General features: G+C 36.8%; 2 protein-coding genes and 1 non-coding gene across 3 annotated transcripts; all 3 read right to left on the bottom strand.

Annotated features, from left to right (window-relative positions):
• Positions 1–1,805: 1,805 nt before the first annotated feature.
• Positions 1,806–1,879, bottom strand: TRNAM-CAU. Its single transcript has one exon. It is a non-coding gene; the product is annotated as a tRNA-Met (tRNA).
• Positions 1,880–40,330: 38,451 nt separating this feature from the next.
• On the bottom strand, positions 40,331–41,587 carry LOC113292763 (zinc finger CCCH domain-containing protein 20-like). The gene has a single exon (XM_026541629.1). It carries the CDS (start codon positions 41,525–41,527, stop codon positions 40,898–40,900), a length of 630 nt encoding a protein of 209 aa, XP_026397414.1. The 5' UTR covers positions 41,528–41,587; the 3' UTR covers positions 40,331–40,897.
• A 26,730-nt stretch (positions 41,588–68,317) lies between these two features.
• Positions 68,318–68,926, bottom strand: LOC113294170 (cysteine proteinase inhibitor 12-like). The gene has a single exon (XM_026542585.1). The coding sequence runs from the start codon at positions 68,924–68,926 to the stop codon at positions 68,318–68,320; it is 609 nt and encodes a 202-aa protein (XP_026398370.1).
• Positions 68,927–72,089: the final 3,163 nt, after the last annotated feature.

The following is a 72,089-nucleotide window of genomic DNA, read 5'->3' as shown; positions in this document are numbered from 1 at the left end:
TCCAATAAGAAAGGTTTCAATTTATTCAAATGAACGATTTGAACACCTATTGATTCTAACAACTGATTGCAGAGTTGATCATTCAGCCCTTTCAATTCATAGATGTGGATCCCAGACCTATGAATGGGGATATTCCAGATAGTCAAAAAGAAAAAAGGAAGTGACTTAGACAAAAAGAGAAGTAACTTGGACAAAAAGAGAACTGACTTGGACAAAAAGAGAAGTGACTTGGACAAATATTGTTTTTCTATAACCTCGGACCAATCAATTGAATATTGATTAATATGTAATCGACCGAACACTACTTGAAAACGGCTCCTCTGCTCAGAAACGAAATGTTCCAAATGTTCCTGGAAATTCTTGCTCCCGTTGGGCCATTTGTATCTATATGCATTAGGATCCCGATTCATGGATCTCTCGGTTCGACAAATAAGACGATCGAACCATTTCTTCAGACTCTTTTCAAATTCGATAAATGTTGGTTGATCGTATATTTCATTATAGTTCTATGATTCAGCGTATCATCTCCTATTTGATCCCTTTGAATTCCATAAAAGAATCGATTCAACACATTTCTTATGTACCCATAGGTGATATATTGGATTTTAATCAGATTTGGGATCAATCTATATTGATTGACTGCCTCCATTATGTTGTTACTAGCAAATACCACTCTTTTTGGTTTTGGATCTTCCAAGTCATTCCTGCAGGAGATCCGGTTCTGTCGGTGCTTCAAACAATTTTGTCTTCTCCATATTACCATATCTCTAGAGTCAATAATTTTATATGAGGAACTACTGAACTCAATCACTTGCTGTCGTTACTCTTCAGTTTTCTGTTGAGGTCTATCCGTAGAGGTACTCAAATTGGATCAGTGATTGATTTCTAGGTTTCGTCGTAAACCTAATTGGTTACTTCCAATTACGTAAATCAATGGTTCAAACCACACTCAAAGGTAGGGCATTTCCCATTGAGATAGGAACTTCTGTACCAGAAACAATGGTATCTCCAATTATAGCCCCTCTGGGATGTAAAATATATCTCTTCTCACCATCCCCATAGTGTATGAGACAAATGTATGCATTTCGGTTGGGGTCGTATTCTATGGTTACGATTCTACCAGATATGTCTTTTTCATTTCGTCGAAAATCTATTTTACGGTATAAACGCTTATGACCTCCCCCTCTATGCCTTGCGGTAATGATGCCTCTGGCATTACGACCTTTACCACAATGACGCTGCTGTCCAGAGATGAAATTATTTCGTGAATTGGATTTCACTTGACTGTCTACGGCCCCATTGCGTGTGCACGGAGTAGAAGTTTTGTATAAATGTATCGTCGTGTTATTAAGTAATTTTTTTTTAAGTTATTTTCTTTCTAAGAGGTGGAATAGAATAACCCGGTTGAAGCGTAATGATCATATGTTTGTAATGCATTGTATGTTCCATAGGTCCATTCTTCTACCCTTTCCCGAGAGTCGATGACTATTCATAGCTATTACCTTGACACCAAAGAAGAGTTCGACCCAGTGCTTTATTTCTGTCCTAGTTGATCCTGATTCGACATTAGAAGTATATTGATTGTTCCCCAATAACCGAATACTTTTGTCTGTAAATACTGCATATTTGATTCTATCCATAAATCCATTTTCTTCCCTATGAGTTCCAGTATTGATAAGAATTCTAGTTCTTACTATTCATATTTTTTGGTATGAATATACCATTCAAATTCGTTATGTATGGATGATGAGATTCCATTGATACAAAGCCAATTCCAATAGACTTATTGAACGTTCCCATTGGCATGCATCCAGCAGGAATTGAACCTACGAATTTGCCAATTATGAGTTGGGCGCTTTAACCATTCAGCCATGGATGCTTAACAGGGATCATCGTACAGTCACCAACCCACTCTTTTTGGTTTTGGATCTTCCAAGTCATTCCCCACTCTGTCGTTTAAGAAATGGTACCTTAAAACTATGACACATTTTAGGGTGTACGGAATTTGTAGTGTAACCCCTACTTTCAACAGATTTGGTATGTCCTAAAATCCACGTTTTGGACGGGGATGATTGAGGGTTGATGACTGTTTTGACCTGTTGACTGTAGAATAGGGTTTCCTCCATGGATGACTTTTTTGTTTTCGTGGTTGTTTCTGGTGATGGAGACTGTTGAAGTTTGTTTTGGCTTGAAACTGGCATTGACTTTTTTAGCGAGTCGAGCAAATTTCATGTCTTCCATTTTCTCCATGAACGTTTCTCGAGAGGAAAAACCCATCTTCTCACATTCCTTGGACAGTTCTGAGCATTGTTTGTGTACAAACCTTCCACAGAAAAAGCTTACTTTTGGTATTCTTTCATACCTACCTCAAATAGACTCTGCACCCTTTGTTTGACGGTAGCATAAAGTTCAACTCTTGTTTTATAGGCTTTGTGATATTGATTCGTTGCATAAAGGACTTGATTTTCGTGCGTCCACCACTCGTGCTAAATTTGAAGAGTTGAACATGGACTTGTTTACGAATTGTATCCAACCTGTTGAGAAATGTTTGTGCGATACTAAGGTGGAAAAGGGTGTTGTTCACGAAGTTTTCCTCGTTGGCGGGTCCACTATAATTCCGAAGGTTCAGTCTCTTTTGCAAGCTACAACCCTAATGAGCCTGTGGCTCATGGTGCCGCAGTGCAAGCTACTATTTTGAGTGGCGAAGGAAATGAGAAGGAGTTGGACTTGATGGTGGTTGATGTAACCCATCTTTCCCTAGGTGTTGAGACTAGTCCAGGTATTATGAGTATTATTATACCAAGGAACCCCATACCCACCAACAAGGAAAACGATTTCACTATTGGAATATATACTAAACACAAAATTGGTTAAAAAGACCAAAATCAATAATTTTTGGGTGAAAAATTAAAAAGATACTGTTCAAATGGAGAAAAATTAAAAAGATATTGTTCAAATGGACAAAAATATAAAAATAATCAGGATGTAACCACTTTCATCCTACCCATTGTCAAATATTTTTTCTTATTTTTAATTTATATCAGGATGCATCCAGTTTCATCCTTGCTATTTTTTAGGTTTAAGCCGCGATGAATCCAATTTCATCCTTGTTTTTTTTTTGTCCATTTCACCCATACTAATTTTTACTCGTCCATTTGAACCATGTTTTAAAATTTTTTGGACAAATGACCCATTTTCCGTATATTAAACTAGTGCGAAAATTAAGGTATTTGAGGGTGAGAGAAATCAAACCAGTTTCAATAATTTGTTGGGCCAGTTTGTGCCTTAAATTTTGACATGTAGATCAAATTGAAGATGAATATCATTGATATTAGACAAAGAATAAAATCAAATCAATGATAAAATAAATAATTAAGAAGATATAAAATGATCTACATACCGAAATAGTAATGGAGACAATGTTTAACGTGGTTCGGTCAACTCGACCTACGTCCACAAGCAACCCCGTAGGGTAAACAATAATATTGATCATCAGAACATTCTGAGATGATTAACAACTACATTGAGATTCTATATTTATAGAGTATGAATAATTAATATAGGATATTATATTGTTCTCTATAATATATATCCTAATTAACTAGAATATGAACACTAGGAAATTAGCTAGATATTTGACTTGTCTAGAAAACTACCTAAATTATACAAGATCTTTTTATTCTTGGAAACTTAACTGATCTTCATCGATCTTCTATATTATTTGGTCTCCGTCAATCTTCTGATAACTTGAGTCTTGATCACTTCATCTTGACTTTGACTTCAGTTTGAATATTATATGGTCTTCACTTCACGTGCCTAATTACATGGTTACTTGATTTCGTCTTCACTTCACCATACGGTTTCCTCGGTCCTTTTCTGCACCTCGGCTATTTTTTGTACCTGCTATATATTCTAATACCCTCCTCAAGTTGGACACGTAGAAAAACGTAGTGTGCAACTTGCACAGTTGAATAAAACTTGTGACAAACAATCTGTACTTCACCTTCTAACATGATACTTGATCTTCGGTTGTAACGCTTGAAAGTTGAAAAAAACTATATATAACATAGTTTCACTGCATAATATACTTCTTGACTTGTATTGAAAATTGACTTGACTTGGCTAAGTTTGGTGAGGGTCCACGATATTCAGACGCTTAATTTTTGAGAATCGGCTTGTTTCTCCTACAAATTTGGTTTGTTTAATACAAACCATAGGAAAATCAACATTAAGAAATATTGGTAGATGTCTAGGAGTCTTTTCAAATGAAAAAGATTCTCATAAAGGAAAATATTGTGGGAAATCGTAATTATTATTATTACTAGAAAATATGATTGAAAATAGAAAATATTTTCGAAAGTAAAAGATGAAATATTTTACTACGTATCATTTTATGATATAAAGATCTCGCCAGGATTGGCGCCATAAAAATTATTTCCCCATAAAGAATATGGAAAATATTTTGGTTTGTTTTTTTTCGAAAATATATAAAATATTTTCACAATAATCCAGTAACTAAAGATTTCCGTCCTTAAATGTAAGGAGATATTTTTATTCCATAAAAAATACAGTATGGTGTGCAGTAATCTTAAAAATATTCCAAGAATATGGAATTATTTTTAGTTACGATTTGCAATAATCATAAAAGTATACCACAAATATATAAATACTTTTAGTGAAAGAAAAAGATTTTTGCATATAATATCCAGAAAAAATGTTTCGTTGGAAGAAATATTATTGAATATATTACAAATGAATATTTTTGGGATACAAAGGCACTTTGTAAAGTAAATCAATTTCCAAAATAAGATATACAAAAACTAAAACATTTTCGAAATTGATAGTGAGATAATAACGGGAATTACCCTGCCATAAGAATTATTCTATGACTTAAATGAAATATTTTTGAGGATCATTTGCTCATAAAAAAGAGCAAGATGTGAATACGAAAATGACAGTATGCACAAAATATATTGAACATGATATATGCTAAAATATAACGGTGGTAAGTAAGTTTAACTACACCGTTAAGCAACGTTCAGATCTTGTGGTATAGAATTTTTGATGTTGTTGGGGAAAAAGTGAATTCAGTTTTAGACTTTTTGGATGGAAACCAAAACTGAAAAAGCATAGACGATATCTAATGCGAGACGCAATCAATACACCCAAAATTCATTTTATTATTGGGTCTGAATGAATTATCGGTCAACTGAATTAATATTGACGTTGGGACGAAAGTGATGTAAATATATTATTATCTTTGAAAATAAATTTTAAGAATATATTTACTCATAATAATCACCAGCTAAGAATATTTAAATATACTGGAGTATAGTTTAAATGAAAACTATTCTTGGAACAAAAATCAATTTTTATTATCACGTGGGATAATAAACGGTAACAGTGATCTTTGATATTGAAGAAAATGATCTTTCAAGAACACACATGATAACGTTAATGAAGTTGTCACTAAGTTTATAATCATACTCAAACAAATCAGAAATTGATAATTTTGTTTGGCCGATAAAAAGAAAAGCATAACAAAGTCAGACAAGGACTTTGTTAAATATATTTGATCAAACTTTTTGATGTTCAATTTAAAATGAAATTATTATTGAACATTAAAATAGATTGCGGAAGCGATTGGATCCAGAGATCGCTGGTCTGATACGATCTTAAATTTTGATATGTAGATCAAATTCAAGATGGATATCACTGATATTAGACAAAGAATAAATCAAATCAATAATAAAATAAATAATTAAGAAGAAATAAAATGATCTACATACCGAAATAGTAATGGAGATAATGTTTAACGTGGTTCGGTCAACTCGACCTACGTCCACAAGCAACCCCGTAGGGTGAATAATAATATTGATCATCAGAACATTCTGAGATGATTAACAATTACATTGAGACTCTATATTTATAGAGTATGAATATTAATATAGGATATTATATTATTCTCTATAATATATATCATAATTAACTAGAATATGAATAATAGGAAATTAGCTAGATATTTGACTTGTCTAGAAAACTACCTAAATTATACAAGATCTTTTTATTCTTGGAAAATTAACTGATCTTCATCGATCTTCTATGTTGTTTGATCTTCGTCGGTCTTCTGATAACTTGAGTCTTGATAACTTCATTTTGACTTTGATTTCAGTTTGAATATTATATGGTATTCACTTCACGTGCCATGTATATCACGGTCATTTGACTTAACCTTCACTTAACGTACCCGACTACATGGTTACTTGATTTCGTCTTCACTTCACCATACGGTTTCCTCGGTCGTTTTCTGCACCTCGGCTACTTGTTTGTACCTGTTATATATTCTAATATTGTGTCGAATGAAATTCCTCCAACACCCCGCTATGTTCCTAGGATCTCAAAATACTTTAATATTGATATTAGATGGTATATTGACCGTATCAGCCAAAGACAAGACATCATGGAGCAGTCAGACATTTACAAATACAAATTACAAGGGGAGGTTGTCGAAGGCTGAGATTGAGAGGTTGTTCCGAGAGGCAGAGAAATAAAAGTCAGAAGATTTGGAACAAACAAAGAAGCTGTATGCGTGGAACTTCTTTGAGAGTTGCACTTATAACACACAGCACATGATCTTTAATATAGGTGGGGAGATAGCATTAGACATAAAGAAGAAGAGTGAGGATGTAATCAACAGTGCCATTCAATGACTGGATAGCAAGGAACTAAGTGACATAGAAGATATTAACAAGCAGATGCATCAGTTAGAAATTGTATGCAGTCCATCCTTCAGACGCACAAGCATATGGGCGCTGGTGTTGAAATAAAAATATAGGAAATCGACTAATGTGAGATTTGTTTTCTACTATTGATACGCTTGAGTTCTTGTCTTAGTAATATTGAAATTTTTTACTTTTTTTTGCTATCATGCTTTTTAGTTGTTAGGCCGTAGGTGTTTATCTTTTTGTTAATCAACTGGTGGTGCATTTAGTCTAGCGCATATAGCGTGGAGAGGGTAGTCATAGATGGATCATGCCAAACACCAATACTAATTAAGGTTAAACTTTTCCGCGTGATTCCATTTCCCTAGTCTTTCTTCGGTATGAAAACTCCTCGTAAAATTTTTAACTTGGAGTAATGATAGGCGACTTGATGCCGGTGCTTACAAACGACTATGTCTCTCTGAGTCCAGAAACGCACATGCATAATGCTGAGCCATCAACCGCAAAAAAAAAAAAGCCGATTCTAACTAGGCTTACAAATGATTAGTGCTTCTTTGAGTTCGGAAACGCATAAGCTTAATGCATTGTTTTTCAAACTCATCCCTAAGCTCGCATCAAAAACGGGGTTCAACGATTCTACTTCACGATTGTAGATCCTATAAATAATATGATCTCAAGGAGTAAAAACAATAAAAGGTAAAATATTCAGTCCCCAACTAGCTTCGGCTCCCATGATGGTTTCTCATGAAGCTCGCTGATAGACGCACGAATGAATTAGTACGCTGTTGGAACTTAGCTTTAATTATTCTTGTAATAATATTCTTTTTACCAACGAAATTAAAAAAAAAAAAATTTAAATAAGTAAATAAACAAATTAATCAAAGGTAATCAAGTAGTAATTTATATATCCTTATAAACACACCCTAGCGAGGAAAATCATTTTGTATGCATCAAAAGTTTACTAACAGTGGGCCCATCGTTCATCTTACAGTCTCGTACATTTTATGTGAGTTATCTTCCTCTCCTCTTTTAGATTCCATATAGAGTTCTTTTGACGTTTCACTAATCGAATCACATTATTAAGATCCTACAAAAATATCATATCTTGTTTATTAATACATACAAAAATATCGAAAAAAAATATAAGACTGAATAATCACCAAAAGAAAATTTATAATTAAAATACAATACCTTTGTCGCTAATATCTTAGCAGACTATGAGTGTTTGTAGCCATTAAATACCGCCCCTTTATTAATCTGAGTACCATTTCTTTAGTACGAATATTTGAATATATAGCCTTAGGCTTTTTGGGCGCCTTTCTCACTTTAACTTCCGGCACAATTTCGTCATCTTCTTCGGACTCTTCTTCTTCGTCATTTTTCTTGCCTCCATCGTTATTTTCTTTCTCGTCTTCCTCTACTTCATCAGTTTCCTCGTGTCCATCCTTACCTCGTTGTACCTCATCTTCTTCAATTTCCTCATGCCATCCTTATCTCCTTCTTCCTCATCTTCTTCAATTTCCTCTTGGCCATCCTATCTCCTTGTTCCTACTCTTCCTCTTCTTCATTATCTTCTTGATTGAATCTTTCAATTACATTAACAACATTATCTCTACTCACATCTTTCATGGATGACTTCTTCAGATTTTAAATATTTAGTACCGCGTCTATTGGCACCAGGATGTTTTGGGCTGCGAGGCGTGGGAGTTCTCAGATCTTCGGGTAATGGTTGCTTAGGCTTATTGCCTTTACCCCTAGTAAAGAAAGAAGAAAAAAATTAGCTCAACAGATGAAAGTTTGGTTAAGCAAGAAAAAAGTCTTATAAACCGAACTCAACCATTGTGTACTCGGATAGGAGTTCGGCAAACCAAAATATGTATACAACTAAGTTCGGTTAGCAAACTAAAAGAGGTCGGTAAATCGGGAAGAATCATAAAATTTTGCGAACACACCGAACACGATGTTCGGTTGGCAAACAATTTTTATGAATATAACCGAACCTTGTTCAGTGTATTTTCAGATAGAAGTTCGGTTAAGTAATCTTCCTAAAAGTGAGCAGATAACCCATAACCAATCTTATACCTAATGTTATTAAGGAACAAGCTTTTCCATTGCATAACACCCATCCATATCGGCATACCAACAGGACCATTGGTAACTTTAGAGAGTCTAGAGACATCATCATGACCATTCTTCTATTGAATTATAGTCTTCCAAAGCACATGGACTGATTGTCAATCATCATGACCTATGCTTCTTGTGGCATTATGCAGGAGGTTTTTTGATGAATAAATAGTTCTTTGAAGGAAGTGTGCCAAATATTGAGAAGACAAATTTAGAAAAGAATTTTGTATTTCACTCATGAATGGAGCTATGCTAATTTAAGGGGTAAAATGTTGAACACTGCATAAGATCAATCTCCAAAATTTTGAAGATGTTTGATATAGCTTGTATCCCTGTGGTGTCTGTGAGAGTGGTGGAATGTTTCTTTAAGCATCCCAAGGGGTTTGTAAGTGCACCTTTATTGTTATGGTGGTGATCCAGGTCATTCAGGACATAGATTTATTGCAAGGAATCACCTGGGGGAGTTTATAGTTTGCTAAGTCAGGTGAAACCGAAGAGGCTACATATATATATATTTTTTAGCTGATGGCATATGGCGCGCTGCTGGTATTTTTGCCTTGGAATTGGCAGTTGAGCATCAAAAAAGGAAGGTCATTACATTACATTTTTTTTTTCAAAAAGGGTAAGCTTTCTAGGATTTTCTGGAATACGTGGGAAGACTATGTTTGCAGTTGCAAGCCATATTCATTTTTAGACATGCTTATAGAGCGGTTATTAAATTCTCTGCTGACTAAATTTATAAGAATGGAGGTCAGGTTCAGATCTTTTATTCTAGATCTAGTAAATTGTCTAGACTAGATACGAAAGACACTTATTTTGGACCAAACGCATCACCAGTACGACCCAATTACCAATCATCGATTGGCATCGGACTTCTAAAACCGATAGGATCTTTGAAATTGCGACATACTATTCAACAAGGACTTGAAGTTGGCTTTGGTTGTTGTAAAGAAAGATAAAAGTTGAGATTTGGAAATGAATTACAAATGGAAACGCAACCAAGGCTCCGGATCGCCCTTTTTTTTTTCCGTTAATGATAATCTCTCCCTGCCAGATTTTCTAGTTACAATGATAATTCAGAGAAGATACCTATAATAACTTCTGCACTAGATAAGAAAGAAGTAAGACGTTTGGCCATGATTCTTTGGAAACAAGCTCAGAAGGAGTATTCTTATGACAGGGAAGGTGTATTCCTCATCACCTTTGACGGGTATTACAGAAAGAACAACCAAAGAAAGAATAGTGGTGGAGGTTATGGGGCAATGTTGTGGTCTGGCGGCATTGATGGTGGGCCTATTTCTGCCGTTGCTGGAAGTTCCCCACATTGGTTTTCAACATTTTATCACAACTTGGAGGGACTCCTAAGTGGTTTACTTCTTGCTAATGACTTCCCCGATATTGAGTCAGTCTTCATGGTTTGCAATTCAGAGAGGGTTTGTTTGGCAGTTGGTGAGTGTTTCATCACCAACAAGGAGAAGCATTGCCGCCGTCACCCTTATGAAGTCTGTAAACATTTTTGTGTTCCTTGTCTGCAGAGGAAACTGAGCAAGGATGAACCACTTCCTCCTGTCATTGATATCATGACGAGAATAATGAACATGGGAAGGCGCTTTTATCGTCGTAGTCCTTGGGTAGTCGCTAATAAAAAAGAGTGGAATAAACCTGCGGATTACCTGGCAAAGATGTCAAAGACGGCGGAACGCCCTGGGGAGAAGAGGTTCGTACCCAATGAGTTCCCAGATGATTTGAAGGCTCTTGAGGTCAAAGTCCTTTTAATATCCAATAGTTGTTTAGTTTCTGTTGAAATAATGAAGATCCTCCATCTGGTCATGTTTATCTAGAGGTGAACTTTATTGCTTATTAATTAGTTTGTAAGAAGTAGTCAGTCTTAGATCGGAGTCTTTTGTGATTGTTTTCTTTACGTTCAGTTCTCCATTGAACATTACCGATTTCTTGGAAGAATACTTGTGAAAATAACATGAAATTCTTCTGCATGCATGGACTCCATTTTTTTTTTTTGATCGGAGTCTTTGGTATCCGGCCACCAAAGAGTACAAAAGCACCCCTAATTTACTTTATGAAGTAAAAGACAAGGTAGTGCGTGCTAGGAAAATTATTTACTTCTCTATGGAGAATATGAACATATGTGAAAGAACTAATTTTGTAGAAAGGGCTAATCTCATATTAGAACCCATCATATGTGATGTAAACTTCCCTCTTTATTAAATAAAAGTTTTCTTATCAAAAAAATAAAATAAATAAATCTATGTTTTACACTTCGTGATGTAGTACATCTTTCTCTGTATCAATAATGGTTGTTGATTCTTTTCTTTTGTATCAACTTTAACAGTTGATCCCATGCTTATGGATCAACTATGGCAGTTGATCCCTTACGTCAGTTTAAGTTTGTTTGCTTTGCAAATATTTCCTTTTCTAGTTTTCGTTAAACTCTTTCCTTTTATCAGCTCATGTAAGCCTATACAAAGGCCAGGTCTCTTGTTTACTAGACACATCTTATTATTACTATTATAATCAAAATTGATTATCAATCTTTACCTTAGAATCTTGATTCTAGAATCAGTTTTCTATTAAGTTTCTGACGAAACTTAAACCTATCCCTGTTACCCTTATCTGTGCCACGCTAGTGGGTATCAGATACAGAGTTTTTAGATTTTTATCTAAAGACAGATCCTTAGCTTCCGCAAACTCAAAACCCTAAACTTTTATCTATTTCATCATCTTTTTCAATGGCTGATATTGAAGAACTTTTGAAGTCCTTTAAGATGAAACCAAATTTGAAACGTCATTTAATTCCTTAGAAACCAAGCTTGATACCAAGATTGATTCAGCTACAAACTCTCTGAAGACAAGACTTGATATGCATGGAGAATGTTTAGACAAATTATGGAAACATGCTGGTTTTGGTGACCTGGAGATGCCTAATTTAATTGATGATAAGGACGTTAATACAGAAGAAAATAAATCAGGAGAAACAAAAGACGATGACGCAATTAAAAGTAAGAAGAATCCTTTAGTTCAAAAAAATTCTGTTCCAGAAGAAATTTCCAAGTTTCTTATGTTTAACAAACAATTTGAGAGCTTTCTTAACAGTCCTTATAAGAAACCTGCAATTGTGATAATAAGCAGTGATGAAGATGAAGACAAGGCTGAAGCAGAATTAGAAAAAAGCTGGGAAGACGAAAGAAGATTGAAATCTAATTCTTATGGGTCTTTACCAGATTATAAATTGAAAGCTGGTATACCCAGCTTCCATGGTGGTTTACATATAGAAGAATTGTTAGATTGGTTTTATGAAGTAGAGTCGTTTTTCAACTTCATGGAGGTACCTGATTCTTCTAAAGTTAAACTGGTTGCATACAAACTGAAAGGTGGTGTTGCAGCTTGGTGGGACAAACTTTGTGATGATTGTAGAAAATATCTCAAACATCCTATATGTACTTGGAAAAGAATGAGAGACCTGTTAAGAGATTAGTTTTTACCTAAAGATTATATGCAGCAACTGTTTCTCAAACTACAAAACTGTCGACAAGGAGATAGGTTGGTTGAAGAATATGTAGCTGAATTTTACAGTTTAGTTGCCTGTAACCAACTGAATGACATTGAAGAGCAGTTAGTTGCGCGTTTTATAGATGGTTTGAACAACTTAATTCAACAGGGGATGACACAATCCGCGTATACTATGGTTGAATCTATACAACAAGCCATTAAAATTGAAAGGCGTGTCCTCAGTACTTCTAGACAAGAAAATCCATGACAAGCTCGTTATCAACATTATTATAAAGCTGCCAGACTATATAATTCTTCTTATGGTTACCAAGGTGAAAAGGGTTCAACAGTCGTTGTTGATCCATATTCACAGGGGTGAACTGTCTTTGTTGATCCACATGACAGAAGTATAAGCCAACCATATCAGCAACACCAAATAACATTTGTTCCTACAGACACTTCTCCAACGATGAATATATCATCTGCTAAGCCACCTCAGGCTAATCCTCAACGAGATGTTGCTCGCAATACTAGAGGTCATAAATTTCAACAAAACTTTCCACCGTTATCTAAACCCTCTAATCCTTATTCGAGGAGATAGATGTAACAAGTGCAACCAAACTGGCCATACTTCTAGTGATTGTCGCAAGTTTCATGCTTACATCAATGAAACTCAAGAAGAAACACAAGCAGAAGGAGAATTAGGAGATGACGAGTTTAATTATATACAAGAACATGATACTTATGATGTTGATTTCCTTGGAGTAGTTCGACCAATATTAATCACTGAACCATGTCCTACTCAAAGACATAGTATTTTCAAATCTCATTGTTTCATTGAAGAGAAACTTTGCAACATGATCATTGACAGTTGAAGTACAGAAAACTATGTTTCTGCAATATTAGTTGAGAAACTGGGTTTACCTGTTACTCTTCATCCAAAACCGTATTCAGTTGGTTGGATAAACAACTCTTACACTCAACAGATAAATCATCAATGTTTGGGTAAGTTTTCTTTCCCTGGATATATTCAGATTATGCTTTATGTGATGTTATTAACATGGATGCAGCGATCTTATTATTGGGAAGACCATGGAAATATGATACCTTAGTTCATGAAGGATTTACCAAAGTTTTGTGGCTTTACAATCTTCTTCTTCTCTCAAAGAACCAGCAGATAAGAAGACAACAGCATTAGTAGCTACTATTGTTCAATCTTTGAATACTCATTCTTTGAGCTCTCATGAAGTTACTAAACCTATGGTGGAGATTCCAGACAAGGTAAAACCTTTATTGTCTTCTTTTACTGACTTATTTCCTACTGAGTAAATTTGGTGGTGCTTCCCAAGCTGCGTAAATCAAATGATAAGGAAGATAACTTTATTAAGAAAGCTCCCCTCATACATTAAGAAGTTAAGTCCAAGCTTGCATAATCTAATAAAAAATACAAGGAAGATGCAAATCAACATAGAAGACTTAAGACTTTTGATGAAGGATAATTGGTTTTGATTCATCTGAGAAAGGAAAGGTTTCCTACCGGTACTTACAACAAGACCAAGATGAAGAAATATGGACCATTCAAGATTTTGAAGAAAATCAGTGATAATGCATATGTTATTGATCTTCCATCAAATTGGAACATCTCTAATATATTTAATGTGCAGGAAATTTTTACTTTTCATGGAGAGAATGACGTTCTTTATATTCATTAACTCGAGGACGAGAATCTTTCAAGAAGGGGGGACTGATGTAGTACATCTTTCTCTATATCAACAATGGTTGTTGATCCTTTTCTTCTGTATCAACTTTAACAGTTGATCCCATTCTTATGGATCAACTATGACAGTTGATGCCTTACGCCAGTTTAAGTTTGTTTTCTTTGCAAGTATTTCCTTTTCTAGTTTTCGTTAAACTCTTTCCTTTTATCATCTCATGTAAGCCTATATAAAGGCTAGGTATCTTGTTTACAAGACACATATTATTATTATTATTATCAAAATTGATTATCAATCTTTACCTTAGAATCTTGATCCTATAATCAGTTTTCTATAAAGTTTCTGACGAAACTTAAACCTATCCCTGTTACCCTTATCTGTGCTACACTACTTTGTCTCTATCTTAATTGGGATCCTTTTTGGTAAAACTGTAAATCATGTAATGGGATTTGAAAATTGGTTGTATGAGCCATCAGCTAATCTTCTTGTAAACCTGGGTACTGATTGTATATTTTCCTTCGGCAAATAAAGAAAATTGTGGAAGAGGCACGTTTAATGTTTCCAAACTTTTCCCCATAACAACTCATTTCCTAGTATCAGAGAATGCATTTCCAAGATTACTTTACCAACAAGAAGCAAGTCCAATGGTTCCAAATTTTTCCTCAAAACAACTCATTTCCGAGCCACGAAATACATCGGCTTCCATATCAACGGAAAATGGGTCATTTGTCCAAATGTTTTTAAAACATGGTTCAAATGGACGAGTAAAAATTAGTATGGGTGAAATGGACACCAAAAAAATAGCAAGGATATAACTGGATTCATCCTGACTTAAACTTAAAAAATAGTAAGGATGAAACTGGATGCATCATGATGTAAATTAAAAATAAGAAAAAGTATTTGAAAATGGGTAGGATGAAACTGTTTACATCCTGATTATTTTTACATTTTTGTGTATTTAAACAGTATCAAAATCTAAATGTCCTTTTCACCCATGAATTGTTGATTTTGGTATTTTTAACCAATTTTGTGCCATATCAAAGCGCCAAGTGATTGCAGCTTGGTCCCACAAGGTGGGAATGGCGAGTCACTTGTCGCCTGCTTTTATTGATAGACTTGCCCTTCTTTTCTTCCCTCCGAAACTCTACTCTGATGTGGCATGATGAACAAAACCCTTTAGTTCGAGGAAGCCTCAACAGTTAAACCCTAGTCATCTAGTATTTCTTCTGCTTTCCTCCTTTTTGTGCAACCAGGCTGGGCGACTCAGTAATATAAGTTCCAACCAATTTGATTTGCAATATCTTAACTAATCTTTGCTTTAGTTAATAAGACCCACCCCTTTGATTAATGGATTTTGCAAATCAGATGGGTTATGTTGGATTCTTCATCGCTGGGTTAGTTTCGGTGAATAGAATTGGTGATGCTGGTCATGCTTTTCAACGCAAAGCTCTGATTATTTTTTTCCCGTTTTGAAATATCGAAGCTCTGCAACTGAAGACCTGGCTAGACCAAATTTCTCCATTCTTTCTCTCAGTTTACTGCAGGATCTAAGATGGCGTTTACGGTACTCAATCAATAATCTAGGTATTGTTAATTTAGCCCTTCGTGATTCTGCTGTTTTGTGTGTCATGGATTTAGATTTGATTGTGCTCGCCTTCCTGGCCCTAATATTAGTTGCGTGCCATACAGATTTAATTACGTCCCGTGTAGCGATGGTCTTACCAAGTTTAGCATGCCGGTGGCGGATAATCATACGTGCGCCTTTAGTTTCCTTCCTTTTTTTAAGACAGAAGTAACTAAATAATAGTCCCACATCCTAAATTATAGGTTTGTTGATTTAGTTTATAATGAAAAATAATCGGACACAATATGAGCCAACTGGCAAGGCTTGGAAAGCCTGATTACTTTGGAATCAACAACCTAACCTTAGGTCTGAGCCATTCCCATCCATGACCCCCATGGGGCTTACTTCTGAGCATCCATGTTGTCCCTGGGGCTTACCCACAATGGCCTCGACACTTGGATGCTATCTCAAGATGGTTCAGGGTGCCTTACTCCAGTAATTAGGTAACACCAATCTTACAAATTGGTTTTTTGTTTTTCTCAGCTATCTTAAATTTTGGGACAATTTCTATATTGCATGATAACTGGGGATTAACCCGTGCGTAACGGCATGGGATCAAATTTTTACACCCAAGAACTTATAGCCATCAAATCAAGTTGTGTTATTTTGATTATATTTTAAGACGTTGTTTGTTAAAATTTATGATTATCTATAGATAAAAGATTTTGGTATAATTATTTTTATAATAAATTTTTATAAACACCTTTTTCAAATAATTTATTATCTTTAAAGCTGCACATGGTCTGGTACAGTCCGGTTCTCCAATGGAACTGGTCCTTGTACCTGGTGTTGACCGGTACTGAAATTTGAGGATCGATACCTGTACTTGTACCGGTACTCCGGTACCGGGTTTTTTACCCACGTTTTGACACAGAGATGGAAAAAAAACTTCATCAGATGGAAAAATAATTATAGATAAATGATTTTGGTATAATCATTTTTATAATAAATTTTTATAAACACCTTTTTCAAATAATTTATTATCTTTAAAGCTGCACATGGTCTGGTACAGTCCGGTTCTCCAATGGAACTGGTCCCTGTACCTGGTGTTGACCGGTACTGAAATTTGAGGATCGGTACCTGTACTTGTACCGGTACTCCGGTACCGGGTTTTTTACCCACGTTTTGACACAGAGATGGAAAAAAAACTTCATCAGAATGAATAGGTAGAACCAAAAAAAAAAAAGAAAAAAGAAACACTATAGTTTCAAGCATTCAACAACATTATTTGATCTAGCTACACAAGATACAAGTTCATGTTCAATACTGGTAAAGAAATTTCAATCAGACAGAGAGGTAGTCGGACAAAGAGACACAAAATCAAACAACAGAGATTGAACAAAGACCGTCAGAATGAGTACATCAACTGCAAGTCAGCAACACGGCAACTCAATCCTCTATGGGTGCAGTCCATCAACAGCAAATCAGCCTTCCCCTGTAATTCAACGTCTCTATATTCATCAATTTTAGGAACAACAACAAGATCTCATCGATTAAACCCATCATCAGTTTCATACTCGAACCGAATCTGAAGTTCATCTCAAAGACCCTAATTTCACTTTCAGTCCTTCAATCGTCTTGAATCTCGAAACCCTAATTCCTATTGCAGATGCAAATCGAAACCCTAATTCCTTATCTCTCCTGATTCCTTCAAAATTACTCAAAATCAGATAATGGTGGTGGTGGTGATGGTGATGAAGAAGGTGGTGGTGGTGTTGAGTCTGATATAAAACTCAAAGTCAGAGAGTGAAGAAGAATGAAAAGAAGTGAGCGATGGTGTATTGGTGTTCTTGTTCTTCAGCTCTGAGAAATAAAGAAGAAGAATAGTTGATTCTCGAGAGATAGCACTACTACTAATACCTAGAATCAGTGACCAGGATTAAATCAAATAACAAGATCGAGGGCTATTATTAACCGGTTCTTTTGGTCCGGTTCCTCCCGGTTCTTCCCCTAGAACCAGTCTCTGTACCGGTCTATTCCGGTTCTTAAGATTCAGTCCCGGTCCCTGTACCGGTTACTCCGGTTCGGTACCGGTCCAGTATTTTCGGTTCCAGACCGGTACAGGTCCTCTTGACTGGTTCCTGTGCAGCCTTAATTATCTTTGAAAAATGCTTTCAAAAAGGAGAGAAAAATACAATGATCTAGGATTTTTTCTAAGTCCCCTGTTGATCATTTAACTCTCTCTTGATAGTCTAGAGAAAATAAGAAAGAAAAAATTCAACTCAATTTTATTAAAAAATAATTGATTATAATAATTTTTAAAAACAAATTTTTTATGTTTCTAAAAATAATGGATTTTTTCAATTATGACTAAAATAATCAGTTATTATAATGGTTACTAAACACATACATAACCATTATAATCTACATAATGGATTATTAGGTGATAATCCCTTAAAATAATTGTTATCAAACAACTCTTAAAATACTTAATAAATAAAAAGCAATTCTCTACATAAACCATCTTCCACTGAAACATACTTGTACACCGCATACTACATATTGCTTAGCACTACCTTAAAGGCTTAAACATCATCCCGGTAATCTACATTACAAAAAAAAAAAAAAAAAAATTACTATAAATTATTAGCTATGAAGGTAACCGACATACAAACTATATACAATTTAGAGATTTTCTTAAGTACGTTCTACAAAGTCATTGTCCCTTGAAACTACACAAATAGACATTCAAATACATTACTCTCGGAAATAGGAGGATGGTTCACAGTTACATATTGGAGCTTTCTTTTTTAGACTGTCAGTGCCATCTCACTCATACTTATTTTCATTAGCCATAGAAAAGAGAAAAAATCTAATCAGTTCAGGAAACAGTAAGTTCCCAATTTTACTCATTTCTGAATCCCCTTCTCAAATAATATGCATCTCCATACCCTGATAATTTTATGACCATGCGCTCAATTTGTTTCTTATTAATCAGTGATACATGAATGAATTAAACCTCCGTGACTATGTTCCTGTTATCTCCATATGCTTATAATTCAAGTGACATGTCCCCCGGTTGTAAGGCTTTTCTCCCGTAAAATGCATGGTGATTTCCTTCCTCATCCTGCAAAAAACATGAGTGCCATATGACCCAAAAACGTCACATTGAAGTTTCAGTGTTTTAGGTGTTGCAATCCCCAAAGTAAGTATCAGTAGAGACCAAAAGGGACATATATCATTTAAGTGCGAGCCCCATTTTTTGGAATCACGATAACAAAAGTAGGGGTTTCTGACAAAAGTTAGGGGCTTTTATATATTTCACGAATCTTCTTTTATCTAACACCCTTCTAGATTCTCGTTTCATTCAACCCATTACCAACTTAAGACCTTAAATGTGGTATAACTGATGCATATTCATTCCAAGTCTTAAAAAGATGTCACAAGAGTTGTTTCCAAAAGAAAATATTAGAAATACATATATGGATCGACTTATATTAGCGTCCTACGTTGGACATTATAAATACCATTAACTGATCCAGTAAAATCTGATAAATCAACATCCAATTTGTAATTATTTTTTTTTGATCAGAAAAGAAGATGTAATAGAAAGAAAGAATTTACAAGGGGCTACCAGAGGTAGAAAAAAGAGAAAGAAACTTTACATAAAAAGAGTCTCCCAATCTTTGAGAACCGAGCTAGATAAGTTAATATGAACTCTTCTTCCTGCAGCAGATGCCCAAAGAAGGATTGAGGTTTTAGCTTCATTTCCAAGTTCATCATCTGTTTTGAAGTTATGGTTATTATCGAAGGTACGGCTGTTGCGTTCATTCCACAATGTCCAAAACAAGGCAGCTAGTATTAAGCTCCAAATGAAATTTCCGTTGCTGGAAAATGTCATTGTATGCCAACAATGAGACAACGCCATTACTGAACTAGGAGTAACCCAAGCACAAAAACTACTAGGTAAAAGCATTGACCAAACTCTGTGTGCAATCCTACAATGCAGGAACAGATGATCTTGAGTTTCCTGATCGTTTCCACACATAACACAAGAATTCTCTACTCCAATACCTTTGTGCAACAACACGTCCTTTGTATTTAACCTACCATGAACTAAACACCACACAAATAGGTTTATCTTGGGTGGTATTGCAGGCTTCCATATAAACTGAAATGGAAAATTGTCCAACCCATCAGGTTCTATTAGTTTTGCGTACAAGGATTTTACCGAGAACACACCTGAGGTGTGTAGTGACCAACGCCGAGTATCTGCAATTCCATCTAGAACCGGTGGACTATCTCCAATTACCGTTAACAGAGTGGCCAAATCATTCACTTCTGAGTTAGTAAGAACCCTCTTGAAATCGAATTTCCAACTCCCTTCTGCAGTAATCATATCTGCCACTTTAATATTTCTATCCCTGGACAGCTTGTAAAGAGTTGGATGCACATTAGCAAGTACTAATTGCCCGCACCATATGTCATTCCAGAATGAGATTTTTGTTCCCGAATGCAAATAAAGAGTAGAATTATTATTGATTAAAGACGCCGAGTCTGCAATAGCCCGCCAACATGAAACACCGTAACTCTGTGAAACTGAACAAGGTACCCAACAAGAGAACTCCGAACCATATTTGTCTGCTATAATTTTGAACCACAATTTATTCTTTTCAACACCAAATCTCCAGCACCATTTTGCTAGTAACGCCATGTTCATAAGCTTAAGGTTGCAAACTCCCAAACCACCACGTTCTTTAGTAGCACGTACCATATCCCAATTAACTAAGTGGGATAACTTTGCTCCCTCCTTGTGTTCCCACAAGAAATTACGCATTTTCTTCTCAAGAATTTTAATAACAGACACTGGTGCTTTGAACAATGAGAAGAAATAAGTGGGCAAAGAAGATAAGATGCATTTCAAAAGAGCGAGTTTACCTCCTTTTGATAAACATATCCTCCTCCACATAGATAATCTTGCGTCAAACTTCTCTATGATTGGATCCCGAATACTCTTGCAACCAGACTTTGCACCCAAAGGCATTCCCAGGTACAGAAAAGGTAGACAATCTGTTGCGCAGCCAAATTCTTCTGCCCATATTGATAAGTCTGGCACCTCTCCAACAACAATGAGTCTGGTTTTAGAAGTATTAACCTTCAAACCAGCAATGAACTCGAAACAATGTAAGGCCGAAAATAGATTATGTAATTCCTCTTTTTTATTGTCTACAAAAAAGATAGTATCATCTGCATAATGAAGATGATTAACAGTAATACTAGTGGGGGAGACTAAGAAACCACTAAACAATCCTTGATTGGAAGCCCTGTCCATGAATCTAGAAAAACCTTCCATCGCAATATTAAACAATAGTGGAGACAAAGGGCAACCTTGTCTGACACCCCTTGAGCTAGTGAAAAAACCAAAAGAAGAACCATTGATGAGCACCGAAAAGGAAGTAGTAGAATAACATAATCTCAACCAATTACACCATTTCCTACTGAAACCCATTTGGTTTAGTACAAATTCAAGGTACCTCCAATTAATTCTATCAAACGCCTTTTCAAGATCAATTTTACAAACAACCCCAGCATTTCCAGACCTAAGTCTAGAATCTACTAGTTCATTAGCAATCAAGGTACCGTCAATAATTTGCCTACCTTCAATATAAGCACACTGCACTGGGGAAATAAGCTTATCCATCACCAATTTAATTCTTGAAGATAAGACTTTTGCAATGATTTTGTAGACACTAGTGAGTAAGCAAATAGGTATACAATCTTTTATAGTCTCAATATGGTCCTTTTTAGGGACAAGAGTAACGAAAGTAGAATTATGTTTCGGATTAATGGTACCTGAGGTGCAGAACTCATGCACAGTGTCCATGAGATCCTTCTTTATGAAATTCCAACACTTCTGAAAGAACATAATTGGAAAACCATCTGGACCAGGGGCCTTGTCATTCCCTAAATCCTTTATAGCAAGCAAAACTTCTTCTTCAGTGAAATCTGAATCCAAAATTTCGGATTCCACAGAAGAGATAGTATCAAACATGATACCCTCTAAATCCGGCCGTATAATTTCTTCCTCAGTAAAAAGGGTCTTGTAAAAGTCTACAATATGCTCTTGTAATTGTACCCTGTCAGAAACCAAATCATTGCCGATGTAGAGCTGTCTAATTCTATTATATCTTCTTCTTGCAGAGGCATTACTGATAAAGAAAGAAGTATTCCTATCTCCCTCCTGTAACCATTTAGTATTGGATTTCATTCTCCATGAAGTCTCCTCCATTTTCGTTATCTTCTCAAATTCAGCCTTATTTCGTAACTGTAATTGCAATTCATCATCTGATAGTAGGTTATCTTCAGCTATGCCATCTAAGGTTTGAATATCCGAGAGAATAGAATTCAACTTTGTGTTTGTATGACCAAAAACTTCCTTGTTCCAGACCTTCAACTTATCTTTGAGAGCTTTGAGTTTCAACCAGAGAACAGTGCTGGGAGTACCTGCAAAACAGAAAGAGAGCCACCACTCTTCCAAAAGTTGTAAGAAACCATTCTCCAAAAACCACATGACTTCAAACCTAAAAGGACTCGGTCCCCAAGAAGGGTCTGAGATGTCTAAAACTAGAGGGATGTGATCAGAGGTGGGTCTTGATTGGGCTAGTTGGGAAACAAAAGGGTAGTGTTGTTCAAAGGAAGGTGAGATAAGAAACCTGTCCAACCTGCACATAACAGGATTTGCTTGACCATTAGACCAAGTGTATCTAGCTCCTTTCAAAGGGAGGTCAATAAGATCATGCTCAACGATAAACTTACTGAACATCTTCATACTACTGGTAATCTTGTTACAATTTTTCTTCTCATCACACTTGATAACAGTATTGAAATCACCGCCAAGACACCAAGGTATGTTCATCCAGTATCTACAAATATTGTCCAATTCCACCCAAAACTCTGTTCTTTCAACAGGTTTATTTGGACCGTACACATTTGTGAGAATCCATTGGAAGTTATCTGCTTTATTAGTGCATAGTATGGAGAGGGTTTATTCACCTACAAGAGAGTCAGTAACTTCCACCAGATCTCTATCCCAAAGAATAAGCATACCACCAGAGCTTCCTACAGATTGTTGTAATGTCCATCCAACATTTTTGTACCCACAAATCTGCTTTATGTCCCAATAAGAACACTGCATCATTTTTGTTTCTTGAAGAATTATAATAGGTGCTCTTATCAATTGAATCATCTTGTGGACAACCGTTCTTCTGCTGTTAGAGTTTAAGCCTCTAACATTCCAAGTGAGGATTTTCAGACACATTTGGAACTATAACTGCCCTTTAAGTTAACTGCTCTTCTAGTTCTTGTGGGAGGAGAAGCAATAAGATCAACAGTAATACCCAATCTTTTCAACTCATTCTTCAATTTTAACGGTATTACCGGCTGCAGGTCAGAAGCCAAAGAGTTATTTGTACATGCATCATCAGATAATTGCTCAAATCCAGGTGGGTACGACGGTATGTTTGAATCTGAGGAGCAAGGAGATTCCGTACCGTTTCCAATGTTCATCAGGAAAGAATCTTCAAGACCTACTAGAGGCACTGCATGTTGTTTTCCCTCATGTGTAGGTAGGAAATCAACACCATATATGTGTACAGTACATTGAACAGCAAAATCTTCATGTATCTGCTTTTTGAGTGGTAAGATAGGGATGGGTTTGAGAATGGGTCCAGTGTTAGAAATCTTAGAGATTAAGAATTTCCGTGAATGGTTTGGCATGGATGAGAAACCAATGCCAAGAGTGATACCAAGATCAAATAGTCGATTTACTTCATTCAATATCCAAGTTGGTACTGAAAGTTTAAAAGATTGCTGCTTTCGTGTTACATTAAGACTAATATTAATCTCTGTTGGTTTTGGTGGAAGCATCACTGGGTAAAGTACAGGTGAAGGTGAGGGTGGATTAGATACACGAGGTACATGTGAGAGTGTTGATATGTGAATGGATGGAGCAGGGCTGGGGTAATGCAGTATGTTATGGACAACTGTTTTGAGATGTATGATAGATGAGCTTGCAACGATAGACAATTGTTGTGAAGTAGGTTTAGGTGGTGCAGGTGGATTAGGGCCTGGATTATCCCCAGAAAATTCAGAAATTGCAATTCTGAAAGAAGCTGAATGAGTTACCACATCAGCTGTAGATATGTCCTCGTCAATCTCCATGTCAGCGGGATGTACCTCCACGTCATCTAATACGGTCGAATCATTATTAGTGAGGTTTAAGTTTTCCACTCGTTTCCATAATTGCTTTACCATATTGGATTTGGACTTATTCTTCCTCTTTCTTGGCCTTCTCTTCTTCTTCTTCTTTGACCCATGCGTTACTCTGGTATTTTCAAACTTACACGGAGAAACAGAATTTGCTATGAAATCTGCTGGAAAATCTGATAATACAAGAACGGTCTTGCATGTATCTGTATTACCGGATTGAATAACAAACTTTCTCTTCTTAGCTCCAGTTGTTTCCATCAAATCAGGCACCAAAGATACGTTCTTAATGAGATCCAGGTTTGTAGGTGGAATGACGATAAAGTTACGGTCAACAGTTGTAGTCTTTTCTGTCACTTTGACATGAGCAGTGAGCATACGTTTGCCTATGAAGATCTTGATGACCCTTGGGATCGAGTTGATGCCACTCTTATTTCTAATCTTCATACGCATTGCTCGCAGATCCTGTAACTTCAGCGTTGCAGTGTCAACAACCAATAGCTCACCACAAATGTTTCCAACTGCATGGATAACATTAAGAGACCAAAACTGGAATGGAATTCCAACTATTTCAATGTTGAAATCATAATGATGGTTGACCGGAGAACTCCAAATCTGATTATGCCACCTAAAAATAGAATATGTGACGTTGTCCGTAGTAAACTTGAATTCTAGGTCTGCATGGGATTTCTCATCTACATGAAATATAGCTTGGGTGGAGTTCATTGGGAATAACTCAAAAGGGGTAAGAATCTGAAGTTCAGCACATAATAATTTCCCAATATATGGCCAAGACTCTACCTTTGTGGACGAAGAGATGATGAAAGCATTGTCCCACCCACCTACATTGGATTTGGTTTGATCAAGGTTAATGAAACGTCCAAATTTGGAGTTCCTTGTCTGGACAGAACACTGTGCAGAAAGTGTTTCACATAGAAAAGGAGATTTGGACTGTTTAGGTTTGGGTTGCAAACTGGTATATCTGTTTTGGGTGAACAAGGATTGAGCATATGAGGTTTCAGGGGAGATGAAGGTTTGGTTATTGTGTTTGGTTGGTTTTAAGGGTTGAAATTTAGGATTTGATAAAGATGAAGAGAAAGCTAATATAGCTTCCATAGCTGCAGCAATGTCAAACCAACCCTCAAAGCGTGGACCGTAAGGAATGTAGAAAGAAGAAGGATATGATTTGGGATTAGATCTAGAGAGCGTGATGTGCAAGAAATACCCATTTGTATTGCAGAGCTTTGTAGCACAGAACCATTGTTGATTGTCCTCATGCTTCCATACCTTTTTTCCAAGATCACCATTTTTCGCAGCATCAAACAAAAGACTCTGTAGATCTGTGGCAAGTTTGAAGGTAAAAGAACCATGTAACTTTCCATGAGAATGAAACTCGGAGAGGGTAATGGGTGATGAGGGAATTGTTTTACTACAGGATAATCGAAAAAATTTCCGATCAATGGTTACGTACTTATGCTCAGAAGCCATGGATTCTAAAACTAAATAAATTAATGGATCTAAAAGTTCTAGGGGTTCTAGGAATTCTAGGTTGAAGGAGACTAATGAATCTAATCAGGGATGAAGAAACTAGTGGTTTGGAGAACGTAGGAGAGAGATGCTGTCATGTTCTAAAAGTTTTTTTTGAACTTTAAGAGTTGTACCAAGAAACTTAACACCTCTTGCACATCCAATTTGTAATTGGACTGTCATATTTAATCCGAGATTACAGACGATGCTAAAGCATACTACTGATCTGTAAATCCCACATCTACAGGCAACAGAAAATGATAATGAATTTCTCTTATTAAAAATACACTTATAATTATATACTTATTACTCAAAGTGAGAGGACAATGTTAGAATACTAACTTACAGGTGTGAATACAGTTCTTCCCATAGTAATAATATATGAAGAGAACATAGGCTATACCTCATGATACGACCACCACTTCGACCAAATGCCCGGCTGATTTGGAAGATGCATACGACCAAGTTTTCGTTCAGCTATTCCCACTGGCTCAATTCATACATGTGGAGTATTTGACGGTTCATCTGTATATAGCCTTAAATGTTGTCGAATCCCTCGCCTTTGTAACATGTACCTTTTATTGAAAGTTTGTTTGCTCAGGCTTACACACGGAGAAATGGAATAGCTTGGGAAAATGCAGAGATAAGTGGGGATAGTTTACCTTAGCTTTGTTAAATCAAAACTATCTCCACTCTTTATGACATGGTCAATATATAGTCTTTCAATTGCGGCCGCAAAAAAACTAACTGAAAGAAAGAAAACATGAGATTTAATATGCTACTGGTGGTTTTTCCCAAAGTATATACTTACCAAGCTGTTGAAGGTGAAATTTTCATTTTCAGTCCCATCTCCCCGCCCGAGTAAGGCACTCACAATTCCCTATGGCAGATAACCATCTCATTGAACTGCCAACCGATAGTATAACTTAAGTTTAAAGAAAGTGATCAAATAGACTTAGTAGCAAAATCAGAAGATCATAAAGGTTGATGGTTACTAAACTGCTTTGAGATAATTATTGATAGCTTACCTACTGAAGTTGCTCACTGCTATTTAAGCAATTTACATCTGTTAGGACTTAGGAGGAAGGATAAGAGAAACATAAGCAAATTTAGGCATTGAAAATCCTTAAGCCTGCAACAAAATACTATTTTCATTAAATCAAGGAATTAGCTTAGGTTACGCAGTTAAATAATCAAAAAGGACGGGATACAAACCACCCAGACAATAACGTTAAAGGGGTGAAACAACACTTTGCAAGAGATAATTTATGAGCCTAGAAGACTTTTATCTCAAGGAGAACCTTGAAAAGGAAATTGAAAAAAAAATGCTTATTCATCCACTGGCTACGACCGACCACATCCATTTTGTACGTGGCCCCTCTTCATTTTCTGACACCTATTTAACTAAAAAACCTGCCCCTCCAACTGCTTCACTTTTTGAGAAAAAGTAGGAAGTTATAAAAAGAAAAAAGAAAACAGTTAGGTAATAAAACTGTTTTCCAAAGTTCTTTTTACTTTATGGGACGTGTCAACATCGTAACCGCATCTACCGCAAAAGGAAGGGAATACGCACTTATGGCAATATTTTTTCTCATATACACTACTCAGCTACCTAGAGTAACTTATTTTTTCTTCATCTTAACACTCACCTTTGTGGGCAGTTAATCCTCTAATGAGCACCACTAAGATACTTAAGTCCCCTTTTTTGTAAATAGGCACCCACCCAACGTTATGCACTTAGTGACTGATTTCACCCAGGCTATGTACCAGTGCTACCCTTACTCTGAGAAGTTTGCATATATCTAGGTTCTTTGTTACTGCAAAATGGCTGTATATAGGGATTTCTATGCCCGGAGTGGCCTACTTTATACTTACAAAATAGCTGAGGCCTGAAACTATCTATTGATTTAATCATATTAGTGTGATTTTTATAAATATAGAGGATCAACACTATACACACATACAACTTTGAAATCAACTGATATAAGAACTTCACTTACTTAGCTGGTCGAGAATTTAAGATTTTGCTCTTTTTATTTTTTCAGATACTAGTATTTTACACACACCTTCTTTCATAGATGGAATTTATGTTTCCCAACCACTAAAACCCCACAACTATTGGGCAATCGATCTCCGAAAGAAATCCATCTATATTTGCAGTCCTATGTCACAATGATCATACACAATTCAAAAAATAAAATTATGAAAATTATAGCCCCAGAGCTACCACATGACCAAAAGCCTAGAAGAGAAATAGAAATAGGAATGAGAAACCTCAGCAGAGATTTCTTCGAAAATAAACAAATTGTCAACCAATAGCAAGACATTCAAATTTAACATTCTCATCTTATCTATAAGAACTCTAAAATAAATTGTTTATATTCTTATTCAATGGAACCAAAAAATATAAATCAAATTACACAAAAAATAGAAGAAAAGTGCTTACCCTAACCAAAGAGATCCTGAGCTTTCTTCTGAGCATTTGTATTGAAACAACGAACTCATGTTAACCAAAGAGATCCTTTGGAGAAATATGACTTAAATGGAACCCAAATTTACAAAGACCAGAACTCGTGCGAGAGAAAGGCAAAGAAGAATACAGAGAGTCTGATAGAATTCTTATTCATTTAAAAAGACGGTGAAGAATAAATGACAAACCTTAATTCCCAATTCTTTACGAACATTTATTCTCCACATAGAGCACTGTAGCCGTAGATTTATCTTTGTGAGTTCATTCAAAAAAAAATAAAAATTGTGAGGACAAATGTGAACCGCCACTAACACAGCAAACTTAGCCAAACTGTGTTTTATACTCTTGATCAATCATTCATATTTATGGGATTTCTTGATTAGTATCAGTCTAAAGCAGAAGCTGCGCAGAATATCATATCAATGCTTGGACTGGTTTTATATATATATATGCTTCCAGTACTAACTCCATATGTTGGTGATGCATATCTTGGCAGATTTTTTTTTTCCATCAATTCAACTCTGAAAACTTAGGGATTCTTTTTTTTATTATTTTGGGATCAGGATTTGGATGTTGGTTGGAAATATAGTTTACCAAGTCTAATAAATGGGAATACTTTAAGATTATATATATATATATATATATATATATATATATATATATATATATATATATATATATATATATATATATATATATATATATATATGTACCACCGCAGTTGGGAGCTAAGTCATGTGCAGTTAGCTGTTGCTGTAGATTGTCCTTATGGTTTGGTTAAAAGGCTTAGTCGCTGTAGGCAGTGGTACAGGTAGCAGATAAAATGCCTTTAATGGACGAGAAGACAATTACCAAAACCAAACGAGCATATGTATGGAGTATTCGTAGAATTTTTTGGGCACTCAATCCCTGTACAGTATTTTTTTATGTAATGCAAAACCAGAGTTTGGCTTTACACGCTGGATTCTTTGTAGTAAAAAGATTGCTTATCTTGAAAAAATATACCCAAGCTAGAATTACCGCGTGACACCAACCCTTCAACTTTCTAAAAGCACTTTTGAAGTGATGGTACCACTGCGCTGCCTTTGGTTTTTGGGGTTATACTTCACTTTTAAGTGCACGACTACTAGTTAAGTCATATTTTGGAATCCAGCCACGAAAGAGTATAAAAGAATACCTGATTCACGAGCCAGCTGGCCAGCACATTTTTGTTATAATCTTCCTAGTTTTTCAGTGTACGTCTACACATTGAGATCAAATTCATGGAAATGCCTTGAAACTAAACCTTATTCGGTTGGTTCTTTCTATAGGGTGCTTGTTGATGGAGCTTGTTGATGGAGCTCTTCATTGGATAACTAAAACCCAAAGTTATTGTTTCTTTTAATATTAGCGATGAGAGCTTCGAAGAAATACAACTACCAAGAGAAATAACGGAGGAAATGCTCTATTCGCATGTATTTTTTAAGTAGGAATTACCTATAGGTACTATTATGGTGTCCTTAGTTAGTGGCAGGTCCACCCACTAAAGCCCAGTAACTGGAGGTCCGTAATAAAAAGAAAACAATAAAATTGGACCCAAATTTTTAGTCCCTGGTCCATACACGTGCGGGACCTTTTCTGTGCATTTTTAAAATCATCGAAATACCCCTTCTCTATGAGGTTTATAATCAGTTTCATATTTCTACTCGAGCTCATTTTTTCAGATCCATTTTTTTCTCTCTTTCCTCTCGATGCAGCTTCGAAATCTCGACATGGTTTTTGAAGATTGTTTGTTCCAGGTATGTTTTCTAATCATCTTATTTGATTCTTTGTTAGTTTTTTTTTTTTCGACCGAATCATGAGGATCAAATCGATTTTCATGATGTTTTATATTTTTTTTCCTTTTTGGTAATCGTTATAAATGTATTCACAACTGATTTTGATGATTTACAGTTTTTTTATTAATTTATTAGTGTTTTAGATCGGCTTTGGTTTTGTTTTACTCATGGATTCATCACTTAATTTGTATGATTCAGCAGTATATATATGTCGTACTGAAAACTGTTGAATCAATTTTGTTATTAGTTATATTTTCATCACTTTTTGGTAATCGTTATAGATGTATTCCCAACTGATTTTGATGATTTACAGTTTTTTATTAATTTATTAGGTTTTAGATCGGCTTTGATTTTGTTTTACTCATGGATTAATCACTTAATTTGTATGATTCAGCAGTACATATATCTCTTGATTCCTTGGAGAGAAATTAAGACTTAAGATTTTTGGGTTATGGAAATAGGAATTGAACTCGGTTTTTTGTGTGTTTACGATCTTTATTCTTGATTCGTTAATTTTTTTACTTCAATTTTTATAAAAATACTTCAGATCTAGATACATAATCATGTTTTAGGTTCATTTCATTAGTAGATCTGATTTTTTAGTTTCATTTTGTTGGTCTTTGGTTTGTTTTTAGTTTGCTTTTGTGTATTAATGATCAGTACATATATGATGTACCGGTGGTTTTTGATGAAAATAGTCCAGAGCTAGTTATAAAATCATGTTTTACGTTCGTTTCATTTGGAGATCTGATATTTTAGTTTCATTTTGTTGGCTTTTGGTTTTGTTTATGTTTGGTTTTGTGTATTAACCATCAGTACGTATATGACGTACTGATTTTCTGTGTTTACTATGCATCTATATGTTTTGCTTGTGTATTAATCATCAGTACGTATATGACGTACTGTTTGTATGAATCTTAATCGTAATTATTCGATTTTTTGATTAGATTATGATGTTTTTAGCTTATTTGAACTCTCAATTTGATTTTCTTGTTATTTTCGTTCTTTATTTTCTAAGAAAATCATGCTTGTTTATTGTTTCAGGGGTATTATCTAGCAGTACATATGTCACATACTAATACAAACTACTTTTGATTCTATTTTATTCTTAGTTTTATCACTTGTTGTTGTTTGATCCATAAGTACATATCTTCCATACTGAAATAATACTCTTTCGGTTCTGTTTTTTTATAGATTAATTCCATGCAGTTGTTTTTTAGTTCATGAATCAGCAGTACATATGTGGCATACTGATACAAACTGCTTTTTGATTATGTTTTATTCTTAGTTTATCACTTGTTGTTGTTTCATCCATAAGTACATATATGCGATACTGAAATAAGACTCTCGATTTAGTTATTTTTCTTCATGGAGTTGTTTTAGACAGTGAATTAACAATACATATATTGAATATTGAAAAAGTTGCTCTTTGAATCTGTTTTATACATAGATTTTAGTCAGTTAATTCTTATGATTTTGTCAACACATATATGGAATACCGAAATAAAACTGAATCGTTAGGTAGTATTAATCTTGATGTTGTCATATTACTTGTACTATTCATTTTTGTTCTGTTAGTCATATATGGATTGTTGTGTTTTAATTGTTACATTTTGGTCACATTTACAGGTTCAATATGTCTGATGTTAAGAGTGTTGGCGCTTCTTGGAGGAAGTGGTCCAATGGGAGTGGAGCACTAGAGAGATTCTGTTTGTTTTTTTTAACCTGTAAGCAGTGTAGCAGATATGTACTCAAATTATGTATGCAGTGTAGCGGATATGTACTCGAATTTCATAAACTGTGTAGCAGATATGTACTCGATATAATGAGCATGTAGACACACACGTTTGGTAGTCAGGGTATTGTGGTCATTTTCATGTTTTAATTAATTGTGTACCTTCAGATAAAAGAAAATTCTGGTTGGACCCTACTATAAATAACCTTATGGGCTTAAGACCAAACAAGAAATTTTTAAAGTGGTGGAAGGATGCCTTTCTGTAGTTGCGTGGCGCAATAAAGCATTGGTGATGCGGAAATATGAAGTTTGGGAATCTTGGATGAAATATCAAAACAAAACTGCGAATGATTACTCCCTATGTTTCAAAAAGACGTCCTCTATTCCATTTTGGTTTGTTTCAAAATTGTGTCAAATTTCTGTTTATAGTCATATTTTTTCAACAAACTCTCTAAAATTTTTGTTATTAAGAAAATATTTATGAAATTTGTATTATTAGGAAAATAAATATATCCTTCATTCCTTTTAGTTTTTTTTTATTATTTCCTATTTACAATCCCATAAAAAAATTTATCAGTTTTTATTACAATAAAATAAATTAGGCAAATAACTAAGGATATGCATGTAAACTACTACGGTCTCCTTAATATTTTGACAAAGTCAAAGCGGACTGTCTTTTTGAAAACGGAGGGAGTATATACGATCTTGTGAGAATGATGAGTGTCTAATATACAATGAAGGGGCTGATTTAGTCTTATATGACCTGAAGCATTCGATTGCAAGACGGCTAAATCTTGGTAATTAGATATCAGAGGTGAAGATAATTACGTCGAAACATTAGTTTCACCGGGCACCGGTGCTTATTTGGGGAGAACGAAGGTGACAGGTGCACAAAGAAGAGATATATATGTGCAAGGAAATAGGAGCGTACTCATTTAGCCCTTGTTTAACCTTTCTCCTAAAAAAAATAATATTAGCCCTTGTTATGTATATTTAGTGTAGAGCAACAGATGTTTTTAGGTTAAATGAGGTACTTGCCATATGGTAATTTGTCTGATTTGCAATTCTGCTCTATCTTGTAATGGGATTATTTTGAGCAACACTATTTCCAGTAATGAGAATCATGATGATGAGACACTTATTTACAGTAATAGAATGATCAATCTAACCCCTCTGTATAAAAATTATCGTATTATTGGTTCGTGTAATGGATGGATTTGTCTCGATCCTAATTATTATGATTTTTCATCTGATTATGAACCTGCTTATATTTGTTACCCCATTACGAAGGAGTATGTTATTCTTCCAGAGTCCACCAGATTGAATTGTTAGAAATACCATGTATACACTGGATTCGGTTATCTTCGTGAAACGAATGAATACAAGGTTGTTAGAATCGATTATTCTAATGGGGAACCCGATTTTGAATGTGTTGAGGTATACACTCTTGGTGGTGGAAATGGATGGAGAATCATTGGAGATCATGGATTAAGTTTTTCTGCGTGTTCTTTTGTTAATGATAGTGGTGTCCATGCAAGTGAAGCTCTTCATTGGATTGCAAAGAACGGAAGGAAAGTTGCCTTTGACTTGGTTGATGAAAGGTTTTATGAACTGCCCGCGCTGCGTGCTCTGTCACTAGCCTGTAACAGAGATCTTCAAGCTGAAATTGGGATTTTGGGTGGATTTTTATGTTGCTGTATCACTCGATTCAGCACAAACAGGGTTGAGATGACTGACTTTTGGTTACCAAAGAGGAATGGAAATCAGAGCATAACGGAGCAGGAGGAATTCTTTTCATTGGCTTGGCCTTTGGGTTTGGAGTATATCACTAAGAGACCACTAGCCTTGACGAAAAGTGGTGAAGTTCTTTTTTCTAGTTTTATCCATCTCTATTCTTATGACATAAAATCTTGTCAGTTGAAAGAGCTTGTGAAGTTTCCTCAACCTGTTTACCAAGCAATTCCTCATATAAATACCTTAGTTTCACTTAAAACATTAGAAGAAGTTGATACGAAAACAATGGATTAAACTTGATACGGAATGTTGAACGAAATATCAAAACAAGACTGCGAATGATTATAAACACCTGAAATGGTCTTCTGAGAATGGTGAGTGATTTAGTCTTATATGACCTGAAGCATTCTATTGCAAGACGCTAAATCTTGGTAGTTTAGATATCAGAGGTGTAGATAAACATTAGTTTCACTCGGCACCCGTGCTTAATTATTTGGGGAGAAGGAAGGTGACAGGAGCACAAAGAAGAGATATATATGTGTAAAGCCCGTCCCAAATTTCAAGGGCATTTTTGTCTTTTAGTATATAAGGGTAGTTTTGTCATTTCATGAAATAAGGGTAGTATAGTCTTTTCCTGAAATGATATTGCAATAGCATGTGGTTTTATCCTCTTTGATTTTTTGTTGTAGTTGTACGGCTATGGATTTTTCTAATGGGCCTAATAAGTATTAGTCTTTTCTTTCGTTAATGGGCCTTACAAAAGTTATAATATTCATTCGTTTCTTTTGGGCCTAAGATACAAGGAGGCCTTGTAGTTTAGCATATAGTGTCGACCACAAAGTTTAGGTCATTAGTAATCCTTTTAGGTTTAGTATACTATAAATATATAACACAGAAGAAAAAAAATATATAAAAGTTCTTCCAGTAGAAAACAAAAAAAATAATACGGCGGTGATTAGTTCGTAGAATTGGAGCAGCCTTGATATTAGTTGGTTATTGATCTCATTACTGTTCTTCCTAAGGATTATTGCTAGCGTTTGAGGTAGGCGCAACACAATCAAAAACCTTCTTTTTATTTAAGTTTCTTTTAATTAATTTTATTTTGTAAGTTTTGATTCATATATGAATGATAATCGATGTTGTGAGTATGATTATGTATGTTGGGCTGCGGTCCATAGATTGTGATTCTTAAAAACAACTATGATGGGATACGAGATATCCTTGGGAACGGTTTTGTTCCCTAAACCCACGTGGGGCTCCCTAGGGCGAGCGGATTTGATGTGATTGATTTGATTGTTCTTATGGATGTGGTGTTTCCATGTATTTGTGATGCTATTAACCATGCTAGTTGTTTTAAAAAGAATTGAAAATGTTTGATAAAATGTTTTGTTGCTTCTTTTTCTACTGGGTGTCACAACTCACGTCGTTTAATGATAAAAAATTCCAGATTTTATGGCACCACAAGGAGTTAATGGCGGAAAAGCGTAGAGATCGGTTTTGGTGCTATTATTAGTAGTTTGCATAGGATTTATGATTGGGATTGTAATAAAATATCATCAACTCTTTTAGATGATTTAATTAGTTATTTATTGGTTATTAAAGCTTTAAAGATTATTGGATTAATATATAACCAAAGAAAACAATGCTTTGTTTAGACTACTCTATTTGATTGAATAATGGAAATTTCTGGATCATGTCAGTTTGACTGTCTATCATAATTATTATATAATACGTTTTTGTCTCATTTTTTTATGTTACATGTAAAAATCTATCAATGTGTACATATAAAAATTTCATAATTTTCTGAGTTCCAGAAGTATTTTTAAATCAATTGTTTTCACTGTACAAGGATCAGACGTTTTCTGTCAGATTCAATTTTACTGAAGTTGTCTATTTTTTTTTAAATATTCTATGTCATGATTTAGCCTTTAGAGTCTAGTGAAAACTCAAATATGGTTCTTTTATCTTTTCATAATGATCGACCAAAGAAAATTTGAAGTTGTGAGTGAATTGATATGATTTTTCTAAAACGAATCGTCACTGTTGTACGTTTCTGCAGTACTGGTCAACTACTCGTTTGACTATGGTCAAAAGGTATTTAAGATAAACTAAAAATCCTAGAAATTTTATTACTGGATAGGCGATAAATTTGGATTCAGAATATATAATTATAATAATTTATGGATTCGTATTGGACTCAGTAAAATTATTTGAGTGACCTGGCGTCAGTTTCTGTTTTATGAATCTTTCTTAAAAACATAATTATTTTGGATTTAATCTGGAACCTTTAACGGTGAAATTAATTTTTCTGATAAAGTATATTTCTTTAGGGTTCATGTAAATTAAAAATCACGTCAAATTAACGGTTAGATGTTCCGAAAAGAATTTTTATGTATCCGCTGCAACAGAATTTCTGAATTAAACATAAATAAAGATTAAACAAAGAATTAGTCGTTTGGACTTGGGCCAAGTATGGAAGTCAGGGCCTGATATTTAAGGTAGCATTTTGGATTTTGGGTTTTGGATTTGGGTTGAAATCCAGGCCCGAAATTCGGGGTGTTACAGTTTGGTATCAGAGCTAGTCTGATCCTTTGGGCAGGCTAGTTTCTGAATAAGTCGGTACGTCTATATGCTTGAATGTGAAATTGTTCGTGTATCTGTTGATTGTTGTTGTTTGAATGCGGAGCAAATATCCTGAACTTTTGTAAGGTAACCTCTAAATTTCGTGACGAAATTTCATTTAAGGGGGATAGAGCTGTAAAGCCCGTCCCAAATTTCAAGGGCATTTTTGTCTTTTAGTATATAAGGGTAGTTTTGTCATTTCATGAATTAAGGGTAGTATAGTCTTTTCCTGAAATGATATTGCAATAGCATGTGGTTTTATCCTCTTTGATTTTTCGTTGTAGTTGTACGGCTATGGATTTTTCTAATGGGCCTAATAAGTATTAGTCTTTTCTTTCGTTAATGGGCCTTACAAAAGTTATAATATTCATTCGTTTCTTTTGGGCCTAAGATACAAGGAGGCCTTGTAGTTTAGCATATAGTGTCGACCACAAAGTTTAGGTCATTAGTAATCCTTTTAGGTTTAGTATACTATAAATATATAACACAGAAGAAAAAAAAAATATAAAAGTTCTTCCAGTAGAAAACAAAAAAAATAATACGGCGGTGATTAGTTCGTAGAATTGGAGCAGCCTTGATATTAGTTGGTTATTGATCTCATTACTGTTCTTCCTAAGGATTATTGCTAGCATTTGAGGTAGGCGCAACACAATCAAAAACCTTCTTTTTATTTAAGTTTCTTTTAATTAATTTTATTTTGTAAGTTTTGATTCATATATGAATGATAATCGATGTTGTGAGTATGATTATGTATGTTGAGCTGCGGTCCATAGATTGTGATTCTTAAAAACAACTATGATGGGATACGAGATATCCTTGGGAACGGTTTTGTTCCCTAAACCCACGTGGGGCTCCCTAGGGCGAGCGGATTTGATGTGATTGATTTGATTGTTCTTATGGATGTGGTGTTTCCATGTATTTGTGATGCTATTAACCATGCTAGTTGTTTTAAAAAGAATTGAAAATGTTTGATAAAATGTTTTGTTGCTTCTTTTCCTACTGGGTGTCACAACTCACGTCGTTTAATGACAAAAAATTCCAGATTTTATGGCACCACAAGGAGTTAATGGCGGAAAAGCGTAGAGATCGGTTTTGGTGCTATTATTAGTAGTTTGCATAGGATTTATGATTGGGATTGTAATAAAATATCATCAACTCTTTTATATGATTTAATTAGTTATTTATTGGTTATTAAAGCTTTAAAGATTATTGGATTAATGTATAACCAAAGAAAACAATGCTTTGTTTAGACTACTCTATTTGATTGAATAATGGAAATTTCTGGATCATGTCAGTTTGACTGTCTATCATAATTATTATATAATACGTTTTTGTCTCATTTTTTTATGTTACATGTAAAAATCTCTCAATATGTACATATAAAAATTTCATAATTTTCTGAGTTCAAGTACATGTAAAAGTCGTTTGGACTTGGGCCAAGTATGGAAGTCAGGGCCTGATATTTAAGGTAGCATTTTGGATTTTGGGTTTTGGATTTGGGTTGAAATCCAGGCCCGAAATTTGGGTTGTTACATATATGTGCAAGAAAATTGGAGTGTACGCACTTAGCCCTTGTTATGTAGTATATTTAGTGTAGAGCAACAGCTGTTTTAGGTTAAATGAGATACTTTTCATGGGTAATTTGTATGACTTGCAATTATTCTGGAACTATAATTTTGGGCATACCAAAATCTTCCAAGACATACTGAATGAATACAAAAAAGGTTGTGAAATAGCAAAATCAGATAATCCCTTAACCCAAAAAAATTTTAATGGCAAATCTGCCCTTTACGTATTAGTGTTAATAATCTTGATTAGTGATTAAATATTTTGTTTAGTGATTAAAATAATTTTCAGAATTATAAGAGTTGTTTAGATGAAAAATTTGAGGAAAAAAAATCAAAGTTTTGGTTTGGTTAAGAAGGAGAGAAAGAGAAGGAGAAAGTGAGAAAATTCCAATTCTTGATTCAATGGAGGATGAGGAGGGTCATCATTCATCTAAAAAATCTAGGAAAATACATATCAACTACAACAATGATCCAGAAATGGCTGATTTCTTAGATTATGAGAATGATTTTACACCCACTCAAACTCAAGCTCAAACTCAAACACAAACTCAAGATGATGATTTTTATGAGCCAAACCCTGATGATGAAGACATTCATGAGGAACCCAATTCTTCTAATACACAGGTACACTTATATCCTATACTTAATCTCACTTCTATAGCTCTCAATTATCAAAAGTTAGGTTTTTTTAATCATGGTTCGGCGAAACAGATTGAGGTTCGGCTCACATCTATGAGCCGAATCTACCAATTGATGAACGGTTCGGCTTACTGAATCTGTGTACTGCATGTGCCGAACTATTTGCTAGACACTAGTTCGGCTTATATGAAAGTTTCATAGTAAGCCGAACAACATCCTGAATAGCTCGGAAAAAAAATAATTACCGGTTCGGCTTATATTTCGAAAATCGTATGAGCCGAACATCAATTTGTTATTTTTTGGTTAAAATATTGTTATTGGTTCGCCACATATTGAGAATATCGTAATAGCCGAACCTTGTTAATGTGCTAGGTTCGGCACATATTATGATTATCGAATACGCCGAACCCCTATGCATCTCTATTTGTGACTAGATTCGGCTTGAAATTTCATGCCGAACTCTTCATATACACTTACAGGAAGCTTTTGTGAAGAACAGTTCGGCTAAAAACGCAACTCAATTTTGAGCCGAACCCAACACTGTAACCGTCATTCAATCGATGAAAAACAGCAAATAGGAGATTGGGTTTGTAAAACTTGCTTTCTTATCCTCATTTCCGGAGTTGGAGATGCAGTTGGTTCAATTTCTGGTTCAATTGGTGGTTGATTTTCAGTTTCTACACCTTCATCTTCAATTGGTTCTTCTTCTTCAATTGATGGATTAGAAAACGATTTGGTTTTCCTAGTCCCTGCTTTTCTTTGTACGAGTCATTATGTGGTTGAGTTTAATCGACGATCATATTTTTACGAATCGACAATTAATCACGATGATGAATTTTTTTTCGCAGGAGGGGGAAGAGTTCGGCTAGAGGAGAAGGAGGAAGAAGAGATGGTAAGGGAAACTGATTTTGATTTTTTAGAAAACTGATTTTAGATTTTTGTATTAAGGGTATATAGGTAATTGAACTACCCATAGGGTACCCCTTATAAGGTCACCCAAAATGGGACTATTGTTTTGTATGCCTAGAAAGATTTTGGTATGCCCAAAATCAGGGTTCTTATTCTTCTCTATCTTGTAATGGTTATATATTTTGAGCAAAACAATTTCCTATTTACAGTTTCAGACGCTTGGGTGATGGGCCTCAGAACATTTGAGATATTTGACAGTAGTAAAAAAAAGGTAAAGTTTCTAAGATTTCGCTTTATATCTTTCGTTCAAAAAGGTAACTACTAAACATGGAGGATGATTTTCAGACAATTTTATTATCTTTAATTTGACCTTCTTTGGTAATTGCCAGAAACAAAGAAAAAGAAAAATGTTAACATTGGGCTAGGGCCAATGGAGACATTGAAGAACCCGTTCACAATTGGCCCGTTACAAGATTTACCAGTACACAATCATCTCCACTACAGTCTAATTCCCCGATTCATTCATTTCCAACTCTCTAGTTTCCATCACCATCTTCTTCTAAACCTAAGAATCCATCCTTGTTTCTCTTATAGTATCTGTTGATCAATCTCCCAGCAGAGATCTTAGTAGACATCTTAAGCAGAATCGGTATTACAGTGTAAATTAGTTTGTAAACCCTTGGGAAATCTCGTATCCAGTCCATCCTTCTCTCAATTTCACTTATCTCATCTCACCGATTTTCCTGGTAAGTTAATTTTTCCTACATTGGCACCTCCTTATCACCATAGGTACATGGGAAATCAACACCCCTATGAACATCAACCGTTTCACTGCTTTGACCCTAATGAGAATCATCATGATAGATTATTGGTTCGTGTAATGGATTGATTTGTCTGAATCCTAATTATTATGATTTTTCATCTGATTATGAACCTGCTTATATTTGTAACCCCATTACAAAGGAGTATGTTATTCTTCAGAGTCTACCAGATTGAATCGGAAGAAATATGATGTATACACCGGGTTTGGTTATCTTAGCGAAACCAATGAATATAAGGTTGTTAGAATGGATAATTTGAAGGGGGAACCTAATTTTGAATGCGTTGAGGTATACCAAACAATTCCTATGAAATCTTGTCAGTTGAAAGAACCAAAAAACTAAGATTAAGAGAAAAGAGACTCCTAACCATTTGACTCGGTCTCGTTTAAGGCTAACTCTGTTTGAGTATTCCCAACAATGGCTGAATCTGACGGATTAGTTGTACAGGATCACATAATTTAAATTGTTTGCATAGACACTAGCTCAATTCATGTTTTATTCTCAAATACAATATATATCATTACATAGGAAAAACATACACAAACAAATTACCACCATAATAGTGCATATTAGACATAGTTATTAACCTTCTAATAACAAACATAATGATCAATAATGCTATGCAATACAAATTGCTGTTTACACCAATACAGAAATAAAAATTACAGACACAACAAGAAGTAGAAAGTAGAAACAAATACTGTCAGGAACTCACCACCGATTCAGGATATTACTTCAGTAAATCAGATACCCATCCAACATCTGGAGTCGGATTGAACGAGTGCACTCGCTTGAATGAATTTTCCTGTATAAGTTTGGCCAATAAATTTTCACGCACTTTTCTTCCGGATTCAACCCTTTGAATCATTAGTTCCTCTTCGAAGGAGTTTCTATCCAAATCCCAGAAATCGGAACTACGAGCCACGGACCGAGTCGGAGTCGATGGCAAGTTATTAAACAGGGATCGCCGAGGTGACTCACAAAATGGTGAACAATAACCAGAAACGGGTGACATCGGCGACATTGGTGCTGATTGCGAAGAATGCATCATCAATGTTGATGTCGGAGACGCTGCGGCAGCCGCTGAGACCTTCATGAAGTACGATTCAATCCCATTTCGAATCGGAGAGCCATCGTAAGAAGACCGAGGCGACTCGGTCAGCATAGGCGAGTTCCTATGAGTTGATACAACTCGGAGCTGATCAACCGTATGAGCAAAGAACAAATCTTCCTCCGGCAATCAATCCCATCTTTACAAGCCTGAGTACGATAACGATCCGGGTGTAACCAAGACTCAAATACGCCGTGTGCGTACTCACACGCGTCACCCTTCTTACAACTCCCCTTACGAAATTCAGTGCACCCCGTAGCACTGTAGTTGAACCTAACCGGGTCCCGCCTCCGTGCCTTCTCATCAGGATGAACGTACGGGCAATCAACCCATTCGTGCTGATCGGCACGCGTACAACGTCTCACTTTAAAATCGTACATCCGAAATTCATCACAGTAATAATCATGCGGATCTACCGTTACACAACCACCACTACCACCAGATATTTCGGTTGTGTTCGTATCGGTGCTACCGTTTAGTTTGTTGTAACGGGTTAATGCTGTTAACAGAACTTCAGATAATGAAGTAGAAGAAGAAGAAGAAATGCCACTTACAGGGAGATGATGAGATAAGATCATCTGAGCCGTTGTTGGGTTATCGAGATGGTGAGACCAATCTTGAGGGATTTGAATGGTTGGGATTGTTTGATTTGCTGCTGCTGCTTCTCTTAACATCATTGTTTTTGTTGGTAATGATTTGAGATGGTCTCTGCTTCGATATATATACTGTTTGGTTGTGAATGCTGGTGATGGTTTGAGTTAACCATGGTTTGGAATGAAAGTTGGTGGAGTTTGTTTTTTTTAGTAGTCCACGTATAGGAGTTTCAATGTGGCAAACATGCAGAGGAGGGTAGTATGTTTCTGGTGTTGACACGTACATGACAACAATAAATTGGGGATGAAGTAGGACGATCGTGGAGCTAATGGGTTATGGGCATTCAGTTGGGCCTGCTTTTTCTTTTCCCGGTATAAAGGAAAATGCATTCGGGTCTCCAACTCTAACAACCCTGATTTTGGGCATACCTAAATCTTTCTAGGCATACAAAGCAATAGTCCTAATGTGGGTGATTTTATAAGGAGTACCTTATGGTAGTTCAATTACTTATATACCCTTAATCTTTTAAATAACTAATCTATCTCTAACCCTAATACAATAACCTAAAATCAATAATCACAAAAATCAGTTTCATTCACCTTCTCCTTCCTCTCCACAGCAACAGGAGAACTTCTTCTCCATCATTTTTATTTCATCGATTCGTCGCCAAAATTTGATCGTCGATTCGTGAAAACTTAATCGGCGATTAAACTCATCTATATAATGGGTCGTCGTAAGAACGTAAGTCGTTCTAATCGATCAATTGAACAACCTATTGAAGAACAAGAAGATTTAGAGAGTGAAGAAGAAACTGAAAATGAACCACAAATCAACCCCGAAGAAGAGATTGAAGAAGAAACAACTCCTGAAATGAGAATAAGAAGGTTAATTCTACAAACCCATCTGGTATTTGATGTTTTTGATTGCTTTAATAGGTTTAATTCGTCAAAAAACTGTTTGTGCGGCGGTTACAGGGTTTGATTCGGCGTAAAACTAATTTGAGATGTGCGCCGAGCTGTTTTTAAAACTGAACCCTGAAAGTGCATATGAACGGCTCGGCTTAAAATGCATATTAGTTTTGAGCCGATCTTAATGACACAGAGCCTTATTTTTAGGATCGGCTTATTCGATGGTGTTAAATTTGAGCCGAATTTATGTTGTGTGAATTCTATAAATTTTGCATGTCTATAGGATCGGCTTATATGGTAGTATTAGTTTTGCGCCGCATAAATGGTTTTTGAATTTCAGAAATTTTGCATGTGTTTAGGATCGGCTTATATGGTAGTATTAGTTTTGCGCCGATTAATGTTGTTTGAATTTCATGAATTCTGCATGTGTAGGATCGGCTTATTTGTATGACACCAATTTGCGCGGAATATATGTTTCAATCATAACTCTAGATTCGGCTTATTCGATAGTATTAGGATTGAGACGAATATCATTGTTAAAATTCATAAATTTTATAAGTGTAATGGATCAGCTTATCTATACGATATCATGTTGCGCCGAATACATGTTTCAATTCATTATTGTAGGTTCGTCTTATTCGATAGTTTTGGTTGTGAGCCGAATATGTAGAATCGGATTATAAGTCTTTGGTACTTATGCGCCGAACCACTCTCTGTGTACGGTAAGAAAAATGTTAAGACATAGTTCCGCGTGTATGTGCTATTTGGGATAAGCCGAACATTCTTATTTTCTTACAAGTATTTGGCATTCCAAATCCCTTTGTTGTTCGAATTAGTATTATAACTTTCATACTTGTGTCAGGACCAATGTAGCTACAAAGAGGAAGAAGATGGAGGTAACACTTTCTACTTCTAAAAATCCCGATCCTAGAGGAGGAGGTAAGAAAAAATTGGGAGCGGGAGGTAGAGGAGGCATTTTAGAAGAAGAAGCTGAACAAGTAAGAATTGAAAGACAAGAAGAAAGAATATCTGAAGATGAAAAAGTTGATGATAATCAAGAAGTTCATCAAGAAACACAACCCCAAGGAAAACCCAAGAAAGAAAAGAAAGGTAAGAAGGTGGCAGAACCCGAGAAAGAGAAGGACGATGTTGATCGACGGATCACTAGTTTACACATTCCTGATGAAGATGACGTAATTACACCTCGATCAGATGGTTTGCCTCATGGTATTCCGGAATATGGAGGAAATGTGTTGATTGGTTATGCCGAATCTTGGGAGAAGAGAATTTATGAGACTCCTGATCACAACCACGCAGTCCGAGTATTGAGACACCACAGGTCAGCGGAATGAAAACTTTCTGAAGAGGTTCTTGAGGTGATTGCTTACGTACAAGCCAGCGCTTTATGGCCTGCTATCAATTATGGACATAAGGAATATGATAGTGTTAGACCTATGCCTTTACCGAGCGCTTTTGTCCAGAAACTTACACATTTCAATTACCTTTTGGAGAGATGGAAATCACTCCTGATGAGGCTAGAAAGATTACAGGCCTTAAAGCAAGGGGTAGAAGTGTGGATGCTGATTTTTATGACATGAATTGGGATGAGCTCTACAATTTGTTCGAGGAAAGTCTAGGTTGGGATTCAAACAAAACTGAGTTGGAGTTTGGTCGATCCGTTAAAGATGTCAATTCTGTATGCACTCCCAATGACGTAAGAAGATCAAGATGACTAACTTGAAAAAGGAGTTTGAGAACACAAAGCAGAGAATAATCGATCCCTTCAACGTGAAGTAAGCCGGAACTTCCTACTTGCTTTATACTCTTGGTAGATACATCTTTCCCGACACAACCGAAACAAGGTAAATGCTAATTATCTCCAATTGGTAAAGAATCTTGAAACTTGTAACAAGTATGCTTGGGGAACGGCTACACTCGCTTACCTGATGGAACAACTTTCCACTACGTCTAGGTTGACAAGTACAAATATCGGAGGGAACTTCACGTTGCTCTAGGTAACTTTTGGGAGTTCAGAGTATGGTTCGGCTTATAACCATAAAATCGTATAAGTCGTACTTGTTATTTATTTGTTTAGGCTTATAATACTTGATCCATATAAGCCGAACAGTTCTCTGAGTTCGCAAACTTTATTCTTACTTTGATGTTTCCAAGTAAAAATTGTTTTTATCACTTTAACTCCTTTGATTTTTGAATGTGTTCTTTGGATGTAGGTGTGGATATATAATCATTTCCCAATTTTGAACTTGGCCAAAGTATTTGAGAAGGATGTCGATTATGTTGATACAGAGAAAACTGCAGCACGGTACTAATACGAGGACTCGAAGAAAAGAAACAAAAAACACTTGGTGGCAAGATTGAGATAGACGTTAGACCTACTGGGTGTTGATGATGTCACTTTTCAACCATATGAGAAGGAAGATGAAGTTGTTGAAGATCAGGATATGCCGGTAGGTATGTATCATGTGCCATTGTGGTATCCCGGTGGTTATGTTATATACGATCCTCGGCGAGTACTCCGTCAATTAGGATGCGTGCAAAAGGTTCCTTTATTTGATGAGAAATTCAGGTTGTTACCAAAGAGTGGTCAATGAACTAAAAGCACCACTTCATCTTGGGAACCAAAGTATGATCCTGATCCCACCCTTGAGTTTTGGAATAACTTAGACGATCACACATTAGATGCGTCCAAGTTAGCACCTTTACTTGATGATCCATGTGAAGAGGATCCGGGCAATATGATTGGTATAACCAAATTTCTCATCCCTTCATTATCAATAAGAAAAGTCAAAAGGTTGTTGATAAGGGGAAGGAGAAGGCAATCAAGATCTCCAACAAGTCTACTTCGGAAGATGTAGTCAACGCTTTCAAGATAATGGTAAGAATGACTTCATTTTATACTATTTTCATATATTAGTTATGGTAAAAATATCTTCAACCTCACGGTTATAAGTTGTTGAAAAATGAAAAAATAGGTTGTCGTGGGTAGGGAGATGTTGAAAAAAATGAAGGCCAAACTTGGTTGCAAAACACCAATGACCGTGGAAGAAAAAAAATACCTCTACAAAAAGTGGGATGCAATCATCAACTAAGGAGAAGGACCCGAGGAACCCGCACAAAAGCCTACCACTAAGAGGTCTCGACAAGTTGGTGAAGGTACAAGCCAAGATGGTGCTACCGGCCAACCCGGTAATGATGCGTCGGAAGATGAAGACCAAGGTGGAAGAAGAGGTGGTCGTGCAACTAAGAAGAGGGGTCGTTGTTAAATGCCCTTTTACGTTTCCAAGTTCCTTTTAAAGTTTTCTTAAGTTTTAAGTACACTTTTATGGTATTGCAAACACCTTCTGTTTTAGGTGCTGAACTTTGTTTTTAATGGTGTTGGGATTGTATTATGGACACCTTGAATTTCATGTTTTAATGAACTGAATAACAGTTAATTAGTTACTTATTACCAGCAATTTATTCTGGTTCGGTTGATCCTGTAATTTGAGTTATGCGCCGAATCTGGAAACTCTGGTTCGGCGTATCCTGTAATGTTAGTTACGCGCCGAATCATTTGTCCTTCAGGTTTGGTTTATTCGATGGTATTAGTTTTGCGCCGAACCTTTAATTTCGATAGTATAATTAGAGTTCAATGGCTAGTTTTTTTATTTTTTTCTTAAACTATTGATCTGTTGGGGAATTTCTATATATAGTGGGATGCTAAAATTCTTGTTGCATTTCTACTCAAAAATGGAACCATTCACCGTTGAAGATGATAAAATTCTTGTCAGAGCTTTTATTAGAACCTATTGTGAGCGGCCTAATGAACATCATTCGATGTTTTGGAAAAGAGTTAAAGAATTTCATTTTGAGTTAGATAGGAATCCAAAACGTCGTAAGTGGATGGAATTATCTGAAAGATTTGAAGGTATCTGTTATACTATGCGAGATTACATCCGAATATTAAGATGGGTCAATCAATGTCATCCCATGGATACTAATGAAGAGAAGGTTAATATTTTAAATGAAGTTCCACACCGCTTAACGCTTTAGTTTGCATACCAACTTCGGTATTCTTCTTTTTTAAGGAAGCTAGAGTTCAAATCCTTTGTGAAATACGCCATGGAGGAAGATACGAGCTTGGAATGTGTTATACATGGTTGAGGAGAAGAACTCCGAGATTTATTAGAGAACTAATCGCCGAGATTCATTAGAGATAATTTAAGATTGAACTATTATGTAAATCAGTGGATGGTTCGGCTTAGATCTGCAAACTCGTATAAGCCGAACCTGTAAGAAGTTTCAAAATTTGAAATTCTAGCCGTTACATAAACGGATTCGGCTTATGTTCAAACCTTCTTATGAGCCGAACATTGTCTATTTTTGCACAAAAATCTATGAACGACTCTTTTATGAAATATATAGCCGTTGTAACCTGTATTATATATAGGCATACATGGTTTTTCATAATCTTAGAGCATATACTAAAAAAAATGGCACCCCCAACTCATGAGTTTACTTTAGAAGAAGATTCGTCTCTTTGCACTAATTACGTAGCATACTATCCAAAGAAGGGTGAAGAACGACGAGTGAAGGTTTTGATGAGTATGTACTACTTTGTTAGAATTCATGAATCCTTCAGCACCGAAACGGGTAATCCTCACAACCGGGATAGTGCGGCCTTTTTTGCCGAATTGAAACTATTAAAGAAACGGTGAAAGTCTTTATAGCTTTAGTTCGGATTCTGAGTCTATATCGTCTCAAGGGTGAAACAAACACTGAGATTGAAGATCGGTATCTAGAGGAATGGCGAAGATGGAAAGGAAAGAATTCGATTCTTAGAAGGTTTCTCATTACCCGTTTAAGATATATATTAGAAGAATTCGATTAGAAATTATTGTAAGGTTATTATGTAAGTGGTGTGTAATCCACATTTTCTATGAATTTTAAAAGTCTATTTGGAATGATATAATATTTTTTGTGTTCATGAATCATGAAAGGTTCGTCTTATCCTGTAATTCCAGTTATGCGCCGAATGTTGAAATCCATTGTTCGGCTTTCTTAAAAAAGTATAATACAAGCCGAACCTAGCCGAGTAACTCATGTTTTTTTTTGGTCAGGTTCGGCTTGCTGTGAAATAATATTAGAAGCCGAAACTGACAGAAAAACTCTGGATTTTCATCACTCTGTCGGGTTCGGCTTTTCTTGAACTAAAGGTACAAGCCGAACCATCTCCTGTGTTCATGGTTCCAGTTTCTAGAAAAAAGACATGTTTCATAACCAAAAAGTAAATCATTCAAGTATTTCGTTTTGATGGGTACTTGTAATTGCAATTCTAGTTAAAATATCATCCTCATCATACACGAAAATCAAAAGACACAAAATACGCGGATAAATCCATGAAACATTTTTATGGAGATCCTAAACGAATCTCATCCTCTTCACTGACCTCTTTCTCATCCTCTTCGCTGACCATATTCTCATCATCTTCACTGACTTCTTGCTTATCATCTTCATCTTCATTACTTGAAAACATAATTACTTGTCCACTTGGAGGCTGAACATTCAAAGATATCAAAAGATCCATTTCCGTCGCATAATTTTCACACCAATCCATCGCAAAATTATTTTCAAATCTAGGCCAAAAGGCTGCACTCATCAAGGGTGGTAATGGGCAACCGGGTCTAAGTTTGAGGTCGATAAAATGATAATTTTGAACAAATCCAAGAACAAGTCTTCTATCCTTTACACCATCATTGCAAGGTTTTGTTGGAGGCGCGTAAGTAAAGCTACTACCCGTCCATGAGAAACAGTGTACGATGCAATCGAATGTATCCGTTATTAAAAACCCACAAATGGGCATTGACATCCAATATTCTTCGGTAATGATAAAATCCCCATGCAAACGACGTTCAAATGCAATGTACTCCGTTGCCACCCATGCATCTCCTCTTGCACCTGTTCTCATCATTGTCTTATAGAAATCTTTGTTTTCACGTAGGGTTTGTAACAATCGTTGCTGAATATAGTTAACTTCATTTTCAGGGGGCACAAGATTGTTCCCTTCCTTAAAAGGACCAAGTTGTTCCGCCGTGACGTAATATCCACAATTTACATCACCTTGCACGTCGTCCATTGCTACAATATGCTCATAAATTATTAGCGATAGATCTTCCAAGTAGTTATTGTATATAAAATTGATAGGCCTCAAATACTTACCGGACTTATCTCTTCTAGGTCCTCTAATCCTACCAATTTCATGTACGGTCTTTTTCTCCTTTATCTTAGTTTGTGAAGGATACATCATAGCCTTCCCCTTGACATCCTCTTTACTATCCTTTGCTTGTGACGAACAATCATTATTATTCACCTCTTTATTACTTGTTTCGGCTTTTTGAATACTTGGACGACTTCGTTTTTTTTTTTTTTGGAACTTTGACTTCTTCCTCCTTCATCAACTTCTCAATTTCCTTCTTTGCTTTTTTAATCCTTGCATCATGGTAGTCAACGCCGGATGGATCCCTTTTATTACCCAATAGTTCCTTGTTGGCTTGTCTAGTTTGAAAATTATTCATTTTCTTACTCTTCCTACCTTTCGGTTCACTCTTCTCCGGTTCCAAAATATTTTCTTGGGTGAAAGGATACATGACCGGCATCATGTTGTCCCACAAGAATTTTTTTTGACCTTGGCCATATTCCTATACATGTCTGCCAACTTTTTGCTATTTGTGGTGTCCTATATCTCTAGATCATCCTCGTCTTCTTCGGTTGGGATAGGATCGAAGCTTAATTGTTTCCAAAAATGATCAATATTCTCAAGTGGTATGATACCATCCTTGTACCGAAGTAGGTCGTGGCAGCATGGAAGTCCCATAGATGTCTTCATTTTACAAACACACTCTTCCTCCAAGTTGGCGCCTAATGTCTTAATCAAATCCACTTCTTCCATCAAAAAGTCGATGCATAAATGTGAGACTCTATAAGTTAATTCCCGTAGCCATTTACTATCATAATTCTTGTGTCTGAACATAAGGTTATGCTCGAAGGCGGCTTTAATTCTCACAACATCACTTTTAAAATATTCATCAATTGCATCAAAAACCGTGACAAAAGTGTCAACACATCTAAAAAGGTTCTTCTTTAACCGATAATGAGCCGAATCTACCATACTTTTGGCTTGGTTGTCGAAGTGTTTGTGCCGATTTGTGAAAAAAAACACGAACCCTTATTAGGTTCCAACACATCTTTGACCAAGTAAGTAATGACATCGGGTAGCCGGTCTTCCAGTGCTTTAATAAGCATTTTAAAAATTTCTTCGTAGACATCCTCGGTGATTGACCATGCCAAAGCTTCCCATTCGCCTTGGAAGAAGCCCACGACATCTCATTATGTTCATATTATTTCAAGAATTCCTTCTTTTTCTTTACTCGTGTCTCCATCGGTTGGATTTTAGCAATATTCTCTATTTCCTTAAACTTAAGTGGTTGAATTTTCGATTCACATTTTTTCCTCACATTGCACCATATGTGAAACGTACAAAGAAAATTGAATGCATCCGGAAATACCTTCTTAATACCATACATCAACGATGAATCTTGATCGGAAACGAACACTTTAGGAAGAGCACCCTCCCGGAAGATTAACTTCAATTGTTCTAACGCCCAAATGTAACTCTCTTTCTTCTCGTTTTTCAAGAAACAAAAAGCCACGGTGAACGGTACCTTTGTCTAAGTATGCCCCACAATGTTCATCAACGGCATCTCATATTTATTAGTCTTATACGTGCAATCCAATATAATAACTTGTGGAAGCATAGAGCCAATTGGACACATTCCGGGTGGGCAAGGAAAAGGTGTGTGACTTGACCTAACTCATCCAACTTCTTTTGGCAAGCGTAGTTATTCTTCAACCCTAACCACATTACTTGTTACATCACCATCCTACCTTGCAAATTGAGTCTTCTAATCTTTTTTCTTGCATTGTAGATAGTTTGCATAGTCGACTTGTTATTCTTGTTGTCCGCCTTCAATTTTCTAAGAATCCTAGACGGTGGCAAACGTGCTCGTGTCATTTTATCCACTTCTATCATCTCATCGGGTTTGAGTCGCGCTACTTTCGCATGTCCATGAAGGTCTTTGGGACATGGGTGGTTATGACGACAATCCATATCTTTATTCATTATCCAATACTGATCTTCTTTGTTCAAGGACTTGTTTTTGAGGTTGAAAACGATCTTGAAAGGGCAATTTCTTTTCTTCGTCTTCTTCCTATTCTTTCTCTCGGTCTTCCCAACGTATACAGTACCCTTTTTAACCTTGCTAGCGACGGTTCCACTACGCTCACAAATCATTTCAAAACGATCTCATCGGATTTGTTGTCCTTTAACTAGTAAACAATTTATCTTCATCGCGTGTTCCTCAAGCCAATCAAGAACTTCGGGTTTAGTTTTCCATCTCTACGTACATTCCAAAAAAAGTAATTGGTAAGAAAAACTTTGGAATATTCCGACAACATTAATGTAAACAAAAGGTTCTTACATACCAAATCATTTTGGAAGTGATCCTTGGTATCCTCGTGAATTATGTCTACTGGATCAGGTTGATCTTCCATGGGTACGATCTACAAAGAATATCACAAGGTTAAAATACTTGAAAGGGAAAATAATAGACCTATTAGACTCATATGATAATCATATTATGTGCCGAACCCTGAACATTTAAAGGTTTCAGCTTATACGATGTTCTCAATATGTGCCAAACCAATAATAATATTTCAACCCAAAAATTAAAATTTTATGTTCGGCTCATACAATAATCATATTATGTGCCGAACCATGAACATTTAGAGGTTTCGGCTTATACGATATTCTCAATATGTGCCGAACCAATAATAACATTTTAACCCAAAAAATAACAAATTGATGTTAGGCTCATACTATTTTCGAAATATAAGCCGAACCAGTAAATTTTTTTTCCGGGATATTCAGGATGTTGTTCGGCTTACTATGAAACTTTCATATAAGACGAACTAGTTTCTAGTAAAAGATTTGGAATTGAAAACTATAGGTTCGGCCCATGATGCAAATAGATTCAGTGGGCCGAACCGTTCATCAATTGGTAGATTCGGCTCATAGATGTGAGCCGAACCTCAACTTGTTTCGCCGAACCATGATCCAAAAAACCTAACGTTTGATCATTGGGAGCTATAGAAGTGAGATTAAGCATAGGATAGAAGTGTACCTGTGTATCAGAAGCATTGGGTTCCTCATCAATGTCTTCATCATCAGGATTTGGTTCATAAAAATCATCATCTTGAGTTTGAGCTTGAGTTTGAGTGGGTGTAAAATCATTCTCATAATCTAAGAAATCAACCATTTGGGAATCATTGGTGTAGTTGATGTGTATTTTCCTAGGTTTTTTAGATGAATTATGACCCTCCTCATCCTCCATTGAATCAAGAATTAAAATTTTCTCACTTTCTCCTTCTCTTTCTCTCATTCTCAATAAAAACTTTGATTTTTTCCCCAAAATTTTTCATCTAAACAACTTTTATAATTCTGAAAATTATCTTAATCACTAAACAAAATATTTAATCACTAATCAATATTACTAACACTAATACGTAAAGGGCAGATTTGTCATTAAAAAAAATTTGGGTTAAGGGGTTATCTAAGTTTACTATTTCACAACCTTTTTTGTCTCAATATGTCCAGAAAGATTTCAGTATGCCCAAAATCAGGATTCAACTCTAAGGCTCAACATCTAGGGCACCTTTTGTTGCTATACTGACAGCAAGCTTAGATCCTCCAAGTACCATAAGGTTTGCCGTCAAGGAAAAATTAATGAGTTACGGATGGGGTGCCTGGATACTATAAATAACTTTATGTTTTCTCACATCATTTTGAAATTGTTTAACCCCAATAAATGTTTACTGGCTTTAATTACATGCACGCTCCTCTGTAATAAAAATATACATATTTGACATGTTCACTCAAGAGTGATCGGTTGATTAGTTATCTGTTTCTCTCGTTATTTTATATATTTAGAATCTCGATCCTCGTTATATAACTCTCTAATTTAAATCAGTGGTGAAAATTTACAAGCCTGTTAATGAGGGGAACTTGCTTGGGAGTGTACGAACCCAAAGACAATTGCTTTTTTGTCTTATATATATATATATCGATACACCCCCAAACAAGATGGTAGCCTCAATTAGCATCCTTGGAAACTTAAATATTACGTGCACACTCATCAAGATAGAGGTGTAAAACGTGTCATCCCGGCACATCCCGGCACACGAAATCGCGTGCTTCACGTGCCATGTGTCGTGCTGTGCTGTGCCAATGATTAAACATGATGTGTCGTGTTGTGCTTTACTAGTCAAAAGCTAGACACAACACAGTCCACGGGGACAGCACATGAATAAACGTGTTGTGTCGTGCCATGCTGGCACACGTGCTATAAAAAAATTGAAATCACTTAATGTATACATTAAATCGGACATTATCACGAGAATTTAAATAGACAACATATCATTTGAAATTATTTCAAGTAAAATTAACAAATTTGTTCAATAAAAAGAAATAGCCCATCAAATATAAAATTGGATTATTGTCATGTAAATTAATGTTCTAGTCAAATATAGGTGACGACATTATAACAACGATATTGAAATGTATCCAAATATTAAGGTATTATATATGTGGTTATAAATAAGCCAGCATAAAATGTCAAAAACTAGCTAGAATAGTGACTCTTTTATGAAATATACAAAAAATATGATGTATTATGCCTTTGTTATATGGTGTATTTGTGCATGCTACGACGTGCTTTCTTAACGTGCTTGGCTGGGCTGGGCCACGTGCTTATCCGTGCCGCGTGATGTGCTGTGCTACTATGCCGATTAGGCTAACCCAGCACATCCCACGAAACTAACGTGCTGGACTGGGCTCAAATTTTAGCGTGTTGGGCTGGGCTGTGCTCGTGCTGGCACAACCCAATTTACACCTCTACATCAAGGAGTATACACAAATCTAACTCTTTTTTACTCCAATTTTTTTTTTACTTTTCTAATTATAGAAAGCATTAGATTAATTTTCATAGACGTGGACATTGGATTCCAAATTATATAGTAATGAGTTATGGAATTTGGAAGGTGGCTTGGAAAACCTATATTGATAATTTAACCTGAAACCACTAGATTAGGTTTAATATAAATTTTTCATATTCTTTGTATCTTAGAGTAAGGGATATGGAATGGGGTCTCTCATTTAATGTAAATGAGTTTGATCAAAAAAATACCAAATTAGGTGCTATCATGGAGTGAGACACTCGATAAATACCCAATTTAAAACTCATTTCAATTTACACCAGAGTTTCTAAATTTTTCTAGAATTTCTCAATCTCCCAATCTTCTTAAAATCTCACACCTTCTCTAAAATTATTAATTTCTTCTAATATGGATTCACAGTCTCAAAGCCAAGGCAACTATAAAGGTATAAAGGTCAAAGTCCGGGGTGCAAAATACACCATGATAGAAGATGAATGCATTTGTCGTGATTATGTTTTTTTTTTTACCCAAGATTGTATCGATGGTGCACAACAACATGGTAACACCATGTGGGAAAATGTATTTCGTAAATATGAAGAAGAAACCATGAACATCAATTCTCGTGATGCAAAAAGGTTGGCAGAACATGGTAGGCTTCTAAAAGGTCCTAAAAATGATCCCCGGCAGCGGCGCCAAAAACTTGGCAGGCTTTGGGAGGTGTAAAAAATTATCCCCGGCCAAAAACTTGGTGGGCCCGGAGATATGTATAAAATTAAGCGTAATAAAAACGGGGGCCTACAGTAATACCGCAAGTGCACGGTCGTCGGTTGTAGCTCGTGCAAGTACGGGTCGATCCACAGAGACTGGGTGTGTTTTGGAGTTTCTAGCTATTTTGGGTTCTAAATTTGCTAATGGGCTTTGAATACCAAAGGGGTCTTGAATATCAATGGGCTTTGAATACCCTTTGGAACTGTTGGGATGAACTGAGCTTGGGCTCAGAAATGTGGACTATGGGCTTTAGGTCTTAAACAACTGGGCTTTGGTTAATCCTGAATTGGATTGGGCTCAGCTTTTGAAGTGAGCTTTGGGCTCAGTTGGTTTTTGCCTTTGCTTGGCTGCAGGAAGCAGCAGCAACAACAGCAACAGCAGCTGCAGGAGGGCAACAGCAACAGCAGCTACAGGAGAAAGAAGTGGCAGCAACAGCTGCAGCAGTGCAAAGAAAGAAGACTGCAGCACAAAAGAAACAGCAACAGCAACTGCAGCAGAACAAGTGACAGAGAAGGCAATGTAGCAGCAGAAGTGGCAGAGCACAACAGCACAAGGCCAAGAAGAAGGAAAAGCAGTTAACAGGAAAAGGAGTAGCAGCAGGGGAAGCAAATAGTATAAGGCAGCAGTGCAGCAGAAACAGACAAGGCAGTGCAAGCAAAAACAACACAGGGCAAAACAAGGAACAAAGCAAATGAAAACTAAACAGTAACAAAAGGGAAGATACAACAGGGCAACAGCAAATGCAAAGAACAAAACAAGATGAACCAAGGCCTAAGCCAAGGGCAGGGATGATAGTGAAACTGAAATGGAGCAAAACTAAGGCATTCTTGAGATATACTAAAAGAATGGGAAGAGAACTAGCTTGCTATAAGCACTAGTTTCTCCCAAAGCTCAATCAACACTGCATCCTAAGCATACACAAGGAATGGCAAGAAAATCAGCTTGCTCTAAGCACTGATTTCTTCCATTACACAATCAGCACATTGCTTCTCAGATACCTAGCCTAGCATTCCATCAATTGTGACAGCAAATTTAAACATGACAGTGAATTGATACTAACAGTGAGCAACAACAAACATGAACACAACTAACTGAACTAACAATGAACAACATCTAAACAGGACACATGTTAACAGGAGATGAAAATAAAAACATTAACAGAAACATCACACTAAACAGGAATTAACAGAACATGAACATTAAACAAGCAGCAAATTGAACTAAAAACATTAAGCATAACAAGTGAACTGTAATTGAGCTTGTAAATTGAAAATTAACAGGACATGAGAGTCCTGGATGTTGGCTACTCCAAGCATGAGTTCTAACATATACCCATATCATCTATTTATACAAACAATCAAAAACCCCAAAACAGTGAAATTAGGGTTTGGTGAAAATTGAAATTAGGTTTTACCTAATCACTGATAGCACTCAATAGCTTCGACCCAATCTTCCTCTGACTCCCCTCATGCTATCCACGCCTCCAATTGCTTCATCTATCAATCTAATTCACCAAATCCAATCCTAACAGTGAAGAGGATGGTGGAGTTGTTGAAATAGCTTAATAGGTGATAGGGGTGATGATAGTAGTGATGGGTTGCGGTTGTTGTGGAGAGTTGGTGGTTTGGTGGCTGTTGCAGGAGGGGTGGTGATGATGGTGGTGCGGCAGGGAAGGAGGTGGTTCTGCAGAGAGGGGGGTGATGGTGGTAGATGGGTTCGATAGAATGGGAGAAGGGGGTTGTTTGGTTAGGTGGTAGGGCTCGGGTGATAGAGTGTTAGGCGGCTCCATCCAATATTGATGTTCTGTGACGCTGAGCCGCGAGATGCGAAGATGGTAGGTAGATCGGACGGTGATGCGGAGGTAAGCGATGAGCAACCGTTGGATTATATGATACAACAAAATCAACGATGCCAGATGGAGTTAGGTGTTGTAGTGTTAGGCGGAGATAACAAACTTTGATGAACAGCAAGGGAGCGACCGTTGGATTCAACTACCATCTAATCTGAAGGCTTGGAATTTCAGCGCTGTGGTGCTCGGCAGAGACTTCAGATTTTGATGCTCTATGAAGGAGCGACCGTCGGATGCTTCTGAGAAATGATCTGATGGCTGAGAACGGAGGCGCTTTTGTGTGTAGAAAATGAGGTTGTGCGCACCATTCTTCGCGGCTTCCTTGCGTAATTTCTTCCGGCTTTTCACTACTTTTCTGCTCTTTTCGCTCCGCGACTCATCCGAACTTTATTTATTACCTAAAAATGCAAAATTAATTAATAAAAATATTTATTCTTGAAAACAATGAAAATACAGAATATGGGATAAAATGTAGAATTAATGCGCAAAAGATGAGTTAAAATGCCAACAAAAAGGGATAAATATATACAATATTTGGCACTCATCAGAACACTTTATTATAATTAACATGAAATAACCGCTTATGTTGGATTGATAATGAAAGCTAGGAGAGGCCGGGAGAGTGGTCTTGTGGATGTTGATGTTGAAAGAAAGGTCCGTACGGATTGGCAGCGAAAACATGGCAAACAATTCTCTTTTTAAAGTTGTTATCATATTTTGAATGTGTTGAACAAATATAATCTAGATGTGTTAGTAGGTAATCAAAAAGTACCTGAAAGTTCACCATATAATTCTTCTCCCTCAATACCAAGTTATTCACCATTTTCACCAGGTCCATCAAATTCTTCACCAGATACCCCAAGAAACCCAAATACAAACTTAGTTCTCAATGATGATGGTGGTTAGAGAAATATTTAAGGGAGGAACAATGTAAGACTGTCTAGAAAATTATCCCTAGAAGGAGCAAGTTCCGGTGGATTTAACATGATGGAGTTTATGGAACATCAAAAAAGACCGTCGAGAAGGAAAGAGCAGTTGATAGGATATTTCAAAACAAGGAAAGTAAGAAAAATCGTCTTTCTTAAGAAAAATTTGGGTTTGACTATGACAAGCATAACATTCTTCAAGCTAACACTTCAATTATGAACGGCAAAAACATGTGTGTAACATCGAATATGACAGGATTCAAGCACAGATTGAACAACAAGCTGGATTTACTAACAACCACGATGATGATGAGGATGAGTTCGACGTAGTAGTTCCTCTAGATGATTGATGTATTAATTTATGTTTTAATTAAAAGTATTACATTATAATTTGATATATCGTTATTGCATTCTACTTAATATTAGTTTGAAATGAAAAGTTGATTAATTTGAAATGTTGTTGCAGTCCACTTAAATAAATTTCGCATATTATAACTTAAACCAAAATACATAAATATAATTAAACCAAAATACATAACTTAAACCGACATAACTTAATAATTAAACCAAAATACATAACAACTAAACCAAAATAACTTAAACATAACTTAAAATACATAATTATCTTGCATGTTCTGCCCAAAGATTCACTCTTAGATCATCTCTTAAACAATCATAAAATTTTGGTTCTGAATGTAATTAGTCATTTGAGCATAATTCCTTGCAGGGACCCCTCTTTGTGGTTGAATCTCTGGCCTCAAATCTTCATCTTCATAGTTAGTCCACTCTGAATCACTGCGCGTTTCCTGAATGACCATGTTATGAAGAATTGTGCCAGTGAGCATAGTTTTTTGCATTTCACGAGCACTCAACCCACGATATGGGCCACAAATGATAGCGAATTTTCTCTTCAAAATTCTAAAAGCGTGTTCCACATCCGTACTTGCTGTATGAACGCCCCAATGCACCGGAAGGAGGCTGGCGGTAGCATTGAACCAAAATGGACCATTTTGAGTAGATACCATCTTCTAGATAATACCCATGAGTGTAGTGATGGTCGTTGATCGTGAAATGGATTTGGGTACATATTTCATACTTCATATCTTCAAACAGAGGCGACTTGTGCAAAACATTAATATAATTTTGTAAATCCGGAAGACTAAAAAAAGCATGCCATATCCAAAAATCATAAGAAGCGACAGTTTCAAGGATAACAGTTGGTTTAGGATAATGACCCTTATATTGACCGTCCCAATAAACAGGGCATCCTTTCCATACCCAATGCATACAGTCAAGACTACCTAGAATTCCTGGAAATCCCCTTTTCCTGATCATTCTCCCTCAATATTTTTCTAGCATCTTCCTCGGTTGGTTTTAGTAAATATGTTGAACCAAAATGATTAATCATTACTTCACAAAACAATGAAAGGTAAGTGAACGAAGTTGTTTTCCCCATACGAAGGTACTCATCGTTCGCATCCGCTGGTCTGGGTTAACCTAGAATCCTTAAAGCCGAAGTATATTTTTTTCAGGACTATGACCTCTAATATTTAGTGCATCAAACTGATAGTTAATTGAGGTTATACTCGACGGATCTCTTCAATAATCTTTATCACCAGATGACAAGGCATACGGAATCGACCTTGAAAATTTTGATCAGAGTACACACAATTAGGAAGAAAATAATCGTGCATCGGTGTCTGATGGTAAAATTCCCTCCCTCGATACTTATACCTTCTTGAGAATACTTCTTGTGGATATGGAACTCTAAGTATTTGTCCCGTATGTACAAGTATCAAAGTGTCGATTAGTTTATTATCTTCAGCTTCCTCATCATCAAGTTGTTGCAACCTCCTTAAATGCATTTCTTGTTGTAATCTTAACCGATTCATAATAACATTCTTCTCTTCATTGGATCTCGCCATTGATGATTATGAAATATAAAATGAGAATAGAGATAGAGATAGAGAAATTGGTGAAATATAGGTAGAAGTAGGTGTAAGTAACTTGGAGAAATACAATGGCGTATTTATAGGAACCAGTAGGGGGAAATAGCCGTTACAAAATATCTATTGGTCGATAATATTAATATCGCCGGTGATACTATTTATATCGCGCGATGGGATGTATGACGCCAATGATACTCATAATATCGCCAGTGGTCTGTATAATAACGCTCGCCAGAAACTCGATCGCCCAATGGTTTTTCCAATGTGGCGCAATTGGTTTTACATGCCACCTGGTATGCCAAACAGCTTTTTTTAGCATGTGCATAGGAATAGGCTTAAGAGAAATAAACAAGCTTATACCAAGTATTTATAAGTTTTTTTGAATGATAAAACAGTCGTAAGAGAACAGAACACTCTGCCTCGTTGCTACCTGGCCTTGGCCTTTAACCCCAGACTACCACCGGTCTGAGCTCCAAAACTTGATCCATGGCCAAGCCCAAGATACCGAAATAAGCTTGTATGTTGTAACTATATCCTGCCACTAGAGGTGAGCATTTGGTCCGAAATCTGTGGATTTAGTCGGGACCATCAGTATTTTTGCGGGTGGCTGACCGGACCGCTCGCTAATGGATTGGATCCGGATGGAATTTTTGAAATCCATCGGATGATGGATCGGGCCTGGATGCAATCTTTAAAATCCGTTGGACATCCATACCCGTTCATTTTTTTTTATCATACTTCTTCGATACAAATATGAAGTTAGTATATATGTTTTTTCGCCAAATTAGGTATTCCTTTCCTGCCATATTTTGATGATCTTACAAAATACAAAACCAATATATGTATAAGTAGACATACTTGATCCCAAATACACCAAAAACATCTTACTTTAAAGGGGTCGGGTTGTTCTTCCTCTTCAAATTTTGAGTACCTTCAAAACATTATACTCAAATCCAATTTTAAACCCCTAAATAATGCAGTCTTATTTCTAAAAGCATCCATAAATTTGTTTTTTTTTTATTTTTATATTATAAACTTTAATTATATGACAAATTCGTTGGATTATCCGCATCCTATCTGTCCATCCGTCCATCCATTGGATGCAAATCCGTTGGACGTTGGATTGGATGCGGATGCCAAATGTGAAATGCGTAGTGAATTGGATTTGATGCGGTTGAGGTGAAAACCGGTCCATATCGACTCATGCTCACCCTTACCTGCTAGCAGTTCAACTAGATCCAGTTAGCTCAAACTATATACTGTATGATTATCATTTGTTTTGCGGAAGATAAGAAAGAATCCATTCAAAATTCTGATACGAACAAACGAAAATTTCTTCTTTTTACTGTTGTACATTCTTTGACACAATAGCTATGCAGGCAAAAGCCGAGAACTCCTCCATCCACGTTCATGATAAAGCGGAACTACATGTAGACTTGGGCTGGCTTAAGCCAGCCCAAAGTCCAAAAAGAACCAAAAATTTAACAGTGGTAAGAAAACAATCATGTCCAAAACATAGGTTTAAGCCATCCCACCAATCCAATTAGTTTTCTAGCCACCCCATCTTTATTTTCCACCTCCGCAATAATGAATCCACGTCAAGCATGTATTTCCGATGACAATATCATTACCATCTTGTTTCATAACACTCGCTTATTGCCTAAAAGGGTTATTAACTCTTGAAATCGCACGACCTCTTGAAGAAATAATGATGCACAAGGGAGAAATTAAGGAGAATAGAAACGACACAATCACATGGGTTAACAAAGATATATAACGCGCAACAAGATAGTGGTTATAATATGTCACAAACCAGGAGAAAATTTGATTAAGATTATGGTGTTGGAGTAAATTGATATTTAATAAGCTGAAACAAGAGGAATCAGCATATTTGTCGATGGAGTAAAATTATAAGAATGTGTAGGTCCACGTCAAACAACAGTATTAACTTATTCCAGTTGTAATGGAAGTTTTTTAATACTAAATTCTATCTCAGGTATATATCATGTACAACATCGTTACTGTATTTTCATTCAACGAATTGTTCGATTATATATATATATATATATATATATATATATATATATATTCTCTGATATTATTGGATGACGAATAATAATCTTTTACAGTGTATTTTACTCGAGTAACCTTTGAAAGTGTTCGCAGTGAGCACCAGGTGACTCCAGGTCCTTCCTGTTAGGGTTTTTGGTATAATGCCTTGCCCTCTTTTGAGAGATAATGGCCATATATATTATTATTGTTTTGGTCAATTAAGGAGAATATCCTGTGACCGTAAATAAGGTAGAGTATCTTCTATTATGCATGACCCTCGGGAGCTACACATGCAAGCCATTAAGCGCATTATTCGATACCTTCAGGGCACTATTGATCATGGTTTGTCTCTCTCGGTTTCGAACATCTCTGGCCTTACCGCCTATTCTGATGCTGATTGGGCGGGTTGTCCTGACTCACGCCGATCAACATCCGGTTACTGCATTTTTCTTGGAGACAATCTTGTCTCTTGGTCTTCCAAACGTCAAGCAACGGTGTCTCGCTCAAGTGCTGAAGCAGAATACAGGGGTGTCGCTAATGCTGTGGCTGAAACAACCTGGCTCCGGAATTTACTTCTTGAGTTGCATATGCCGTTACAACGGGCCACTCTAGTGTATTGTGACAATGTGAGTGCTGTCTACATGTCTGGTGATCCGGTCCAACATCAACGTACAAAACATGTGGAGATTGACATCCATTTTGTTCGTGAACGGGTTCGTATTGGTGATATTCGTGTCTTACACATTCCTTCCGAACATCAATACGCTGATATCTTCACCAAGGGTCTTCCAAGACAATTGTTTATTAATTTTCGTTCTAGTCTTAGCGTTTGTTCCTCTCCCGCTCAGACTAAGGGGGTGTAATAGAAGATACTCTACCTTATTTACGGTCACAGGATATTCTCCTTAATTGACCAAAACAATAATAATATATATGGCCATTATCTCTCAAAAGAGGGCAAGGCATTATACCAAAAACCCTAACAATGCATAAATAAACATACCTGCTGAACCGCATAAGAGATATCCGGTCGAGTGAAAGTGAGATATTGTAACGCTCCGGCCAGACTACGATATAAAGTAGGATCCGAAAGTGCTGGTCCAGAAGTAGCACTGAGCTTAGAGTTCGTGTCAACCGGAGTTGCTGCTGGTTTGCAGTTCGTCATGGTTGCACGAGCAATGATGTCCTTTGTGTAGAGTGACTGAGATAAAAACAACCCTGAGGAAGAACGAGAAGCAGTAATACCCAAAAAATGATGTAACGGGCCAAGATCAGTCATAGAAAATTCCAGTTTCATCAGGTCGATAAACCGGGCTAGGAGAGCATCAGTAGAGGCAGTGAGTATGATGTCATCAACATATAGTAATAAGTATGCAGTTTCCCGGCCGGACCGGTAGATAAATAGAGAAGGATCACAAACACTACCCTGAAAACCACAACCTGTGATGAAAGTCGCAAACCTCTGGAACCACGCCCGAGGCGCCTGTTTGAGACCATAAAGAGATCGGCGAAGACGACAAACATAATCAGGTCGAGCAGGGTCAACAAAACCCGGAGGTTGATGCATATAAACTGTCTCAGATAAGTCCCCATGAAGGAAAGCGTTCTTAACGTCCAATTGGTGAATCGGCCAAGATTTTGATGTGGCAATGCTGAGAACGGTACGAATGGTGGCAGGCTTAACAACCGGACTGAAAGTCTCAAAACAATCAACGCCAACCTGTTGCGATTTACCATTGGCAACAAGACGGGCTTTGTATCGCTGCAATGTACCATCTGCATTAAACTTGTGACGAAATAACCACATGGAACGAATAACATGAGATCCAATAGGTCGTGGTACTAGATCCCAAGTGTTAGTTTTTAACATAGCAATAAACTCATCTCGCATGGCCTTGGTCCAGTTGGTATCCCTAAGAGCATAAAGGTGAGATTTTGGCAAGTTGGAGATGTGCTGTGGTGTCTGAACATTGAGGTTCAATCTGTGAATGGGACGGAAGATGCCACGAGATGCACGAGTGACAGGACGAGAGGAGTTGGCTGAAGTGCCAGGATGAGTAGAAGAAGAAGGCGTGACTGCCTGGATAGTGCAGTCAGGCGCTGAAGTGGTGCAGTCAGACGCTGTTGCAGGCATTGAAGATGGGCTGACAGGCGCTGTTGCAGGTGCTGAAGTGCTGCTGTCAGGAGCTGTGGAAGCTGACTGCTGCTGTGGGGGAATGTGGAGATGAGTAGTGCAGTCAGACGCTGTTGCAGGTGTTGAAGAGGTGCAGACAGGCGCTGTTGCAGGTGCTGAAGTGTTGCTGTCAGGAGCTGTGGAAGCTGACTGCTGCTGTGGAGGAATGTGGAGATGATGTGCTGTAGTAGAACGACGATGAGGAGGTGTGTAGAGCTGTATTGCAGGAGAAGGAGGATGTGTAGTGGCGGAAGATGGTGGAGCAACGTCAGGGCGTTGCTGTGCAGTAGAGGAAGGAATTGATGTAGCAGCGGAAGTAGGCTGGACAGTAGGATTAGAAGATGTTGGGTAACAGAAACGAAAGGGAAGGAGAGTGGAAGATGGTGTAGAGGAAGAGTCTTGACAGTTTGATGAAGTAGAGACAGTGTTCTTGAAGGGGAACACGTTTTCATCAAAGGTCACATGACGAGACAAGATGATTTTGTTAGTGGCTAAGTCGAGACATCGATAGCCACGGTGATGGGTTGGAAACCCAAGAAAAACACACTTAGTAGAACGAGGAGAAAGCTTATGAGTAGTGGTAGCGGAAAGATTGGGGTAGCAAAGACAACCAAAAGTGCGGATATGAGAGTAGGTTGGTTGACGTTGATAGAGAATGGACACCGGAGAAGAGAAATTTAGGATTTTGGAAGGAAGAATGTTGTGGAGGTAGACGGCCATGTGTAAGGAGTCGGCCCAATATTTGGGAGGGATAGATGCATGAGACATAAGTGTGCGAGTGATGTCATTGACACGACGAATCATTCGCTCAGCTTTGCCGTTTTGAGAGGAGTATGAGGGCATGAGAAACGGAAAACTAACCCATGTTTTTGAGCAAATTCATGAAACGATGAGTTGTCGAATTCACGACCCATGTCACATTGAAAAGTTTTGATTTCACGTTCGAACTGAGTTTTGACGAAGGAACGAAATTCCAAGAACTTGGTATAAACTTGGGATTTTAATTTGAGAGGAAAGATCCATAGATAATTTGTGAAGTCGTCTAACAAGATAAGATAGTAATTAAAACCGGTCTCAACATGTAATGGTGAGGTCCATAAGTCGCTATGAATGATATCAAAGGGAGCAAAGGTAACAGAATTTGATTCAAAAAATGGCAGAAGAACATGTTTACTAACTTGACAAGAATGACAAAGTTTGGTAGACTGAGTTTTATTACATTGAATGAAAGAGTTTGCACGTAAATTATCTAAGATAGCTGTCCCAGGGTGGCCGAGACGGCTGTGCCAAATGTCATGAGAGCACACGGCAAGGGATATAGGATGAGACAGAGACGATGTTGAAGGTGATACGGCAGAGGCAGTAATAGGATAAAGCTCCCCGGAACTGTTACATCGAAGGAGAATCTTCCTCGAATGCAAATCCTTCACAGAAAAACCAGACGGATCAAATTCAACAGACACATGATTATCAGTGGTGAATTTACGAACAGAAACCAAGTTTTTGATTATGTCGGGAGCAACAAGAGTATCTTTGAGTTTTAGGGTGCGGGACGGAATATCTATGAACTTGGTACCGGAGGCAGTGACTGGAATACTGTGACCATTGCCAACTAAGATGGAATGAATATTACTAGTGTTAAAAACAGTATTCAAAGTACCTGAATCCGCAGTGAGATGCGATGTAGCACCGGTATCCATATAGAAAGCATCGTCAGGTGAGTATAAACTCATGGAGCTGTATGCTTCGGCAATGTCGCTTGGTTGAAGATATTCCGTGGATGGAGTAAAGTATGCCTGTGCACGTCCAACGCCAGATGTGCGACCGCGTGACTGACCAGAACGGCCACGGCCGTGGAAGGAACCGCGGCTGGAAGGTTGCTGCCAATGTGTTGCCGGAGGTGCTGTAGGATATGGACAAGGTGGTACTGCCCATTGTGGTGCACCGTAGAGCTGATAAGGGGACGGAGGTGTTGGCAGCAAGGGTGGTTCGGTGGCTGGTGCAGATGAACGATGACCACCACGTCTGGCATGACCACCACGCTGTGAGCGCTGATTGTTACGCTCTGTGGTTGGAGCTGCAGCTGCAAGAGCCGTAGGTGCAGACTGTGATTGCTGTTGAGAGCGTCGAATCTCTTCGGTACGCAGCTGGGATCGAGCGGTATCAAACGTCGGCATTGATTGTTGGATAAAAGAGGCTACCGTGTTGTATTCCTCCGGAAGGCCATTGACAAGTTGGATCACAAGGCGTTTGTCATCCATGGGAAAGTCAAGATCAAGTAATCGATCGGACAGGGATTTTAGCTTATCGCAGTAATCATCAATATTATTGCAATCAATAAACTTAAGATTGACAAACTTACGTTCAAGAGTCGCGGCGCGGTTACCTTTGTTGTCTTGAAAGAGTTTCTTAAGATGATCCCAAAGCTCTTTAGCAGTTTTGCCAGATTTGAGGACGGTAAGCATTAAATCCTTGGCCATGGTGGAGAACATCCACTGTCGACAGAGAGCGTCGAGTTGGAGCACGGTGTCGGCGTCAACATCTGCAGGGGGTTTGTCTTCATTGATGAGAAAAAGAAGGCGATGAGCTTGAAGATGGAGTTCAAACAGAAAAACCCAAGATGAGTATTCATCCTGTTTGATGTCTAGGATAATGGGGATTAGGGTTTTGATGTTGTTGATAGCAAACGCCGGATGGATTGTCTTTTTATCTCCTGCCATTGTTGATTTTGGTGAAGTAGGTGAAGAAGAAGAAGAAGAGGATCGGCTATTAGGTCGATACCATGTTAGGGTTTTTGGTATAATGCCTTGCCCTCTTTTGAGAGATAATGGCCATATATATTATTATTGTTTTGGTCAATTAAGGAGAATATCCTGTGACCGTAAATAAGGTAGAGTATCTTCTATTACTTCCAATGAATCTAAAAATTAACCTTACCATCCAAACCCAAGCCAACCATCATCATCATCTACGTATGATACTAGATCGAAACTAAAGTTTGGCAATAAGAGGAATAAGAGGAATAAGGAATAAAGTTTGGCAATAACATACATGGTAGGTTGATAAAAAAAATCTCATTCATATGACAAATAATAAGACCAGTAATTGGTTTTCTATTTTTCAATCTAGTAGTACAATCTACAAATCGATCAAAATTTTCACATATTGGCTCATCGAAACCTGGGATTGAGCCTATTGCAGCTCCACACCATTTCATCAGTTCGAACTCCGAAACATGATCCATGGGTGACAGATATGGCCACCACTAGGATCGGTCAAACTAAACACAGAGGAAGTGTCAGTGGTAACTCGGGAGTCGCTAATAGTGGCAGAACCATTGGGTAGTATAACATCGCTAACGGCTGGGTAAAGCTTTGCTTACATCCATCTTTCCATTACTTCAACTGCCTTTGCATGTAAGCTCAAACTGATGTCTTATGATTCTTGTACTTATCTTTTTTGCAAACATTAAAATTCATTGAAAATTTCCATGGGGGTACAAACTTGTTCTTGTATTGTGTCTTTGGGCCAAAGTTCCTCCCACCGTCATGAATTATGAATCCACGTCGAGCATGTATCTATGGTGACAAATTTAATTCATTATTCTTTAGTTTGATATCATGCCAGCCTATGACATGTATAAAAAGTAAGTTCTCAGATGTTATACTCATTGCAAGACCTCCCAAGAAATAAAGATACAAAAGAGAGATGAAAGTAGCTACCAATATTTTTCACTGCGCAAACTCAAAAGAACAACAAGATAGGGATTGAAATGAACCAAAGAAGAGTAAACTGGTGGTGCTCGAGTAAATTGATATTCGATAAAGTTGAAACAATAGGTCTTTATACTGAGATGACTTTTAATGGTCTCAAACAAACTCTTAAACCTACATGACTCATTCTTAAAGATTTGTTGATCCAAGTAAGCATTATTACGCTGGTGACTTTATACAAAAGATCTACTTATGGTCTCAAAAGAAACCTTATAGCTGGACTTTTTCCAAACGGATAAATATCAGCCGCTTAGTTTGTTAAATCAGCTTCCCATAGTCACAGAAACACTTGTTGAACTAGTCTCTCACTGATTTTGGCAGTGAATAAGTATTTTTAACACTCGTTCCATAGCCTTAGCTATTAAAGTCCATCGTAAGATACGTTACCAGACACAAGAAGATGGGCCTTAACTACCACTGGTTCCTCCACGGTGAAGTCTTTGTATGAAAATATGATTGCATCTGATGGTATGGATGATTTCCCGTGGAAGTTTGTCCGGAGAACATGCATTCCTCCAAAGATTAATTTTCTCTAGTAGACCCGGTACTTGCTACTGGAAAAGACTTTGGATTTGGGTTCAGTCCATGGTAAGCTTAATACTCTAGACATGTTACGACATAAAGGCATGAATCTTTACAGTTCATGTGCTCTTTGTGGAGACAGGCCTGAATCTCAAAAACATTTGTTGCTGCATCGCAAAATTGCTACAAAACTTTGGTCGGCTGTAACACCTTCCGAGAATTGGGCTTGGGTTTTTCCAGCAAATGTAATGGCGTTAGCTCATACATGGCCATTCAACAATGATTTTTCTCAAACAGGGAAGGTGGTATGGCATCTTATCCCTGCAGCTGTCTTTTGGACCATTTGGAGGGAGAGGAATTGCCATATCTTTGAAGAGAAATACACTTACAAGACAGATTTGGAGCATGTGTGACAGTGCAAAAACTCTAATTCTCTCTTGGGCAGCAGCAGCTGGGAATAGAGTATATATAAACTTCGCAAACTTAGTCAGTAATTGGGATACAATTTTCTCCTAGTTTAGTAGTTCTTGTTGCTTTATTTTGCTTTTCTACCAGTGGTAGAACTCATGTACATTCTACTCTCCCTTAATAATATTTCTTCCTTCTGATCAGAAAAAAAGTCCATCGTAAGATAAAACAATAAAACGAGGGTGCCTGGAGTCCACGTATAATCGTACTCTAATTCGTTAATATAATTCATTAGAAATAAACAAATAAATAAAGCTTTGGAGAATCATCCCCTTCTTTCGTGTCTTTCGGGAAACGGATAATTCACAGGTGCACTTATTAAGGGGTTGTACTCCAAAGTCAGAGAGAAAAATTGGGCAACCACTCTGTGTATTTTGCGAGTAGCGGACAATTCCTATTTAAAACCAGCAATGAGCAGAGTCAGGGTGGTGTCAGATTAATGAAAAGTCAGGACCTTCACTAGGAGTCTACCCTCGACATCTTTGTGTACTTCAACCTTGTACTTCTCTTCCTGGCTTCCCCACTTCACCGTTAAAAGTATATGGAACTTGACCGCGTCTTCAATTACCTCAGCCTTAGCAACAAGAATCTCAAGCAGTTCATGTGGAGTTAACGAATTCGATCTCTGGTTGATACTCTCCACGGCATGATCCGCTGCATCTTTAACTGCAGGATCATCTGCTGGTACAGCTTTCAATCCTGGTGCATGGCCCTCCTCTCGTTTAAACCCAAGATCAGAAGGAGTAGAGTTGCATGCAGAAGAAGATTTATAATCACAGTGCTTAAATTCCTGCAACTCCTTGAAATCCATCCATGGCTTCACCCAAACCTTGGCTTCTTTAAATTTCTTCTTCCCAGCCTCGATTACTTCTAGAGTCAAGTGATGCACAGCGCCGGAAACCACCTGTTCTTTAGCTTTCCCTATCCTTACAAATTCCAGAACCGCATTCTCTATCTTGTTGTGTTCATCAACGACAAATTTGGCAAGACCAAGACTAATTTGAGATCCTTTGGAAGAGTCACTAACATTACCAACCATAGCCATTTTCCAAACGTTTGTTGATGTGTGTGGAGTTTTGTTGTGCACCGTGACCGTTTGCCTATATATACATAGGAAGAAGAGGTATAAATTCTAGCTTCTCTGATACTCCCTCCGTTTCAAAAAGACAATCTGCTTTGACTTTGTCAAAATACTAAGGAGATCGTAGAAATTTACATGCATACCCTTGGTTACTTGCCTAATTTGTTTTAACAAAAACGTTAGTAATATAAACTACCAAAAATTGTTATGGGATTGTAAATAGAAAATTAAAAAACAAAAAAAACTAAAAGGAATGAATGATATGTTTGTTTCCTAAATTATACAAATTTGGTTAATATTTTAGATTTGGCCCATTAATAAAGAATTTATGAATATAAAACATTAAGGGTATATTAGAGAGTTTATTGGAAAAATTTGACTATAAACAGAAGTTGGACACAATTTTAAAATAGACCAAAATTGAATAGAGGACAGTCTTTTTGAAACAGAGGGAGTATATTTTTTCCACTCCGAGGAAAACCTATCTCTACCAGGACATGGATTATACTAAGAATTTTAGAACGATTTTTTGGGGACCATGGTTTTTTTTGGGGGACCATGGTTCTATTTTTAGTAAGACATTTAGAAGTAAATCTAGGTCACCCCTTATCTAGATATTTATATTAATCCCTAAACTACCCTCCTGATTAATTTTGGGTAATGATTAGTGAAATCATTAGTGAAATGATTAAGTAGAATTATTGAGAGAGTAAAGTTAGGGAAGATGAAGAAGAAAAACATGGAAAAAAAAATGAGTTCAACCACAACCGGTGGAAGAGCATTTGGATTATCAGGTATGCTTCAAACTTAGATAATGTTGGTTTAATTGCTCCAAACTTTCAAAAAAATGAAATTTTTTTTATAGATTTGGGCCGGTTCGGTTACCATGTGTCAAGAACATGTAACCGAACACACCTGAAAGTGTAGTTCGGTTACGTTTTCCAAACACGCAGGTTACCAAACTTGCACGTTAATGGAGGTTTTGGTCCTACAGTGTAATGTTTAGTTTGCCCGCAATGTAACCGAAAAATTGGGGTCTAGAAGTTCGGTTGCTTTGCAAACAATAACAAACAGAACTTTACGTGAAAATAAAATTTTACCAATTGTACATAGTTCGGTTGGTACGCAAAGTTCATGCCAACCAACTATCCAACCGAACTTTACGCTAAAAAAAAATTATTCCAAGTGTAAGAAGTTCGGTTGGATCGCAAACTTTTATCCAAAAACGTATCTAACCGAAGTCACCGATAAAAAAAATAAAAACCAAAGTTACAGTGCTATATTCGGTTACCTAGTATAAAATGGTAGGTAACCGAACTTTGAACTTAACAATTTATATGGGTACATCTTGTGTGTTAGGTTACATATCAAATTGCTCTACCAGCCGAACTTAAAGTTCGGTGATATCCTTATTTTGCGAAGGAATCGAACTTATGGACTTGTGTTGTTCTAATATAAGGAATTTGGTTAAAAGTACTTTTTGCGAATCTACCGAACTCCGAGTTCGGTTAAGAAAAAATTAATTCGTGATAACCGAACTAAAAGTTCGGCTGAGACTTGTTTTCTGCGACGTAACCGAACTTTTCTATGAAAAGAAAACCTCCATTAATCCTCTATTCAACTTCCATTTTCAACTTATTTTGATGATTACTTATCGTTTATTCCACCAAAAACGAATACAAGTAATGGGTTTGTGAGAATATCTTTGTTAATGTTTTAAATTAAGCTATATATATAGAGGTGGTGGTGGTTGGTTGTGGTGGTAATCAGAGGTGGTGGTGGTAATCGGTGGTTGGTGGTGGTGGTAATCGGTGGTGGTGGTGGTGGTGGTGGTAATCGGTGGTTGGTGGTGGTGATAATCGGAGGTGGTGGTGGTGGTGGTGGTAACCGGTGGTGGTGGTGGGAGGAGGTGGTGGTTATATATATATAGGTGGTTATAAGGTTGGTTTTAAATTAAATTAGGTTAAGGGTAGGTTAGTCATTTCAACATTTTATAACACCCCATATAACTATAAGGAAGGTGGCCTAATAAAATCATGGTCCCCTCAAAAAAAACCATGGTCCCTAAAAAATCATTAGAATCTTAAGAGACGAAAACAATCTGGCTTGTTTCTATCTGGGCTTGGGCCTGCTGCAACCCCACGCTTAGGCATGTCAATGGTAGAATATCCGTCGGATATTTAGAAATCCGATATCCGACATGTTAAGCACTACCAGATATTCGATATCCGATAAGATCCTATAAGATATCAAAATCAGATATCGATTCCGATAGGCTAAGCTGTCGGATATCCGATAAATATCCGATAGTATCCGGTTATAACAAAAAGGCTTAAAAACCTTTGTAAAACATTTTCATAATTGGCACTTATCGGATATTTATCCGACAATATCCGATAATAACTGATACTAGACTCGAAATTAAGATAAATTACAAATAAATTCATATACTATCGGATATTAACATTTCGGATGGGGTCTAATCCGTTTCCGATATGTTAAGGAAGAAATATCCGATAAAATATCCGATCTGATATCCGATAAAACGAATAAAATCCTATAGGATCTCGAATACTCGGAAACGGATACCCGATATCGGACAAATATTAACAGGTCTACCCACGCTATCATCAGTCTGAGCTCCAAAACTTATCCGTGGCCAGGATACCGGAAATAATGAATCGTGATTTAGGAGGGGACGGAATTACGTTCGGGGGATAATTCAAACCCAACCGTACACTTCGATAGGGGATGAACTCAAAAACGGAATAAAGAACACACACGCTTTCATTAAAATTGAAACTGAAAATTTGTGTGGGTGGGGTATCGTTTCCGTCTCTCTTCCTCCTCTCTCCTCATGTAAACTGTCAAAGTTTGAACTGCCATATATTTCATCTCTGAGATAGTGCAGCAGCTAGGACCTCCCAGAAAACATACTACAATAAAGAGATAAATAGCCTCCTCTCCATATCTTCTACAAGTTCATGTTAAATGGTGCACATGACATGCCGCAGAACTTAAACAATACACCTTATGCGGCTGATCCCATACCAGTACCAAGATCCTTGGAAAAAGATAAAAATATAAGGTCACAAGCCTGACAACGGCACAGTGCTTGACATTGATC

Source organism: Papaver somniferum, chromosome 7 (genome assembly GCF_003573695.1).
Source record: "Papaver somniferum cultivar HN1 chromosome 7, ASM357369v1, whole genome shotgun sequence".
Taxonomy (NCBI): domain Eukaryota; kingdom Viridiplantae; phylum Streptophyta; class Magnoliopsida; order Ranunculales; family Papaveraceae; genus Papaver; species Papaver somniferum.
Note: the sequence above shows the minus strand (reverse complement) of the source record. Positions and strands in the feature narration are given on the sequence as shown.

Excerpts from the sequence above, each read along its gene's own strand:
- LOC113292763 (XM_026541629.1), bottom strand. The coding sequence starts at position 41,527 with ATGATGTTAAGAGAAGCAGCAGCAGCAAATCAAACAATCCCAACCATT.
- LOC113294170 (XM_026542585.1), bottom strand. The coding sequence starts at position 68,926 with ATGGCTATGGTTGGTAATGTTAGTGACTCTTCCAAAGGATCTCAAATT.